Source organism: Ranitomeya imitator, chromosome 9 (assembly GCF_032444005.1).
Source record: "Ranitomeya imitator isolate aRanImi1 chromosome 9, aRanImi1.pri, whole genome shotgun sequence".
Taxonomy (NCBI): Eukaryota; Metazoa; Chordata; class Amphibia; order Anura; family Dendrobatidae; genus Ranitomeya; species Ranitomeya imitator.
In genome coordinates this window covers 64009301-64081389 of record NC_091290.1, presented here as the reverse complement: position 1 = coordinate 64081389, position 72089 = coordinate 64009301, and positions in this window count along the sequence as shown.

Sequence of the window (72089 nt, the reverse complement as noted above, 5' to 3'; positions counted from 1 at the left end):
AGGCGGAAGGAGATGAGTTAAGACAGGTGAACATATGCACTGCACATGCCCATCAATCACACCCTCACAGCCAAAATATATGAGACAACGAGGGGGGTTGTGTCGGGCAGGGCGGACGCACAGGCACAGTCAGCCAACCAATGATGTCAGAAGACGGGCAGCGCTACCAAGGGTGGTGCTGCGTACCATTAGAAAGGAAAGTCACACCTCAGGGACAGTGGAATGGTCTCAATGAGACACATTTTGTACGTGTTGAGTTCCACGTTGGCAATGAGAAAAAGTCAGCCACCTTGTACAAATACACCATTACTGCTGTACAAGGTAGCTGTTATACATAGAAACACCTTGGGGTGGGTGGCAGGGTCCCTTTAATTTCAGTTCATGTGCCTGCGTGGCGTTTGCAGGTCACGTTGCCGTCTACACAGCAGGGGAATAGCTGGCGGTGCTGAACCCCACTAACACATTGGCTGGTGTTTTTCTCTGTGCAGCTAGCACTTCCGGGCAAAAACTAGCGGTGTTTGAGCCCAGGGTCAGCAGGAGGAGGAGAGGAGCAGAGTGTAGGCCGAAGCCTGCACTCGTGGCAGCTTTTGTTCTGTTGTGCCAGCGTGGCTTGTGCTGGACACGTTGCCGACTACACAGCAGGGGAACAGCTGGCGGTGCTGAACCCCACTGACACATCAGCTAGTGTTTTTTCTGTGTAGACAACACTTCCAGGTGGCAACTGACAGTGTTGAAACCCAGGGAATCAAAGAGGAGCAGAGTGTAGGCCGAAGCCTGCAGTGGAGCAAGTTGAAAGGGAACCTTTAACCCCCCCCCCAGGCATTTGTTGCTGAAAGAGCCATCTTGTACAGCAGTAATACTGCACATGGAAAATGGTGGCTCTGAAAATTATGCTCCTTGCAAACGCTGAAGTACACACTCATATAATGTGTCCCCTCACACCGTCAAACCGTCCCGGAAGTGGGACTTTCCTTTGTAATGTGACACAGCACAGCCGTCATTACAACCCCCTTGGTGCCGTGCGCCACCTCCTCAACGTTGTTTGGTTCTGTCACGGAGCCCGCGCTGTAATGTTATCCCTTGGCCATGCACAGTTAGCGGTGCCCGTCTTCTGACATCATTTAGGTGTCAGGCTGGCAGTGCCTGTGCGTCCAAGCTGCCCGAGATCCAACCTCGCAGTGTCATCTAATGTAATCCCACTGCGGGCCAGGGATCCATGGGCATGCGCAGTGCATATCATCGCCTCTCACTCACCTCCTTCCTGCTTCTTCAGACTGTGCGGCGTCACGGCCGTGGCATGCTATTAGGGATCAGCTGACGCCGCCTAGTCTGAAGAAGCGTGAAGAAGGGGAGTGAGAGGCTAGTATATGCACTGCGCATGGCCATGGATACCAGGCCCACTGTGGGATCACATTAGACGACACTGCGAGGTGGGATTTTGGGCAGCGTGGGCGCACAGGCGCAGCCAGGACGACAACAAATGATGTCAGAGGACGGGCAGCGCAAACTGTGCATGGCCAAGGGATAACATAACAGCGCAGGGTCCATGACGTAATCAAACAACGCTAAGGAGGCAGCGCACGGTGCCAAGGGGGTAGCAATGACGGTTGTGCTGCGTCACATTACAAAGGAAAGTCCCACCTCCGGGACGGTTGGACGGTGTGAGGGGGGACACATTACATGAGTGTGTAGTTCAGCGTTTGCAAGGAGCATAATTTCAAGAGCAACCTTTTCCTTGTGCAGTATTAGTGCTGCACAAGGTGGCTCTTTCAGTAACAAACGCCTGGGGGGGGGACAGGTCCCCTTACATTTTAGTTGTGCCAGCGTGGCGGTCGCATGACACATTGCCGGATACACAGCTGGGGATCAGCTGACGTTACTGAACCCCAATAACAGAGGAGCGACTGTTGACTGTGCAGACAGCACTTCCAGGCACCAACTGGCGGTGTTAGAGCCCAGGGACAGCAGGAGGAGCAGATTGGAGGTATTGCCGCACACACAGCTGGGGATCAGCTGACGTTACTGAACCCCAATAACAGAGGAGTGACTGTTGACTGTGCAGACAGCACTTCCAGGCACCAACTGGTGGTGTTAGAGCCCAGGGACAGCAGGAGGAGCAGATTGGAGGTATTGCCGAACACACAGCTGGGGATCAGCTGACGTTACTGAACCCCAATAACAGAGGAGCGACTGTTGACTGTGCAGACAGCACTTCCAGGCACCAACTGGCGGTGTTAGAGCCCAGGGACAGCAGGAGGAGCAGAGGAACAGAGTGTAGGCCGAAGCCTGATTGGAGCCAGTTGAAAGGGAACCTTTAACCCCCCCCAAGACGTTTGTAGCTGAGAGAGCCATCTTGTGCAGCACTAAGGATGCAGAAGGAAAAGGTTGCTCTTTTAATTATGCTCCTTGCAAACACAGAAGTAAACACTAAAAATGTGTCCCCTTATACCGTTAAACCGTCCCGGAGGTGCGAATTTTCTTCGTAATGGGACACAGCACAGCTGTCATTCCTATCCCCTTGGTGCCGTGCGCTGCCTCCTCAGCGTTGTTTTAAGCTGTCACGGAGCCTGCGCTGTTCTGTTATCCCTTGGCCATGCCCAATTAGCGCTGCCTGTCTTCTGACATAATTTGGTGTCAGGCTGTCAGTGCCTGTGCGTCCACGCTGCTCCACATCCCACCTCGCAGTGTCGTCTAACGTAATCCTCGACCAGTGCATATCCTCGACTCTCACTCCCCTCCTTCCCTCTTCTTCAGACTGTGCGGTGTCATGGCCGTGGCATGCTATTAGGGATCAGCTGACGGCGTACAGTCTAAAGAAGGCGGAGGGAGATGAGCGAGAGCCCGAGGTGAAGATATGCACTGCGCATGCCCATGGATCCCAGGCCCGCAGTGTGATTCAATCAGAAGACACTGCGAGGCGGGATCTCGGGCAGCGCGGCCGCACAGGCGCAGCCAGCCTGGCACCAAATTATGTCAGAAGACAGGCAGCGCAAATAGGGCATGCCCAAGGGATAACAGAACAGCGCAGGCTCCGTGACAGCTTAAAACAACGCTGAGGAGGCAGCGCATGGCACCAAGGGGGTAGGAATGACGGCTGTGCTGCGTCACATTACAAAGGAAAGTCCCAGCTCCGGGACGGTATAACGGTATCAGTGAACACATTTTATAAGTGTTAAGTTCTGCGTGTGCAAGGAGTTAAACTAAAAGAGCTACCTTTTCCTTGTGCAGCATTACTGCTGCACAAGATGGCTCTTTCAGTAACAAACGCCGGGGGGGGGGGGACAGGTTCCCTTACATTTAGGTTTTTGTGCCAGCGTGGCGGTCGCAGGACACATTGCCGGCTACACAGCTGGGGATCAGCTGACGTTACTGAAACCCAATAACACTGGGTCGTATGTTTTTACTGTGCAGCCTGCACTTCTGAGCCGCAACTGGCGGTGTTGGAGCTCAGGAATAGCAGTTCAGGTGGTAGAAAGATGAACACAGCAGGAGACCTGGATGACACCCAATTACTTAATCAGGCAGAGGAGTGGCAAATTCCTGCGAGATCCAGGCCTGGTTCATTTTCAGGAAAGTAAGCCGGTCAACGTTATCGGAGGATAGTCGCATGCGACGGTCTGTTAGTACACCACCTGCGGCACTAAAGACACGTTCCGATAAGACACTAGCCGCAGGGCAAGCCAGCACCTCCAATGCATACTGGCTTAGCTCTGGCCATGTATCCAGCTTAGAGACCCAAAACTTGAACGGGGAAGAGCCGTCTGGGAGTACAGTAAGAGGGCAAGCCATGTAGTCTGTCACCATCTGACGGAACCGTTGCCTCCTGCTGACTGGAGCCGCCGGTGATGGTGTAGACATTTGGGGCGGGCACACAAAAGTGTGCCAGAGTTGTGCCATACTGGGCTTGCCTTGGGCAGAGGCACTGCTTCTGCTCCCTCTTTGGGCAGAGCCTCCCCCACTGCCTCGACGCACTGAGCTGCTTTGTAAAGCACTAGCAGCTCTCCTCTCAGTTGGACAGGAGAAGATGATGGAATTCACCAGTGTGTCGTGGTACTCCCGCAATTTACGCTCCCGGGTCAACGCTGGGATGAGGTTTTGGACGTTTTCCCGGTAGCGAGGATCGAGGAGGGTGAACACCCAATAATCAGGCATGTTGAGAATGTGGTCGATGCGGCGGTCGTTTCTCAGGCACTGCAGCATGAAATCCACTATGTGCTGCAGACTGCCAACTGGCCCAGAAACGCTGTCCCCTGCTTGAGACATGATCTCTGCCCGCTCGTCATCACCCCACCCTCGCTGTACACACTGACCACTGGACAATTGTGTCGCTCCCTCCTCTGGACGGAGCTCTTCCTCCTCCATTGACTCCTCCTCATCCTCCTCACAAAGTGGCCCCTGCGTACCCCATTGTGAGGAACCACGTGGCGCTGACTCTCCAGAAGCTGATGGAAAAGGTGACTCCTCATCCTCCACCTCTTCCACAACATCATCCCTTAACCCTTGCAAAGTTTGCTGAAGCAGGCAGATAAGGGGGACAGTCATGCTGACTAGTGCATCATCTGCACTTGCCATACGCGTGGAAAAATCAAAAGGACGCAAAACCTGGCAGACGTCCTTCATAGTGGCCCACTCTGTGGTTGTGAAGTCTGATCGGCGCTGACTGCGACTTCTTTGCGCCTGATGCAGCTGGTACTCCATAACTGCTTGCTGCTGCTCACACAACCGCTCCAACATATGTAATGTGGAATTCCACCAGGTAGGTAGGTCACATATGATGCGGTGTTTCCGGAAGGCGGAATCGGCGCTGCAGAGCAGCAATGCGGGATTTTGCCAAGCTGGAACGCCGCAAGTGAGCACACTCTAGGCGGGTCTTGTGCAGCAGGGCATCAAGATCCGGATAGTCCCTCAGAAAACTCTGCACAACCAAATTGAGCACATGTGCCAGACATGGGATGTGAGTGAGGTTGCCAAGGGCCAAAGCTGCCACCAGATTTCGGCCATTGTCACACACTACCATGCCTGGCTGGAGATTCGCTGGCAGTAACCACACATCGCTCTCCTGCTTGATGGCATTCCAGAGCTCCTGCGCTGTGTGGCTTCGATTCCCCAATGAAACTAGTTTCAAGATGGCCTGCTGACGTTTGGCCACGGCTGTGCTCATGTCGGTCATAGGTAAACGTTCACGGGTCCATGTGGAGGTGGACTGTGACGGCTCCTGCAGAGATGATTCTGAGGAACTTGTGTAAGAGGAGGAGTCAATGCGTACAGACTGGATTCCTGCAATCCTTGGAGTGGGCAGGACACGTCCTGCGCCACTCGCACGATCTGTACCTGGCTCAACAACATTAACCCAATGGGCAGTGAGGGAAACGTATCGCCCCTGTCCATGCTGACTGGTCCACGCATCGGTGGTGAGGTGGACCTTGCTACTGACGGCGTTCAGTAGCGCATGTTTTATGTTTCCCTCAACATGCCTGTGCAGGGCAGGGACAGCTTGCCTGCTGAAGTAAAAGCGGCTGGGCACCTTGTACTGTGGGACTGCCAATGCCATCAAGTCACGGAAGCTGTCAGTCTCCACCAGCCTGAATGAGAGCATTTCCAGGGACAACAGTTTGGCAATGCCTGCATTCAGAGCCTGTGCTCGGGGGTGGTTGGCCGAGAATGCCCGCCTTTTCTCCCATGCCTGTACTACCGATGGCTGTAGAGTAGACTGGGAGTGTGAGGATGACTGGGAAGGTGGTGCTGTGGGTGGAATTACACAAGGTCTCTGGACAACAGTGCCAGAGGTTCTTCCATGGCGATCCTGGGAGGAAGCCAAACCAGCTGTGCGTGAGCTGGAGGAAGAGGCAACACGAGCTGAAGAGGTGGTAGCTGCCGCTGTTGGTTGGCCTACTTCTTCAGTGTGTTTCTGTAACTCCACCGCGTGCCTGGTCCGCACATGTTTCCACATATTTGTGGTATTGAGGTTGCTGACATTTTTCCCTCTTTTTACTTTCTGATGACACAGCTTGCATTTGACAAAACAAATGTCATCTGCAACTGTGTCAAAAAAGGACCAGGCACTGAAAGTCTTGGGAGCGCCCTTTTTGGCTTTGGAAAGAGACAGGCTCCTAACGGGTGCCAAAGTGGAGGCTACAGGCTCCGCAGTCTTCCCCCTCCCTCTCCCTCTTTGGCCCGTAAGGGGAATCTCTTCCTCAGAGCTGCTCCCACCACCTTCCTGTTCCTCACGCCACGATGGGTCAACGACCTCATCATCTCCACTACCCTCTGCTACCAACTGCTCCTCCTGGGTAGTCTCGGCAGCACAGTACGCACCAGAAAGCGTCACCTGAGTTTCATCATCAGATGCGTACTGCGCTGTGGTCACCGGAGGCACTGGCCCACCCGCCTCTTCAGAGTCAGAGAGACAAAGCTGTTGGGCATCACTGCACACTGCCTCTTCTTCCATTTCTCCAATGCTGCTTGGCTGGCCCCCTGTTTCCAAGCCAAGAGATTCAGAGAACAGAAGTAGAGACGGCTCCTGTCCTGGGCTCTCTGACTGCCTGGCCAATTTGGCAGGTGGTGAAGAGACAGATGGCTGCTCTCCAGTGCTCTGTGCCTGAGAGGATGTGGCACTAACTGAAGTCGATGCCGAGGCGTTAGCTGCCATCCACCCGACAACGGCTTCAATTTGGTCTTCACGCAGCAGCGGTGCACGGTGCTCTCCGACAAAGCTGCGCATGAAGGACTGTTCCCTGCTAAAACTGAGTGACGACGAGTCACCGGTGCCCACAGCAGGCACAGAATCACCACGTCCTCTCCCTGCTCCTCTCCCTGCTCCGCGCCCACGCCCACGTGCCTTACTCCCTGCCCTCTTCATCTTGGTTGACAGATAAAGATAAGCAGAAAAGTACTAAGGCCTTAGTGTGCTTATTCCTGAAATGCTCCTCCTAACAGGTGTAAGAAACACTAATGTTGTAAAGTGTGGACTAAACTTTATTATTTTTCAAATGTGGCCTACACAAGTGTTAAGTTGTGTTTGGTGAACTTTACTCTTTTTTTTTTCTGCAGATCGGACTACAGAGCAAGTTTAACTCACACGGGGACCGTGCAGACAGCCGTAAACGGCGCTGCAAGGCCCAAAAACCCTCCTCTAGGTTATCCTACGTAGTGTTTTTCCACTATTTAGCTGGAGACGGGTGGAAAAACACTAATAGGAAAATTTTTTTTAAAATTTTAAACAGGCTGCACTATTTGAAAAAAAGGAAATGTTTTTTCAAGGTATGAGGCAGTAACGCACCCTGAGCTGAATCCAACCGGCTATGGCTGCACACAGACTACAGGGCGAGCTGCGCTCACACAGAGACCGTGCAGACAGCCGTAAACGGCGCTGCAAGGCCCAAAAACCCCCCTCTAGGTTATCCTATGTAGTGTTTTCCCACAATTTAGCTGGAGACGGCTGGACAAACACTAATAGGAAATTTGAGAAAAAATGTGCAGCAGGCTGCACTATGAGCAAAAAAGGACAACTGTGTGAGGCAGTGTGAACCCCCCCTGAGCTGAATACAACCTGGTATATGGCTGCACACAGACTACAGAGTGAGCTGCACATACACACACACAGAGACCTTGCAGAACGCTGTTAAAACAGCGCTGCAAGGCAAGAGCAAGATGAACAGTGAAGAACACACAGCGTTTTGCTAAATTAGCCTTGGGAAAGGAAAATAAAGCAATTAGCTATCTCAAGTGGCCCTCAGTTAGAACACAGCGTCCTGTCCCTAACTGAAATCACAGCAGAGTGAGCGCAAAATGGCGGCAGCGTTTTTTATAGTGCAGAGTGACATCATTTCAGCAGCCAATCACAGCCTTGCCAGTACTTACATGCCCACCATGCTAAACAGGATGTGCCCACACTTCCAATCATTCCTCATTGGCTGCTGCGTTCAGTTTGAATTCTGGGAACTTCCGATTCCGGTATCCGATACGCGGGAAGTATCGGAATTCGGTATCGGAATTCCGATACCGCAAATATCGTCCGATACGCGATACTTGCGGTATCGGAATGCTCAACACTAGTAGTGAGCATTATGGAGTATGCTCGCTCATCACTAGTAAAGAGGAAAGTTCCAAAATTGAATTGAGGATTGATTATTGAATTAAAAATAAAATCATTTTGATTGTAACTGTGTATGAAAAGTCACATTTAGCAATTTTATTAGCATCTATTTATAAGTTCTTTTGCATTTATACCATATAAGCACAGCTTTTCTATTTCATAGTAAGAATTTTGAGGGCACGGTAATGGCTGACCTTTACTTTTCGCTACCTTATAAATCTAGAATATCATTTAAATGGGCTTGTTGTAGCAGCTATTACTTTGCTTTCTTTGCTTTCTCTTCTAGCAGCTGATATATGCTGTAGCACAGCAGAGAAGAAAATATTGCCAGCAGTAAATCATATTAGCGAATCATAGGGACCCATAGCAAAACAGAGAATAGCTCATCTGTAATTTTCATTTCCAGTGGTTAGAAAAAGAATAAAATCCAAATAATGTTGTTGTCTGCAAGAGCTGCTAGAGAGATCACACAGTGTATGGAATTATACAGCTTCCATTAACCCCTTCATGGCCTTGGGATTTTCCATTTTTCCGTGTTCGTTTTTCGCTCCCCTTCTTCCCAGAGGCATAACTTTTATATTTTTCTGTCAATATGGCCATATGAGGGCTTATTTTTTGCGAAACAAGTTGTACTTTTGAACAACATCATTGGTTTTAGCATGTCGTGTACTACAAAATGGGAAAAAAAATTCCAAGTGCGGTGAAATTGCAAAAAAATTGCAATCCCACACTTGTTTTTTGCTTGGCTTTTTTGCTAGGTTCACTAAATGCTAAAACTGACCTGACATTATGATTCTCCAGGTCATTACGAGTTCATAGACACCTAAAATGTCTAGGTTTTTTTTCGTCTAAGTGGTGAAAAAAAAATCCAAACTTTGCAAAAAAAAATTGCTCTATTTTCTGATACCCGTAGCGTCTCCATTTTTCACGATCTGGGGTCGGTTGAGGGCTTATTTTTTGCGTGCCGAGCTGGCGTTTTTAATGATACCATTTTGGTGCCGATACGTTCTTTTGATCGCCCGTTATTGCATTTTAATGCAATGTCGTGGTGACCAAAAAATGTAGTTCTGGCGTTTCAAATTTTTTCTCGCCACACCATTTGGCGATCAGGTTAATTCTTTTTTTTATTGATATATTGGGCGATACTAAACGCGGCGATTCCAAATATGTGTAGGTTTGATTTTTCTTTTATTGATTTATTTTGAATGGGTTACTTTTTTATAACTTTTGCCATACTTCAATAGCCTCCATAGGCGGCTAGAAGCTGGCACAACTCGATTACCTCTGCTACATAGCTATGATCATCAAATCTCTGCTATGTAGCTGAATTGCAGGTGTGCTATGAGCGCCGACCACAGGGTGGCGCTCACAGCTAGCCAGGATGGTACTTGAGACCTCTATGGTTACCATTCTGATGCATCGTTGACCCCCAATCATGTGACGGGGTCAGCGATGCGCTAATTTCCGGCCGGATGGACGGAAGCACCGGTGAAATGCCGCTGTCAGCGTTTGACAGCGGCATTTAACTAGTTAATAGCGGCAGGTGAATCCCAATTTCACCCGCCACTATTGCGGGCACATGTCAGCTGTTCAAAACAGACATTTGTTGTTCAAAACAGCTGACATGTCCCAGCTTTGATGCGGGCTCACGCCGGAGCCCACATCAAAGCAGGGGATCTGACCTCGGATGTACTATACCCTCTGAGGTCAAAAAAGGGTTAAATACATTAGGATCTGGAAAAATGTATTTGCTGTGGGCTCCCACTTCTGATAAATGCTGGGCCAGTCTCATTATGTACATCAGACGATTTGTAAGCCTCTATGGAAGTTGCACCAAAAGATAACTTTTTCTCTTGAACGCATCTTAAAAGTTGGTATAACTGCAAGTAAATACAAAAGAATAGCTACTAATGTCAAACTAACGACTGCAGTTAACCTCATTATTCCATAACTTCACTATCAAATGCAAAGGGAATTGAGTAGTTGAGATATGAGCAGATGTTTTGATGGGATCTTCATGCTAAGACTTGGTGATCATTGATAATATTCTAGTTGTGAAAAATAATATTCAAGACTGCAGAGCTGTGCTTTTGGGAATCAAGTGAATAAAATTAATGAACTTGATTTATCAACAACTCAGCAGTGTAACGACTGTGCCAAACAACTTCTCACATTTCAGCTTTCTTTTAACTCCTTTCCGACATTGGGTGTAATAATACGCCAATGTCGGACACCCTCCCTTTGATGTAGGCTTCAGCACTGAGCTCACTTCCTTCCTGGCCCATGTGCTGCTAACAGCCGCAGGAGGAATCACGATCCTCCTGTTAAATGCCGCTGTCAAACTCTGACAGCTGCATTTAACATGAGCTTCCTGCAAGCAAGCCATGCAGTACAATCTATTTTGTAAACCACATAGGTGGTATTGCAATTGATATATTGTTTGAGATTAAAACTTGCAGAATTATCAGAGTTATTGAAATTTTGGTGATATATGTATGTTTGCAGGTTTTGCAATTATTTGAACCACATTTAATGAAACCCGTGCAATCTAACCACGTCTTGTTTCTATTTTTATCTACAAAAAACATGCTTGGCGAAATTTTATTGCCAATAGTTGAAGCTCTCCTAGCTACTCCATCAACTCCTGCTTTCAAAATTTTAGCCAAATTTTCATCTTCATATAAAACTGGGAGAAATTTGTTAATAATTCTCTTAATCTCATGAAATTGAGGACTAAATTGAAAATGCACTAAAGGCTTTTTGCCTATATCAGCTCAGGAATTAGAAGGTCCTGTTTTTGTTTTAGTTACAATAAGATCTTCCCATTGTTTATGGGTAAGAATTTTATGTGCTCTGTTCAAAGTCCATTGAGGGTAATTGCGGCGCTTCAACTTGTCAGCTACCATATCAATTTCTCTGTTTAGATCCATGCTGTCACTGCAATTACGTTTAACTCTGGTAAATTCACCTAGAGGGACCGACCAAATTGTGTGTTTGGGGTGACCACAATTAGCATGCAATATAGTGTTGCCACTTAATGATTTGTGATATGTCTTGGTTGAAATCAATTGATTTACTGTCCAGCATAAATTTAAATCCAGAAAATTAATTTGATTATAATCATGTCTGTAAGTAAAACGAATATTATAACTATTGCAATTGAGATATTCAGCAAAATTCGGTAAGGCAGATATATCGGCTCCCCAAATTATTAGCGTGTCATCAATGTATCTGCCATACCATATCAGATAATGAAGAAATGGATTAGAAATGGAAAAAATGAATTCATATTCCCAAAAAGCCATGACCAAGTTTGCCAGGGAAGGTGAAAATTTGACCCCCACGGCCACACCAGACTTCTGTAAATAATAATTGCTATCAAAAGAAAAAGAATTATATGTCATCAAAACAAATGTGACTTGTAGGATGAAATTGATTAAATCTAAAGAATAATTGACGAATTTGTCAAGATGAAATTGAAGGGCTTGCGTAGCCAAATTATGTAGGATGCATGTGTACAGCGAAACCACATCACAGCAAAGCCATGAATATACAGATAACCATAATTTGTCCAAAAAACTCTCAAAACTTCCTTGGAGTCTTTGATATATCCCGGAGTTCTACACACAAGCCGCTGTAATAATGAGTTCACCCATTCACACAAATGTTCATTGGCAGAGCCGATTCCAGATGCAATTGGCTTCATAGGAGGAATCGTTTTTGTGAATTTTTGGGAGCCCATGTAAGATCGGACACACTGGGTTTTTAACGTCCAAATATTCAGCCTGTTTTTTGTTTGTCCACTTCATCTTTAAATTTAATTGAAGGATTTGTTTTTAATTTTTCATATGTAGATATGTCAGACAATAATTCCTTAATCTTAGAATGGTAATCTGCAAAATTCAAAACCACCATTACTCCTCCTTTATCCAACATTTATATTATTATATCTTTCATATTCTTTAATTCTTGTAATGTCATCCATTGTTTGTATAAAATTATTACCAATCCTCTTTTTATTAGATGTAGTTTCATTATTTAGAATCCTCAATTCTCTTTCAACCAATTCCTATAACTTATCCATACATTCTGATCTGGTTTGAATGGGATAAAAATATTGGTTCTTAGTGTAAAAAGTATAAGATTGATCAATGATTATATTATTTGTTTTTTCTTCTCCACTTAGGGACTGCAAAGCAACCAATGAAACTTGTTCCATGAAATCCATACCTAGATATTCGTTACTGTGAGATACAGTTGTTCATTCGTGGTTATTGTCTTCATCAGTATCTTTTTCATCAAAAAAATTCTTCTTAATAGTTAAATTGCGAATACATTTGAGACCCAAGGATAGAACTTGAAGTTGTTCCTGTGTCAAAATTCTTGAAGACAGATTGAATACATTGTCATATACATCTACTTGAACAAGTGTTTCTTGCGACGTGTTATGATTTCTAGATCGTCTGTGGTGTTTCCGGCTACCACGTCTTTTGCATTTTTTGAATGGCAATAAAACTTTTTCTTTCCAATATTGACAGTTTCATTGAGGGAAATATCAGAGGTACTTGGAATGATGTCTGATGAATCTGGATCAGATGACGTAAAATTAACATGCAGTCTGGTTGGTTTTTGTATATGGTGAGCTTGGCTGCATTTTAAAATAGATCTCAGAGTTCTATTACCGTTTTCCCATTGACCCCACTCATAAATCTTTTTTGTGGAATAATCATTTAAATCTCTGGCGGATTTCCTCCTCTTTCACGCCATGATCTCTTCCTCTAATGCCGACACATTATCATGCATTTTGGTAACGAGAGAATCAAATTGTGCCAACGCTTTGAATTGGACTAGAGAGGAATTAACAGTTTCCATTTGTTTTTGTATGTCACTCAATTTTGAGTCCTCATGTTTCAAAATGAGTCTCATTAAATTTAAGGAACAATTACTCAAAATGTTGTTCCATTCATCCACAAATTCGGTTGAATAAACAGTGGTGGGTATCTTTTTGATCCACAGTCCTCTGGGAATAATTTCTTTAGCTAAATAATTGTTGAGAGTGGTTTGATCCCACCAGTCTTTAGTCTCTTGCAACACAAGTTTTTCCAAGTTGTTTAAGCCCTTGTACAAATCAGGCATAGTAGTATACAGTAATCATCTGTCTCATTAGAAAAACATCTGCAGCCTTGTGAGATCTATCTCTGGATAGATTAGTGGCCATAATGAGAAAATGTTTAAAAATATCCCGTGTGCTTAAATTAGAACGAATGTTTGTAGCATTTAAATTGGGAGCAGATACGGGAGCAAGCGGCAATCACACATAGAAACATAGATAAATGAATAAAGCCAGCTCACCGAACAACCACCACAGGTGTACAGAACTCCACGCTGATTCACCTAGTCACATGTGAAGAAAGAAAAAAACTTGTTCCAGCTCCATATTCGTAAAATTCAAACTTGGTACTTTATTCATCCAATTAAAAACACTGGATATGTAGCTCTCCAAATAGCACAACGGGAAATAAGAGTGACGCGCTTCGATCACTGAAGATCTTTGTCAAAGCTATATATACAATGCCTAATCCACATTATATAGACACCATTCACCAATAGAAACGTATCAAAAGGTCACATGACAAATCAAAAGGTCCAAAATATACAAAGACAGAAAAATGATAAATTTATCTGCCATAGACAAATACACAAACAAAATCAGAATAAGGAAAAACAATAAAGTTAAAAACAATATATATATATATGTTTTGACATTAATAGTGATACATTGATTCATTACGTTTGTTAAGACCGGCCGGAAATCTGGTGTTGAGATAATATATCCAGAATGCCTCACGTGTAAGAAGACGCCGTCTGGCTCCCCCCCCCCCCACCCCCCACTGAAAGGCTTGTTCACATGTTCTATGCCATATATACAAACATACTTAGTACTACTTGCATGTTGGGTAATGAAGTGTCTTGAAACTGCCAGGACAGTGCGACTTGAATCACCGGTGTTACCTACATAATATAGGTGTTCAGTGATGCGTACCCTGAGTCTGCGTGATGTACATCCAATATAAGATAACTCGCGTGCAGTGCAATCTATTTTGTAAAACACATAGGTGGTATTACAATTGATATATTGTTTGATATTAAAACTTGCCGAATTATCAGAATTATTGAACTTTTTAGTGATAATAATTCTGATAATTCTGCAAGTTTTAATTGTTTGTATGAAAAATTATTACCAACCTCTTTTTATTAGATGTAGTTTCATTATTTAGAATCCTCAATTCTCTTTCAACTAATTCCTGGAACTTACAGTATCCATACATTCTTATCTGGTTTGAATGGGATACAAATATGGGTTCATAGTGGAAAAATTATAAGATTGATCAATGATTATATTATTTGTTTTTTCTTCTCTACTTAGGGACTGTAAAGCAACCAATGAAACTTGTTCCATGAAATCCATACCTAGATATTCGGTGTCTTCTTACACGTGAGGCATTCTGGATATATAATCTCAACACCTGATTTCTAGCCGGTCTTAACAAGCTTAATGAATTAATGTATCACTAATAGTGCTGAGCGATACCTTCCGATATCGGGAAATATCAGATCGGATTGGATCGGACCGATATCGCAAAAATATCATATATCGCCGATTCCGATACCGGAAACCAATGCAAGTCAATGGGACACAAATATCGGAATTAAAATAAACCCTTTCTTTCCTTGTAGGTTAATTCTACATGAAGGAAAACAACTAAGATAATGTAGAATGTAATGGCAAAAAAAGAGAAGGAAAGCACTACCGCACAGCTGTTATACGTCAAATCCAAATACCTCTAACCCTTTCCAATCCACACTAAGCCGTATTACTATAGCCCCATAAATCCTTCGGGTGCAGCTCAAAAAATACAAGTCCATAAAACAGTCTGATAGAAGAAAGTAGAGCGCACTCACCGGAGTAAAAAGCATCAATCTTTTATTCGGATATACACAAAAAAAACCAGCAGGGAGAACAGTGGAGACAGACGGACGACAGCTGTTTCGTGCGTAACTAGCACTTCAACGGGTCCTCGTCAAGTCAATGGGACACAAATATCGGAATTAAAATAAACCCTTTCTTTCCTTGTAGGTTAATTCTACATGAAGGAAAACAACTAAGAATAATGTAGAATGTATTGGGGGAGGTGGAGGAGACATTAAAGGCATAGAGGTTTAGCCCAATCAAATGGAATAGCCAAAATTATTTTTTTTAAGACGTTCAGAGTTACAAAGATATTGACTATGTTAAGCTTTTTTATATTTTGTCAGAAATTTATGTTTCACTACTTCCATGCTGTTCACCTTTTTTTTAACTTCTCCCACACTTTCTCCTTCATCATCCTCAGCAGCAGCATCTTTGTCATCAACTTCTTCTTCACCTTATTCATCTTCTTCACCTTCTTCCTATTACTCTTATTTTTACATTCTTCATATTCTTCTTATTCAACTATTCTTTTTCTTCATATTCTACTTCTTCAATATTCTTATTTGTGACAGGCATTCCTGTAGTTGTTATCTATAAAAATTTGAAGATTACACCTTCTGTTCTGTCTGTCACAAAAGATTTACAACAGGATTTGTCCGTGTTCAGTTTTGCCTGCAGCAGCAGTTTTTTTTCCAGGGGCACCATGAGGAGGAACGGACTCACCTCCATAGACTGCTTAGTCTTCTTCTGCTTATAATTTAGATAATATTTTTTGCTCTGATTTTTAGTCTTATGCTTAATGTTCTTCTGCTTTTTGTTCTGCAGCTTCTTGTTCTTCTGCTTCTTGGTCTTCTGTCTCTTGTTCTTCTGTATCTTGGTGGTTGTCTTCTTGTTCTTTGTCCTTTTGGTCATCTTCTTCAAGGTCATCTTCTTGGGCTTCTTCGGGGTGGTCTCCAGGGTCGTCATCTCCGGGGTCGTCATCTTCTTTGGGGTTGTCTTCAGGGTCGTCATCTCCAGGGTCATCGTCTCCGGGGTCATTGTCTCCGGGGTCATCGTCTTCTTTGAGGTGGTCTTCAGGGTCGTCGTCGGGGAGATCCAGAGTGATTACCAAAAACCATTTCAAAAAGCTTGAACTTGGAAATGTAGCAGAATGTTCAAGAAGGCTGAGGAACTGCCAAGAACCAGCTGACGGTACTGGAACCCGGATGGATAGCAGAAGGTACAAGAGTCAATGGAACTACCGAGGACCAGCTGATGCTACTGGAACCCGGTTACTAAGCAGGAGGTACCCATGCCAGAAAGCACTACCTAGGACCTCCAGATGTTTGGTGGAACTCTAATACCGAGAAGGAGGCACCTTAGCCAAAGGCTCTGCCTGGAACCAGCTGTTGGTACTGGAACCCAGGGGGACCTATTCAAGATTGACTTCCAAAGAAACAGCTAATGGTGCTGGAACTCAGATAGGCAGCAGAAGGTCCACATGAAAAAAAACAAGGCCGCAAGCCGGCCGGAGTTCCCGAAAACCCACAGTCCTACAGGGGGAGCTTGTCCTATTGGCAATACGGAACAAGCCTTCATTGCCAGATCCCGCAGCCCACGTAGGAAGCACAAAAGCTGCAGGCACCATAGAGTCAGCTAACCCGACCACAACCCAACAGAACAACGTATTGGAGACAAAATGACCTTGACACTACCCGGAAACAGCTGGCATGCTGGAACCAGGCTGGGCAGGAGGGAGTACCTGTGCCAAAGACACTGCCTAGAACGAGCTGATGGTACTGGAACCAGGATGGGTAGCAGAAGGTACAAGAGCTAATGGAACTACCGAGGACCAGCTGATGGTACTGGAACCCAGTTACTAAGCAGGAGGTACCCATGCCATAAAGCACTACCAAGGATGTTGGTGGAACTCAAATACCGAGAAGGAGGCACCTAAGCCAAAGGCTCTGCCTGGAACCAGCTGATGGTACTGGAACCCAGGGGAACCTATTCAAGATTGACTTCCAAAGAACCAGCTAATGGTGCTGGAACTCAGATAGGCAGCAGAAGGTCCACATGAAAAAAAATTGCAAGGCCGTGAGCCACCTGGAGTTACCGAAAACCCACAGTCCTACAGGGGGAGCTTGTCCTATTGGCACTAAGGAACCAGCCTTCTTTGCCAGATCCCGCAGCCCACATAGGAAGCACCTAAACTGCAGGCACCATAGAGTCAGTTAACCCGACCGCAACCCAAAATGACAGCGTATTGGAGGCAAAGTGACCTTGTCACTAACCGGAAACAGCTGATGTGCTGGAAACAGGCTGGGCAGGAGGGAATACCCATGCCAAAGACACTGCCGAGAACCAGCTGACAGTACTGGAACCCGGATGGGTAGCAGAAGGTACAAGCGCCAATGGAACTACTGAGGACCAGCTGATGATACTGGAACCCGGTTACTAAGCAGGAGGTACCCATGCCAGAAAGCACTACCAATGACCACTAGATGTTGGTGGAACTCTGATACCGAGAAGGAGGCACCTAAGCCAAAGGCTCTGCCTGGAACCAGCTGATGGTACTGGAACCCAGGTGGACCTATTCATGATTGACTTCCAAAGAACCAGCTAATGGTGCTGGAACTCAGATAGGCAGCAGAAGGACCACATGAAAAAAAATAGCAAGGCTGCGAGCCGGCCAGAGTTACCGAAAACCCACAGTCCTACAGGGGGAGCTTGTCCTATTGGCACTACGGAAACAGCCTTCATTGCCAGATCCCACAGCCCACATAGGAAGCACCTAAACTGCAGGCACCATAGAGTCAGCTAACCTGACCGCAACCCAACAGGACAACATATTGGAGGCAAAGTGACCTTGACACAACCCGGAAACAGCTGGCGTACTGGAACCAGGCTAGGCAGGCGGGAGTACCCAAGCCAAAGACACTTCTGAGCAGCAACTGGCGGTGTTGGAGCCCAGGGTATATACTAGAAACGGAGTGGAGGCATAGGCGTAATTGGAGCAAGTTTAAAATCTGTAGTAGTGTGAATGTGGACAGAGCAGGCGAAATTGACGGACACACAGCAGGGGAGCAGCTGGCGTTACTTAACCTCAATAACACAGGAGCAAGTGTTGACTGTGCAGACGGCACTTCTGAGTAGCAAGTGGTGGTGTTGGAGCCCAGGGATTACAGGAGAAACAGAGTGTAGCCAGAGGCCTAATTGGAGCAAGTTTAATATCTGTAGTAGTGTGAATGTGGACGGAGCAGGAGAAATTGCCAGACACACAGCAGGGGATCATCTGACGTTACGGAACCCCAATAACACTGGAGCATGTGTTGACTGTGCAGACGACACTTGTGAGCAGCAACTGGCGGTGGTGGAGCCCAGGGATTACAGTTCAGATGATAGAAACATGAACACAACAGGAGACCTGGATACTGTTGCCAACCAATTATTTAATCTGGAAGAGGACTGGCAAATTCCTGCAAGATCCAGGTCTTGTTCATTTTCAGAAAAGTAAGCTGGTCAATGTTATCGGAGGATAGACGCATGCGACAGTCTGTTAGTATACCACCTGCGGCACTAAAGACGTGCTCCGATAATACACTAGCAGCAGGGCAAGCCAGCACCTCCAATGCATACTGGCTAAGCTCTGGCCATGTATCCAGCTTAGAGAACCAAAACTTGAAGGGGGAACAGCCGTGTGGGAGAACACTGAGAGGGCAAGACATGTAGTCTGTCACCATCTGACAGAAATGTTGCCTCCTGCTGACTGGAGCCGTCTGTGATAGTGTAGACATTTGTGGCGGGGACACAAAACTTTGCCTTATTTGGGCCATACTGGTCTTGCCTTGTGCTGAGGCCCTGCTTCTGCTCCCTCTTTGTGCAGAGCTTCCTCCACTGCCTCGACGCACTGAGCTGCTTTGTAAAGCACTAGCAGCACTGCTCTCGGTTGGAATGGAGAACATGATGGAATGCACCAGTGTGTCTTGGTACTCCCACGTTTTACACTCCCAGTTCAACGGTGTTATGAGGCTTTGTAAGTTGTCCCGGTAGCGAGAATCTAGGATGGTGTACACCCAATAATCAGCCATATTGAGAATGTGGGCAATGCGGTGGTCGTTTCTCAGACACTGCAGCATGAAAACAACCATGTGCTGCAGACTGCCAACTGGCCAAGAAACGCGGTCCTCTGCTTGAGGCGTGATCTCTGCCTGCTCTGCATCACCAAACCCTCGCACTACATACTGACTACTAGAGCATTGTGTAACTCCCTCCTCTGGACAGATGTCTTCCTCCTCCATTGACTCGTCTTCATCCTCCTCACAAAGTCTCCTTTGCCTAGGCCTTTGTGAAGAACCATGTTGCGCAGACTGTCCAGAAGCAGATGGAATTTGTGACTCCTCATCCTTCACCTCTTCCACAACCTCCTCCATAGTGCTTGTAGTGTTTTCTCAAGCAGGCAGATAAGAGGGAGAGTCATGCTGACTAGTGCATCATCTGCACTCGCCATCCATGTGGAATCATCAAAGGCATGCAAAGCGTGGCAGATGTCCTTCATAGAGGCCCACTCAGTGGTGGTGAAGTGTGAACAGTGTGCAGTGCGACTTGTTTGCGCCAGATGCAGCCGGTACTCCACTACTGCTGCCTGCTGCTCACACAACCGCTCCAACATATGCAACGTTGAATCCCACCTGGTGGGTAGGTCACATATGATGCGATTTTCCAGAAGGCGGAATTGGCGCTGCAGAGCTGCAATGCACGATCTTGCCATGCTGGAACACCGCAAGTGAGCGCACTCTATGTGGACCTTGTGCAGCAGTGCATCAAAATCAGGAGAGTCCCTCAAAAAACTCTGCACGACCAAGTTGAGCACATGTGCCAGACATGGGATGCGAGTGAGGTTGCCTAGGACCAGAGCTGGCACCAGATTTCGGCCATTGTCACACACTACCATGCCTGGCTGGAGATTCGCTGGCACAAACCACATGTCGCTCTCCTGCTTGATGGCATTCCAGAGCTCCTACTCTGTGTGGCTTCGATTCCACCCAAAATAAAATTCAATACAGCCTGTTGACGTTTGGCCACAGCTGTGCTCATATCGGTTGTAACAGGTAAGTGTTCACGGATCCATGTGGACGTAGACTGTGACGGCTCCTGCAGCGCTGATTCAGAGTAACTGGAGTATGAGGAGGAGTCAATGTGTACAGACTGGATTCCTGCAATCCTTGGAGTTTGCAGAACACGTACAGCACCACTCTCAAGATCTGTACCCGGCTCCACAACATTTACCCAATGGGCAGTGAGGGAAAGGTATTGTCCCTGTCCATGGTTACTAGTCCACGCATCGGTGGTCAGGTGGACCTTGCTACTGACGGTGTTTAGTAGCACATATTTAGTTTTTCCCTCCACATGCTTTTGCAGGGCAGGGATGGCTTGCCTGCTGAAATAAAAGCGGCTGGGCACATTGTATTTTGGGAATGCCAATGCCATGAAGTTACAGAACGTGTCAGTCTCCACCAGCCTGAATGAGAGCATTTCAAGGGACAGTAGTTTTGCAATGCCAGCATTCAGAGCTTGTGCTCGGGGGTAGTTTGCCGAGTATGGGCGCCTTTTCTCCCATGCCTGTGCTACCGATGGCTGTAGACTGGCCTGGGAGTGTGAGGATGACAGTGAACGTGGTGCTATGGGTGGAATTACACTGTGTCTCTGTACAACAGTGCATGAGGTTCTTCCATGGCGATTCTGTGAGGAAGCCGAACCAGCTGTGTGTGAGCTGGAGGAAGAGACTACAACACAAGCTGAAAATGTGGTAGGTAGCGCTGTAGGTTGGCCTAGGTCTTCAGTGTGTCTTTGTAACTCCACCACGTGCTTGGTCCGCACATGTTTCCACATGTTTCCACATATTTGTGGTATTGAGGTTGCTGACACTTTTCCCTCTTTTCAATTTCTGATTACACAGCTTGCATTTGACAAAGCAAATGTCATCTGCAACTGTGTCAAAAAAAGGACCAGGCACTGCAAGTCTTGAGAGCCCCGGTTTTGGCTTTCAGAAGAGGCATGCTCCTACTGGGTGCCGAAGTGGAGGCTACAGGCAATGCAGTCTTCCCCCTCCCTCTCCCTCTTTGGGCCTTTCTGGGAATCTCTTTCTCAGAGCTGCTCCCTCCACCTTACTGTACCTCATGCCATGATGGGTCAAGGACCTCATCATCTACACTACCCTCTTCCAACAACTGCTTCTCCTGGGTAGTCTCGGCAGCACAGTATGCACCAGAAAGTGGCACCTGAGTCTCATCATCAGATGCGTACTGAAGTGTGCTGACCATAGGCACTGGCCCACCTGCCTCTTCTGATTCAGAGAGACAAAGCAGTTGCGCATCACTGTATACTGCCTCTTCTTCAATTTCCCAAATGCTGCTTGGCTGGCCCCCTCTTTCCAAGCCAAGAGACTCAGAGAACAGAAGTAGAGATGGCTCCTGTCCAGGGCTCTGTGACTGCCTGGGCAATTTGGCAGGTGGTGAAGAGACAGATGGGTGCTCTTCAGTGCTCTGGACCTGAGAGGATGTGGCACTAATTGAAGTCGATGCGTTAGCTGCCATCCATCCGACAATAGCTTCAATTTGTTCCTTCCGCAGCAGTGGGGTATGGCGAGCTCCTACAAAGCAAAGCATAAAGGACTGTTCCCTGGTAAAACTGGGGGATGTTGGAAAGCGCACCTGGAACGTCTCACAGATCCTGAAGGGAGAAGGAGGGTGTGTATCCGCCGCTGCATATGGCGCTCATAGACGTCCTGTCCGTCGTGCTGTGTGGAGTAGTCTCCTTGAGACGTTCCAGGTGCACTTTCCATCCCGGGTTGAATAGGTTCATATACCCCATTGTCCTATGCTTCCAGTTTTGTTAAAGATGTTTCTGATGAAGGTCTTGTGATTCGACCGAAAACGTTTAAATCCTTGAACTGGATGCACAAATAAATGGGATGCTCACTTTTTCATCTGAAAGAAACCATTTGAGTGCCAAGTGATTTATTACTACTCCTGTATAGTGTTTGCACACAATCTAGCTGGATACGGATGGAAACACACTAATATGAAAAATCAGGAAAAATGTGCAGCAGCACTAATGCAAAAAAGGACAATGTAACAGTATGAGGCAGTGACGCACGCTGAGCGCACTACAACCAAATGTGGCTGCAGAACACACTACGGCGTGAGCTGCACTCATACACAGAGACCTCACAGACAGCCGTGAACAGCACTGAAAGCCAAAAAAGATTTTCTCACACAGCGGTTGCTAAAGTAGCCTGGGTAAAGCACAATGAAGCAAATCGCTATCTCAAACTGTCCCTCAGTAAGAACAGCAGCGTCCTGTCCCTAGCTGAATTCACAGCAGAGTGAACCCTAAATGGCGGCGGCAGCGGCTTTTATAGTGCATCATGACATCCTTTCAGCAGCCAATCACAGCCATGCCATTAGTTACATGCCTAACATGCATAACAGGATGTGCCCACACTTCTTAGGATTCCTCATTGGCTGAATTAAATCAAACTGGCTCATTGCATTATAGGAACTTCCGAATCCGGTATTCAATATTGTAAAAGTATTGGCCGATACCCGATATTGCAGTATCGGAATGCTCAACACTAATCACTATTAATGACAAAACATAGATATATATTATGTTTTTAACTTTATTGTTTTTCCTTATTCTGATTTTGTTTGTGTATTTGTCTAAGGCAGATAAATTTATCATTTTTCTGTCTTTGTATATTTAGGACCTCTTGATTTGTCATGTGACCTTTTAATACGTTTCTATTGGTGAATGTTGTCTATATAATGTGGATTAGGCATTGTATATATAGCTTTGAATTTTACGAATATGGAGCTGGAACAAGTTTTTTTTTTTTTTCACATGTGACTACTTGAATCAGCGTGGAGTTCCATGCACCTGTGGTGGTTGTTCGGTGAGCTGGCTTTATTCGTTTATCTATGTTTCTACATATATGGTATCGCTGTGTTCAGAATCGCCCGATCTATCAATAAAAAAAGGATTAACCTGATCGCTAAATGGCATAGCGAGAAAAAAAAGTAAAAACGCAAGACTTACTTTTTTGGCTGCCGTGACATTGCATTAAAATGCAATAACGGGCGATCAAAAGTTTGCATCTGTACCAAAATGGTATCATTAAAAATGTCAACTCTGCATGTAAAAAAATAAGCCTTCATCCAACCCAAGATCACGAAAAATGAAGATGCTATGGGCATCGGAACATGACACAATTTTTTTTTTTTAAAAGTTTGGAATTTTTTTTGCCACTTAGATAAAAAAGAGAACCATGTTTGGTGTTTATGAACTTGTAATGACCTGCAGAGTCATAATGGAAGGTCAATTTTAGCATCAAGTGAACATAGTAAAAAATTAAACCCCAAAACAACTGTGCACTTGCACTTTTTTTCCAATTTCGGAGCATTTTGAATTTTTACCCATTTTCCAGTACACAATATGTTAAAACCAATGGTGTTGTTCAAAATTATAACTCGTCCTGCAAAAAACAAGCCCTCACATGGCCATATTGACAGAAAAATAAAAAAGTTATGGCTCTGGGAAGGAGAGCAAAAAACGAAAACGCAAAAATGAAAATACCTTATGTCATGAAGGGGTTAATGCTGGCTTCAGAAAAGAAGCGTGCTACACCTTGTAAATGGCACTGTGACTTGGCATCACTTGCTTCCATAAAGATACCTAGCAACACCTGAAGCAAACCATGAACTGTGTACCCTCAAAAAAATCATGGAGAATTGGAGACATATCCATTTTTGATCTGCTTCCTGGATCAAAATTACCTGTTCTGGTATGTGGGTCCATTGAGATAATTAACACACAAATGTCATCAGTGTGCAGTCTGTGTACTGTCCGTGGTTAACACTGCAGTGGGGAGCAAAAGACTTGTAGTTTATTTATTTTTCACACACGATCATCGCTTATAAAACTGATGGTAAAAAATGAAACATTGACCAAACAGGGATGACTCGCTGACTGTTTTTTGTGTACATGAAAAATCAAATATGTGAGTGAGGTCTAAGAACGTTTCCTCTTTTATTCCTTTTTAATCAAGCTTAGTGATCATCTGTTGCAGGTCTGTTTTCTTTTTGTCACTCATTTATATGTTGCTTTTATTTCAATTTGCAGCTTTTAATCTTCTAATCTTCTTTGAAGGTTTTTGTGCATGATTTTAACCCCTTCCCGACCTTTGACGCATACGCTGCGTCATGAAAGTCGGTGCCATTCCGACCCATGACGCAGCATATGCGTCATGGAAAGATCGCGTCCCTGCAGGCCGGGTGAAAGGGTTAACTCCCATTTCACCCGATCTGCAGGGACAGGGGGAGTGGTAGTTTAGCCCAGGGGGGGTGGCTTCACCCCCTCGTGGCTACGATCGCTCTGATTGGCTGTTGAAAGTGAAACTGCCAATCAGAGCGATTTGTAATATTTCACCTAAAAAAATGGTGAAATATTACAATCCAGCCATGGCCGATGCTGCAATATCATCGGCCATGGCTGGACACACTAATGTGCACCCACCCCACCCCTCCGATCGCCGCCCCAGCCCCCCGATCTGTGGTCCGCTCCCCTCGGTCCTGTGCTCCGCTCCCCCGTCCTCCTGCCCGCTCCCCCCGTGCTCCAATTACACCCCCCATGCTCCAAACAAACCCCCCCGCACTCCGATCCCACCCCCCGCACAGCGATCCCCCCCCCGCACAGCGATCCCCCCCCGTGCTCCGATCCACCCGCCCGCACAGCGATCTCCCACTCCGTGCTCCAATCCACCCCCCCGTGTTCCGATCCACCCCCCCATGCTCCGACGCCCCCCCGTGCCCTGATCTCCCCCCCTTATACTTACCTGGCCTCCCGGGGTCCGTCCGTCTTCTCCCCGGGCGCCGCCATCCTCCAAAATGGCGGGCGCATGTGCAGTGCGCCCGCCAAATCTGCCGGCCGGCAGATTCGTTCCAGAGTGAATTTTGATCACTGAGATAGGTTATATCTCAGTGATCAAAATTAAAAAAAAAGTAAATGACCCCCCCCCCTTTGTCACCCCCATAGGTAGGGACAATAAAAAAAATATTTTTTTTTTTTCCACTAAGGTTGGGGTAAGAACTAGGGTTAGGGTTAGGGTTAGGGGTAGGGTTAGGGTTAGGGTTAGGGGTAGGGTTAGGGGTAGGGTTAGGGTTAGGGGTAGGGTTAGGGGTAGGGTTAGGGGTAGGGTTAGGGGTAGGGTTAGGAATGTGCACACATATTCTGGTCCTCTGCGGATTTTTCCGCTGCGGATTTGATAAATCCGCAGTGCTAAACCGCTGCGGATTTATGGCGGATTTACCATGCTTTTTCTGCGCATTTCAATGCGGTTTTACAACAGCGATTTTCTATTTGAGCAGTTGTAAAACCGCTGCGGAATCCGCAGAAAGAAGTGACATGCTGCGGAATGTAAACCGCTGCGTTTCCGTGCAGTTTTTCTGCATCATGTGTACAGCGATTTTTGTTTTCCATAGGTTTGCATTGAACTGTAAACACATGGGAAACGGCTGCGGATCCGCAGCGTTTTCCGCAGCGTGTGCACATACCTTTAGAATTAGGCTATGTGCACACGGTGCGGATTTGGCTGCGGATCCGCAGCAGTGTTCCATCAGGTTTACAGTACCATGTAAACATATGGAAAGCCAAATCCGCTGTGCCCATGGTGCGGAAAATACCGCGCGGGAACGCTGCGTTGTATTTTCCGCAGCATGTCAATTCTTTGTGCGGATTCCGCAGCGTTTTACACCTGTTCCTTAATAGGAATCCGCAGGTGAAATCCGCACAAAAAACACTGGAAATCCACGGTAAATCCGCAGGTAAAACGCAGTGCCTTTTACCCGCGGATTTTTCAAAAATGGTGCTGAAAAATCTCATACGAATCCGCAACGTTGGCACATAGCCTTAGGGCTAGGGTTGGGTTGGAATTAGGGTTGTGGTTAGGGTTAGGGGTGTGTTGGGGTTACGGGTGTGTTGGGGTTAGGGTTGTGATTAGGGTTACGGCTACAGTTGGGATAAGGGATAGGGGTGTGTTGGAGTTAGAATTGAGGGGTTTCCACTGTTTAGGCACATCAGGGGGTCTCCAAACGCAACATGGCGCCACCATTGATTCCAGCCAATCTTGTATTCAAAAAGTCAAATGGTGCTCCCTCACTTCCGAGCCCCGACGTGTGCCCAAACAGTGTTTCACCCCCAGCATACTCAGGACAAACTGCGCAACAATTACTGGGGTCCAATTTCTCCTGTTACCATTGTGAAAATAAAGAAATGCTTGCTAAAACATCATTTTTGAGGAAAGAAAAATGATTTTTTATTTTCACGGCTCTGCGTTGTAAACGTCTGTGAAGCACTTGGGGGTTCAAAGTGCTCACCACATATCTAGATAAGTTCCTTGGGGGGTCTAGTTTCTAAAATGGGGTCACTTGTGGGGGGTTTCTACTGTTTAGGCACACCAGGGGCTCTGCAAACGCAATGTGACGCCCGCAGACCATTCCATCAAAGTCTGCATTTCAAAAGTCACTACTTCCCTTCTGAGCCCCGACGTGTGCCCAAACAGTGGTTTACCCCCACACATGGGGTATCAGCGTACTCAGGAGAAACTGGACAACAACTTTTGGGGTCCAATTTCTCCTGTAACCTTTGGGAAAATAAAAAATTCTGGGCTAAATAATTATTTTTGAGGAAAGAAAACGTATTTATTATTTTCACGGCTCTGCATTATAAACTTCTATGAAGCGCTTGGGGGTTCAAAGTGCTCACCACACATCTAGATAAGTTCCTTTCGGGGTCTAGTTTCCAAAATGGGGTCACTTGTGGGGGGTTTCTACTGTTTAGGCACATCAGGGGCTCTGCAAACGCAACGTGACGCCCGCAGAGCATTCCATCAAAGTCTGCATTTCAAAACGTCACTACTTCAATTCCGAGCCCCGGCATGTGCCCAAACAGTAGTTTACCCCCACATATGGGGTATCACCGTACTCAGGAGAAACTGGACAACAAATATTGGGGTCAAATTTCTCCTGTTACCCTTGGGAAAATTAAAAAATTCTGGGCTAAATAATTATTTTTGAGGAAAGAAAACGTATTTATTATTTTCACGGCTCTGCATTATAAACTTCTATGAAGCACTTGGGGGTTCAAAGTGCTCACCACACATCTAGATAAGTTCCTTTCAGGGTCTAGTTTCCAAAATGGGGTCACTTGTGGGGGGTTTCTACTGTTAAGCCATATCAGGGGCTCTGCAAACGCAACGTGACGCCCACAGAGCATTCCATCAAAGTCTGCATTTCAAAATGCAACATGGGGTATCAGCGTACTCAGGAGAAACTGGACAACAACCTTTGGGGTCAAATTTCTCCTGTTACCCTTTGTAAAATAAAAAATTGCAGGCTAAAAGATCATTTTTGAGAAAATAATTTTTTTTTTTTATTTTCATGGCTCTGCGTTATAAACTTCTGTGAAGCACTTGGGGGTTCAAAGTCCTCACCACACATCTAGATTAGTTCCTTTGGGGGTCTAGTTTCCAAAATGGGGTCATTTCTGGGGGATCTCCAATGTTTAGGCACACAGGGGCTCTCCAAACGTGACATGGTGTCCGCTAATGATTGGAGCTAATTTTCCATTTAAAAAGCCAAATGGCGTGCCATCCCTTCCGAGCCCTGCCGTGCGCCCAAACAGTGGTTTACCCCCACATATGGGGTATCAGCGTACTCAGGACAAACTGGACAGCAATATTTGGGGTCCAATTTCTCCTATTATCCTTGGCAAAATAGGAAATTCCAGGCTAAAAAATCATTTTTGAGGAAAGAAAAATTATTTTTTATTTTCATGGCTCTGCGTTATAAACTTCTGTGAAGCACCTGGGGGTTTAAAGTGCTCAATATGCATCTAGATAAGTTCCTTGGGGGGTCTAGTTTCCAAAATGGGGTCACTTGTGGGGGAGCGCCAATGTTTAGGCACACAGGAGCTCTCCAAACGTGACATGGTGTCCGCTAACGATGGAAATAATTTTTCATTCAAAAAGTCAAATGGCGCTCCTTCCCTTCCGAGCCTTACCATGTGCCCAAACAGTGGTTTACCCCCACATATGAGGTATCGGCGTACTCAGGAAAAATTGCCCAACACATTTTAGGATCCATTTTATCCTGTTGCCCATGTGAAAATGAAAAAATTGAGGCTAAAAGAATTTTTTTGTGAAAAAAAGTACTTTTTCATTTTTACGGATCAATTTGTGAAGCACCTGGGGGTTCAAAGTGCTCACTATGCATCTAGATAAGTTCCTTGGGGCGTCTAGTTTCCAAAATGGGGTCACTTGTTGGGGAGCTCCAATTTTTAGGCACACGGGGGCTCTCCAAACGTGACATGGTGTCCGCTAAAGAGTGCAGCCAATTTTTGATTCAAAAAGTCAAATGGCGCTCCTTCCCTTCCAAGCCCTGCCGTGCGCCCAAACAGTGGTTTACCCCCACATATGAGGTATCAGCGTACTCAGGACAAATTGGACAACAACTTTCGTGGTTCAGTTTCTCCTTTTACCATTGGGAAAATAAAAAAATTGTTGCTAAAAGATAATTTTTGTGACTAAAAAGTTAAATGTTCATTTTTTCCTTCCATGTTGCTTCTGCTGCTGTGAAGCACCTGAAGGGTTAATAAACTTCTTGAATGCGGTTTTGAGTACCTTGAGGGGTGCAGTTTTTAGAATGGTGTCACTTTTGGGTATTTTCAGCCATATAGACCCCTCAAACTGACTTCAAATGTGAGGTGGTCCCTAAAAAAAATGGTTTTGTAAATTTCGTTGTAAAAATGAGAAATCGCTGGTCAAATTTTAACCCTTATAACTTCCTAACAAAAAAAAATTTTGTTTCCAAAATTGTGCTGATGTAAAGTAAACATGTGGGAAATGTTATTTATTAACTATTTTGTGTCACATATCTCTCTGGTTTAACAGAATAAAAATTCAAAATGTGAAAATTGCAAAATTTTCGCCAAATTTCCGTTTTTATCACAAATAAACGCAGAATTTATTGACCTAAATTTACCACTAACATGAAGCCCAATATGTCACGAAAAAACAATCTCAGAACCGCTAGGATCCGTTGAAGCGTTCCTGAGTTATTACCTCATAAAGGGACACTGGTCAGAATTGCAAAAAACGGCAAGGTCTTTAAGGTCAAAATAGGCTGGGTCATGAAGGGGTTAATCGCTCAACAACCTTGGACGCAACCAGTATGTCATGGTAGGTAAGTAATTAACAACTTTTTACATACTGGGTATTCATGACTCATATACGACACCGTAACCACAGTCATGGTGATGGCATTAAGATTCCTGCTGTTGCTAACAGTGAGGCAACTATGCTTGTTGTCACGGGAGAGATCGATGCCTTCCCGCAACTATGATCTCTGTGATTAGTTGTTAGATGCTGAACAGCCTTTCACAGCGTTTTCAGTTTTTTTTGCAATGAGATTGCCTGAAATTGCTGATTTACAGCCTATGTTCATTGCTGTAGAAATATCGAGCATAAGTTGGAGCCTATCATTGCTAGCATCACCAAGGTCAGTTCTGGTTGGTGTCATTGGACGATGATGCCAATCAAACAAATCAGAGGTGATCTAACCTCAGTATGACTGCCCTGCAACTGCTCACTCTAGCTTTGGACATGTGCAAAGCAGTCATACTGCTGTTCTGTTGCTCTGTGCTGAGCCTTGTGGTGCCACAGACTTTTTGAAACCTGTGCCCTTATTGTTGCTGGTGTTCCAGCAATTCCTGAAAGAAGAAGACATTCCTGATACCTACCCTAGTTTTTTCCTAATGCACCTCACTCTCCATCTACACTCTTTCTCCCATTTTCCCCCTTTTTTGCTCTCTCTGTAACCCCATTCCCACCCCCCCTCTACCAGTAAGTGCTGATCAGTACTTAATCGCTCGATTTTTGGCAGTTTTTTTAATTTGTGCAACCTACAGCCTCCAAGCCCTGATCAGTGATGCAAATCATAGACCAGTGTATGTGCTCTATGTTTTCCAGGACTTTGTTTGTCCCTGACTATTTCCCCCCTTTTCACCACCTCCATGCATGCGTCCTGCAGTTGCCAAGTGCTAATCAATGACAGAAATCACTGGTCGGCACTTGTGATTGTTGCTTTCCAGGACTTTTTTTCCCCAACTCATTTTTCTCTGCCACCTTTGTACCACTCCGTGGGTGTGTCCTACAGCCACTGAGCCGATGATCAGACACACATCACTCATTAACACCCACTCTCTTTTAGCCTAAAATGGTTTTTTTTTGTCCTTTTTGCACCACATTTATGCGTGTGTCCTACAGCCGTTGAGTGTTGGTCGGTGACACAAATCACTGATAGGCCTCTGGTTATTGTTTTATTTGTTTGTGTGTGAGAAAAGAATTGGATAAAAAATAATTTAGATTAGTTGATAGGACTAGATTAGGGACAATAACAATATACAGTATTAATCAGCATCTACTACAGAATTTTTTACTGAATTTAGTCAGGGTTAGTGTCAGATAGTAAAACGTAAAAAAAATCAAAAATATAATTTGATAGGACTAAATTAGGGACAGCACAAATATATGGTAGTAATCAACATCTACTACAGTTATTTTTACTGAATATAGACAGGGTTAGGCCCATTTCACACATCAGTTTTTTGCTATCAGTCACAATCCATTGAATTATGAAAAAAACGAATCCAGCGACTAATACCGCCTGATCCGTTTTTTTCACATAGATTTGCATTAGCGACAGATTACAATGGATGGCCTCACGTTTCATCCGTTGTTCACTGGATCTGTCAAAAATTGTTTGTCTGGTGGTCGGAGACAATGGACAAAGTAACTTTTTTTGTGTACGTCGAAAAAACGGACAGCGACAGATCCGTCGCTGTCCGTCGTTTGCTCTAATGGAAGCCTATTGGCGCCGGATCCATCAAATGATGGAATCCGGAAACAGATTCCTTATTTTTAACTGAGCATGCTCCGATTTATTTACAGATCCACTAGTCAGATCCGTCGAAAAATCAAATCCGTCGCATCAGTTTTTCACAATCTGTGATGGATCCGTCGAGCCAAAGGATTGTGACTGATAGCAAAAAACTGTTGTGTGAAAAGGGCCTTAGTGTCAGATAGCAAGAGAAAAAAAGAATCGCATCCTTGCGTGCTTTCTATAGCCGTTGGGTGCTGATCAGCAACACTTCACTTATTGGCATCTGGTTGTTGTTTTTTTGTGTCAAAAATTAATAAAAAATTATTTAGATTAGTTGATACAGTAGGACTAGATTAGGGACAGTAAAAATATACTTTAGTAATTGGCGTATTTCAGTATTTTTTACTGAATATAGTCATTGTTAGTGTCAGATAGCTGTAGGCGCTGAGTAATTTTTTTTCTTACTGACTTCTGTTTAGTAAGCTTATTTTTTATTTGACCAAATATTTATATTTTATTTTTAACTTGTTCTTTCTAGATTCTTTTCTTTTTTTGTTTCTAAATAAAAAAAGTTTACAACAAACATTCACACACACACACACACACACACACACATGCCTGAATAAAATTTGGTACGCACACAAACTTCACATACTGTACATGAAAATATGTCCCACTCATCCCAATCACAGAATTCTTGGGAGGCGACACACTGTATACTTTCCTTGACTTTGACATTGATAGTGAGAGAGAAGATGCCACATTCCTTTATTTTTAATCCTCCTCCTCTTTTTCAACTGATGCTGAACCGCCACACAAATGCCACAGAACATAAAATTAAGTAGTGCCCATCGTTACTGACCCCGTATAGACCTCATTCCCCCAACATTCTGAGCCACAGATTCCTAATTTTGTGGAGCAATTAGGAATCCAATATGACATAACCAGCCTCAAAGAAATAGACTTTTCCAAAGTCTTTTTCTCAGAGGATTTTGTAAACCTCAAGGTGGCCTTGTTATTCACATGGGGTTAGATAAGAATTTTGGCACTACTGGAGTGTTGATATTTTATACAATAATCTACTGTTCCACATGACTATGAACTGTAAACATTTTGAGGCAATCCACAAATTTTTGCATTATAATGATCTGCACTGTGTTCTCCCCGAGATGACCCCAACTTTAAACAGCTTTCAAAGTTCTACTGGTCAGTGAGAACTTCAGAAACAAGTTTTCTGAGATGTACATTCCCCAAAGAGACATCTGCATGGATGAGTCCCTGATACATTTCAAGGGGAGGTTCAAAATCTGACAACACCTGCCCAGTAAGAGAGACAGGTACGGAATTAAACTCTTCAAGTTGTGTGAGAGTACATCAAGGTCTTGCCCACGATAGATGGTGATGGCAGCACCCCCACCACTGCATGGGGTACCTCTACACAGGTCCACAAACTAAACTGTGCACTTGGGTACAACAAGAACATGGGTGAGATGATCGCTCTGATCAAGTCCTCCAGCCATACAGTGTCATGAGAAATACAAAGGTGTAGTACAAGAATCTGGCCATGCACAAAGTACAAATGGCAATGTACAATGCTTTTGTGCTATCACGATGAGCAGGACAGACTGGTATGTCGTACCTTCCATTCCAGGAGGTAGTGATTACGGCAATAATATTTGGCAGTCAGGAAGGAGCGGGCCCCAGAAGGTGCGCAAATCGTAACAGGCCAACATTTCCCTGGTGAGGTCCCTCAAACCTCAAAGAAAGGAAGATCGCAAAAGAGGTGACGAGCGTGTTACAGAAGGGGGATACGCAAGGATACCATTTGGCAATGTGACGCATACCCTGACAAACCTGACTTATGGATAAAATGATGCTTCAAACTGTACCACATATCCATGGACTACTAAATTAGTTTCTGACTTACACAACTCATGAATGCCAACATGACATACACTGCACATCTTACTTATGTCAACCTAATGAACTCTAAAAAATGTATGTATGCCACCTTATTATAAAATACACAAACCAGGAAAACACTACATTAATTCCAATAGAGGGTCACTTGTGTTTTTTTTCTCGCTATTTAGGCATATAAGGGGCTTTTCAAATGCGACATGGTGCCCGCAGTCTGTGTTCTAAAATGTCACCAACCCCTGCCCTGCACCTAAACAGTAGTTTTCTCCTACATAAGAGGTATCTGAGTACTTAGGAAAAATTGCTCAACACATTTTGTGATCCACTTTCTTCGCTAACCCTTGTGAAAATAAAAAGTTGGGGCTAAAAGAACATTTTTGTGGAAAAACTTTGATTTTTTTATTTTCACGGCTCAACGTTATAAATTTCTATGAAGCACCTGAGGGTTCAAAGTGCTCACCACAAATCAAATAAACTCCTTGGGGGGTCTAGTTTCCAAAATGTCAAATGTCTCGGGGTAAGAAGTGGGGTCTTCCTGGGTCTCCTACCATACAGTCCCTTTTCATTCAGACGCCGACAGATAGTACGGGTTGACACTGTTGTACCCTCGGACTGCAGGGCAGCTTGAACTTGTTTGGATGTTAGTCGAGGTTCTTTATCCAACATCCGCACAATCTTGCGTTGAAATCTCTTGTCAATTTTTCTTTTCCGTCCACATCTAGGGAGGATAGCCACAGTGCTATGGGCTTTAAACTTCTTGATGACACTGCTCACGGTAGACCCAGGAACATTCAGGTCTTTGGAGATGGACTTGTAGCCTTGAGATTGCTCATGCTTCCTCACAATTTGGTTTCTCAAGTCCTCAGACAGTTCTTTGGTCTTCTTTCTTTTCTCCATGCTCAATGTGGTACACACAAGGCCACAGGACAGAGGTTGAGTCAACTTTAATCCTTGTCAACTGGCTGCAAGTGTGATTTAGTTATTGCCAACACCTGTTAGGTGCCACAGGTAAGTTACAGGTGCTGTTAATTACACAAATTAGAGAAGCATCACATGATTTTTTGAACAGTGCCAATACTTTTGTCCACCCCCTTTTTTATGTTGGGTGTGTAATTTTATCCAATTTGGCTTTAGGACAATTCTTTTTGTGTTTTTTCATTTAAGACAAATTAAATGACGATAATAATACCAAATAATTTGTGTTTGCGATCATTTTCAGGAAGAAAATAAGTATTATCTGACAGAATTGCAGGGGTGTCAATACTTTTGGCCATGACTGTATACAACAGTTGTGAGGACCTTATGAGAGGCTCAGCAGTAAGGCACTACAACACCCAGGAGCTATAGGAAGGCTACTGAATTCCACCTGGTTATGGGGACTCTGGATTTGCCTCCAAACCGGCCGGACTCTGCCTGCCCTGTGATCTGGTGCTCTGGACTGTAGACGCTGAAGCCTTCAGTAAAAAGGTAAAGAAACTGCACCCTTGTGTCCTCGTTCTTCACTGCGCCTCACACCATCCACCATCTACACACTGGGAAACCCTGGGGATACACTTCACCTGTGAGAAGGTATACCATCTAGCTGCCATAATATCACCCCAGCGGACCCCTAAGCAGCGTCAATCACCCTGACTGAATTCCACAGGTGGCGTCACAAACATTTCCCCTTTAAATACCTTTCCCCAATTTTCAACAGACCTCCCGAGGGCTACGGACCGAGTCAGCCACCGTGACATCCCCCTTGAGAACCGAAGGACCCAGTACCGAGTACCACTAGCCCTTGGGGGCGCTCCAATCTTTTGGAGTCATGAACAGGATCTACTTAAACCTGAAAATCGGGTCATGTGCGCGTAGAGACTGTGCCAGAATTGTGCTTGAACTGTGATTTACTAAAGGACTGTGTATTGCAAAAGACCGCCAAAAATTCCCGACAAAACCGCCGCCATTACAGCGCCACGAGGAGCGCAGGAGAATGAGAAGGGCATGCCATCGTGGGCGTGAACGAACTGAGAAGTGCGAAAAATAATGGCTGCCCAGTCTAAATATCTCTGCACCTTGAGGACGTGTCCATCAGCAGCCGAGATCCACCTCCTGATCCTCAATGGTGGGCAGAAACAAAGAAACAGAAACCGCCCCCGGGGAAGAGAGCGGGAAGAGGACGAGGAAGAAGCAGACATGGCAACCCCCGGGCACCTGAGAGGAAATGATCTGGCCCAGCGCAGACCTCTGTCACTGGAGGAGTACCCAGGCCTGCTGCATCTGGAGAGTGTGGACCTCTCAGAGCTGTCAATGGAGGAGTCGTAGTCCATGCCGCCGCTGATCCTAGCGCCATCCTCGGAGGAGTGGAACGGCATCGGTGGAGTCGCATTACACGCATGTACCGAAAATGGCCACATCCCGGTGATCTGCTTGCCCTGTGACTGCTCCTTCCCCCGCTATGGCAGCTGGAACCCCGACAGATCCTCTTCCAGGCTCCGAACTACAGGGGCACGACATTAGATTCCTCCCCTGGGGAGAGTACCAACAACATTTAATATCACAGTAGAAGGAGGAAGTGGAACAAGAGGCCCGGTGTGACCTGCAGAACAACCTTTCACTAAATGGGGTGTCGTGGTGTTCTTCCATCTCCAGAAGGGGAAGGGTTTCATCCAGGAGATTGGATTGCAAGTGAGGGTCCATGTCACCAGGGATGAAGTGGAACCTTGTCTTAGTGGGTACACCCAGACTCAGACCTTTACCCCTGTGCTGTGACCTACACCCGGCACCGAAAAGGAAACAGTTAGTGGGCTCGGGATGTCCAGAGATGCGCAGCCCTTATAGCATCACCTAGGGCCCAGGAAAACGAACTCATCACTGAGACAGCAGCTGCAGCCCCTCTTGTAGCAAATGCCCACACCCAAGCTACGCAGACCTCCATCGCTGCCCATGATTTAACAATCCATGAAAGACAAACCAATGGTGTTTATTTGGCACCAGGTGTAACCTTGGATCCAACCCTTCCCAGGCCAGGAAGGATTCAGTGCCAAGTGAAGCCCTGGAAGCCGTCTGACTAGAAGAATTCTAACTGACTGTACATAGTTATCAAACTTTCTCTTTGCTGCTTTAAAACCCATCCAGGGTTATTCCTTAAAGGGGTCCCATGTTTAAACGGATCCTCAGTTTGCACAAGATAATCGTTGCCTTAAAGACATTTTGAATCATGGACGGTGAATGATTCACAAACTGTCCTTATAAACAGTTGGCACATTCTTAAGGGTGCTTTCTACTGGTTTTACAAAGGAGGCTTTTACAGAGACTGCCTCCATTGGAGACTACTGCTAATCTTGCTGTAAGAATTGCTTTGCTTTTCAGACCTGAAGAAAAACCCGTTGGTGTGGCAGAGTTCCGGGTCAGGATACACGCCTTGTAGCCCACCCACACTAACGTTGGGGGTTCGTCACGGGTCCCTCGCTTCACATCACCTTTGTTGCTAAACTGACTTAAATATTGATGATGTGATTGATATATTGCTACTACCCTTAAAGGGAATGTTAATGTGTTGCACTTTGCCTAAAAGTGATAATGTTTGAAAGTATTGAACAGTTAGATAGAATTATGTGTTACATAGTCGATAGAATGTAGTTAACATTATAGAGTTTAAAGTTAGATAGTCTGAAATGATGTACTTGTGAATAAATTGAAAGAAAATGCAGTGAGCCCGTGGGTGTTGATAGACTGATCTGCAATTGAATAAAGTGGACCCATGGGGGTAAGTTAAGAAGTTTGCACTTAGAAAGGAATAATTGTTTTGCACTTGAATAAAAATAAAATGTTTGCCTTTGCACTTCATAGATAGTATATCCATATGGGTAATTGCATTTTATAGTTAGTAAATATATCTGTTGTTAGGATGTTCTGATTTTAAGAGTAGGCAGGCAATGTAAATATGTTTCTGTTTGTAACGTTCAAGTGTCCTCACCTCCCATAAAGGGAATATAAGTATATATTAACTTGTTTTATAGCACTTTAAAAATTTGCATGTCTTTTTGCAAATGTATTGCTGTTTCCTTTCCCTGTCCCGGAGTACTGGATTTAACAGGGGGGGAGTGCAGCACCCCAGGGTCCTGGTCGCTGCAGTAATATCATTCTCCTTTAGGGGGGAGTGATGTTACGTTTGGAGACAATAAAGGATATCTCACTACCAGGTAACACCAACACACAACACACTTCATACACCAGTCCACCAGGGGGAGCTATTCTCATATTTATTAGGGCACTTTTCACAATTAGGTAAAACTGGTGGTCTGGATAGGAAGTCAGGCAGATACTGGCTGGGTTTCAGCTCAGGCAGATGCTGACTGGGCTTTGCCTCAGGCGGAAGCTGGCTGAGCTTTGCTCAGGCAGTCGGTCCCTGAGAGGGGTGGGATCCTGTCAGAGGCCTAGTCAGAAGGCCATGGAGCTGCGCCTGCCCCACGTGCGGCAGCTTCCAGAAAGAGACACAAACAGAGAACTGTATTGTAAAGTGTGAGGAAAAGTCATAGCAAAAGGAGAGGAAACCAGGAGGAGTTCTGCCCTGCATAGGCTGCCTCCTTTTGAGGTGCAGAAATCCAGTAGCTGGAACACCGATGGAGCAACAGTCCTTTATGCCTTGCTCCAGAGACCGGCAGGACAGCTAATTGCAAGTTACTGATCCGCCCTATACCCAGGAGGCACGGTGGCCCTGTAAAAAGCGTCAGGCCACCAGTCATACGGGTTTGTCCTATCCATCTGGGGGTCAGAGAGAGAGAGACACAACATCTAGAACATATACAACAGTTGTGAGGACCTTATGATAGACTCAGCAGTAAGGTACTACAACACCCAGGCACTAGAGGAAGGCTACTGATTTCCACCTGGCTAAGGGGACTCTGGATTTGCCTCCAAATCGGCCGGTCTCTGCCTGCCCAGTGATCTGGTGCTCTGGACTGTGGATGCTGAAGCCTTCAGTAAAAAGGTAAAGAGACTGCACCCATTGTGTCCTCGTTCTTCACTGCGCCTCACACCATTCACCATCTACACACTGGGAAGCCCTGGGGATGCACTTCACCTGTGGGAAGGTATACCATCTAGCTGCCATAACATCACCCCAGCAGACCCATAAGCAACGTCGGTCACCCTGACCGAATACCACAGGTGGCATCACGAACATTTCCCCTTTAAAGACCTTTCCCCCATTTTCAACGGACCTCCCGAAGGCCACGGACCGAGTCAGCAACCATGACATCCCCCTTGAGAACCAAAGGTCCTGGTACCGAGTACATCTAGACCTGGGGGGCACTCCATATCTGCAAATTGAGATTCTTGGTTTGACTTTAATCCTAAGCCATGAGATAAGGCTCGGTAAAGGGTCAATATTAACTTTTTGGATTGCTGTATCCAATGTCACTAGAGTTCAAGTTCTCCTCCTCCCTAAAGAGGCAATTTGCATACATCATTTACTTTAATTTGGCATCATTAAATGAAAAAAGGCTAAATTGCAAAACGAAACACAACCTGTATAGTGGTGTGGAACTGTCACGCATTTAGAATCCTACACAAATGTAAATACATTAATCAAACCAGCAACCCAAGCCTAGTTACTAGTGTTGAGCATTCCGATACCGCAAGTATCGGGTATCGGCCGATACTTGCGGTATCGGAATTCCGATACCGAGATCCGATATTTTTGTGATATCGGGTATCGGTATCGGGTCAATAGAAATGTGTAAAATAAAGAATTAAAATAAAAAATATTGATAAGCTCACCTCTCCGGCGGCCCCTGGACATCACGCTGCTAACCGGGAGGCTTCTTTGTTTAAAATGCGCGCCTTTAGGACCTGCGAATGACGTCCCGGCTTCTGATTGGTCGCGTGCCGCCCATGTGACCGCCACGCGACCAATCAGAAGCCGTGACATCATTCGCAGGTCCTCAATTCCTAGAATTAGGAGTTTAGTGAATGAGAATGATGTCGCAGCTTCTGATTGGTCGCGTGCCGCTCATGTGACCGGCACGCGACCAATCAGAAGCGCGACGTCATTCTCATTCACAAAAACTCCTAATTCTAGGAATTGAGTACCTGCGAATGACGTTGCGGCTTCTGATTGGTCGCGTGGCGGTCACATGGGCGGCACGCGACCAATCAGAAGCCAGGACGTCATTCGCAGGTCCTAAAGGCGCGCATTTTAAACAAAGAAGCCTCCCGGTTAGCAGCGTGATGTCCAGGGGCCGCCGGAGAGGTGATCATATCAATATTTTTTATTTTAATTCTTTATTTTACACATTTCTATGGATCCCAGGGCCTGAAGGAGAGTTTCCTCTCCTTCAGACCCTGTGAACCATCAGGATACCTTCCGATACTTGATGTCCCATTGACTTGTATTGGTATTTTTCGGGTATCGGCCGATACTATCCGATACCGATACTTTCAAGTATCGGACGGTATCGCTCAACACTACTAGTTACTAATGGATACAAGCTCAGCAGCATACTAGGTATGGTTCCAGCATGTTGGAATCTTCAAATAATTACAGTAAATAAGCGTATAAGTTTTCTTAGGGAGAGGATTGCACTCAATTATTGAAAAGGAATGAGTATTGCATAAGCACAATAAATACATCCATAGGAATTATTGCTATATTATGAAAATAAACATAATGTTTCCTTTTTTTCCTGGACATAATTCTGGTGGATACAGCATTTAACGATAATCTCTAAATTAATTTCAAGTAGTGTTAAATACATTTAAGTGTACTGCCACGTACGAGGTAATTAGTGTTTATGTCCTTGTTTATCCACATCACGCTGGCTCTGCCAGACAGAATATGTCAAACCTTAAATGTAAACTACTGCACCATCTCAGTATATAAGCTTGGCTGATTTCAAAACTAAGTCCACTGAACTCCAGGACAGAAGTTTGCTGTCCAATGATTCAGAACAAACACTTCTAACAAAGCACATCATACTGTGAATAATGGCAGAGAACACAAAAACAATTCTAATGTAGGAAGATTTGGAGCAAAATATTCTCACTACCTACTCAATACAAAGAATTAAAGAGAAACAGTCAGCAGATTTTTGTCAATGTGATAGCAGCATGATGTAGAGACAGACATGTGTCACTTACTGATCCACTTGCTGTCTTTTTGCCAAATCATTGTTTTATTTAGCAGTACTCTGCTGAGCTATGAATAACCCCGCCAACACCACTGATTGGCAGCTTTCTTGTGTACACTGTGCATAAGCCGAAAGCTGACAATCAGTGGCGGGAGCGGGGTTACACAGAACAAGAGGTCTACATGGCCTGAGACAACTAGTCCTGTAATGCTAATATCCTGCTGAAAAAGCATAGATTTTATTGAAACCACAACAAGCAGCCCAGTAAGTGTCACATTGCCGGAATATGGATCTCTGCCCCTATATCATCTTGCTCTTAACAAAATCCTATTGACAGATTTATTTTAACCCCTTAATCCCGAAGCCTGTTTTCAACTTCCTGACAAGGTTATTTTTTTTTCAATTCTGACCACTGTCACTTTATGAAGTCATAACTCTGAAATGCTTCAATGGATCCTGGTGATTCTGAGTCTGTTTTCTCGTGACTAGTGTTGAGCATTCCGATACTGGAAATATCGGGTATCCGCCGATATTTGCTGTATCAGAATTACGATACCGAGTTCCGATACTTTTGCGATATCGGATACCGGAATCGGAAGTTCCTATAGTGCAATTATGCACTATAATGGAGTGCGGGCGGTGCGTGAGTGGAGACTGCGTGGGTGTGTGTGCAGGCAGGGTCTGTGCATGACGTGGGGGGGTCTGTGCATGCCTGCCGGGGGTCTGTACGGGCCTGCCGGGGCTGTATGCTGACCTGCCAGGGCTGTATGAGGGCTGCTGGGGCTGTATACGGGCCTGCCGGGGCTGTATGCGGGCTGCCGAGGCTGTATGCAGACCTGCTGGGGATGTATGCGGGCTGCCGGGGCTGTATGCGGGCCTGCCGGGGCTGTATGCGGGCTGCTGGGGCTGTATGCGGGCCTGCTGGGGCTGTATGCAGGCTCCCGGGGCTCTATGCGGGCCTGCCGGGGCTCTGTGCATGTGTGCAAGCATCATCCGATGGGACTACAAGTCCCATCAGACCATGCCTGCTACACTGACAGTGATTGACACATTAGCCAATAATGGGACAGTAACAGTCCCATCATCCAGCTAATATATTGAATGAAAAACAAACAAACACATAAATACTCCATAAATACTCCATACATACTCCATACAGTACATACATATAGACATACAGTACATTAAACACAGAGTTCATGCTCACCATTACTTGTCACTTTGATCCCCAAAGCCAGTGTCAACCTGTAAAGAAGATTAAAATAACAAACAACCAATATACTCCCTGTCCGTAGAAATCCACGAGTGTCCCACGACGATCTCCCGTGGAGAATGGCAGCAACAGCTGTTGCGACCGCTCTCTAGGGGCTCTAGAAACACAATGACGGGAGGAAGGTATCTTTCCGCACTGTATTCCTCCACCGCTGTAAAAAATTAGTCCCTAGTCTCACTTATGGCATTGCTGGGTGAGAAATTTTCCCACGCAGCAATTGCCATAAAGTGACACTTTGAACTTTAGTAACCTCAGTGATGCACTGCGGGAGGCATTGTCTCCTGTCAGTGTGTCACTGAGGGTCCTATAGAGAAGTGACATCACCCGATGTCACTGTTCTATAGGGGAGATTGTTGTGGGACCCTTGTTATTAATTGGACTACAGCGAACAGGTAGTATACGGTTTATTATTTTACGTTTTTTGCAGGCACTGAAGTATGGTAAGTATAGTTAAATGAAGAATATTAAAATACTTTTTTCCTAATGTGTGCGTGTTTTATTAACCCTTTCTTACTAGGGTTGAGCGAAATGGATCGGACAAATTCAAAAATCGACGACTTTCGGCAAAGTTGGGTTTCATGAAACCCGACCCGATCCTAGTGTGGGATCGGCCATGAGGTCGGCAATCTTCGCGCCAAAGTCGCGTTTCGTATGACGCGTTCAGCGCCATTTTTCAGCCAATGAAGGAGGACGCAGAGTGTGGGCAGCATGATGACATAGGTCTCGGTCCCCATCATCTTAGAGAAGGGCATGACAGTGATTGGCTTGCTTTCTGCGGCGTCACAGGGGCTATAAAGGGGCGTGCACGCCGACCGCCATCTTACTTCTGCCGATCGTAGTATAGGGAGAGGTTGCCGCAGCTGCATCAGAAGAAGGGATATAGTTAGGGAGGGAAGATTAACCCCCGAAACTGCTTGTGCTGTAGCAATTTCCACTGTCCAACACCACCATTTGTTTGCAGGGACAGTGGAGGCTATATTTTGTGCATCAGCTCTGTAGCTTATTTGGCTGCCTTATAAAGCTCCCTGATAGTGCAAACCAACTGCTTTTTTAAAAGCAAAAATCCTGTTGCTCCTTTCTGCACAGTTATCTTGTTTATTTGTCCACACTTTTGTGTGCAGCAGTCCTTTGTATTGCTGCCATACTTTTCCTGAGATCATTTTAGGAGATTAAAATTGTACTACAGTCCTTGTATTTTTTCATATATCTTCCAGCCACTTTCTGCCACTTAGATTGCATTGTTTTATACACTGGGCCTGAGTTTTGAGTCAGTCTCCCCCCAAAAAAGGGGAGATTCAAATTCTCACAAAGTGGATCTAGTGCAGTCCTGTTAGTTTGGTGTATGTCAGCCAGCCACTTTCTGCCACTTAGATTGCATTGTTTTATACACTGGGCCTGAGTTTTGGGTCAGTCTCCCCCCAAAAAAGGGAGTTTCAAATTCTCACAAAGTAGATCTACTGCAGTCCTGTTAGTTTGGTGTATGTCAGCCAGCCACTTTCTGGCACCTACATTGCGTTGTTTTATACACTGGGCCTGAGTTTCGGGTGAGTCTCCCCCCCAAAAAAAGGGAGATTCAAATTCTCAACAAGTTTATATACACCTTCTACCTTATTTTACAGTACCATATAATGGTTGTTATTTTGGTTAGATTTTCTAAAAAATGAGGAAGTCTCGTGGAAGAGGCCGTGGGCGGTGGTTGCCAGCTGGTACTGATGGTGGTGGTGGTGCATCTGGTGGTAGTGGCGAAAGCACAATAGCACCTAAGGCTAGAGGTGTTGAGCCAGCGTCATCGTCTGGCTACACAGGGCCTCGAAGACTCATTTTTTCTGGGAGTAGGAAAACGGCTTTTAAAGCCAGAGCAGCAGGAAAAAGTTTTGGCTTTCATTGGTGACCCCGCCTCTAGCTCTTTCGCCTCCTCTTCAGAAAGTTCCAAATATAAAAGCAGCGAGTCATCAGTGGATGCTCCCAGTCAGGAACAAGACGTTTCCTTGTGTCCATCACCCAAACCAAAAGTGAAGGATGCGTTAGGTGACACTACAGGTTACTCCATGGAGCTCTTTACACATACCATGCCTGGGGTAGAATGGGAAATTGTTAACTGCCCATTACAAGATGAATCGGAGATGGAGTGCACTGATGCACAGCCACAGCTAGATTATAATGCTGTTCCATTGCCTCAGATCACTACATTGCCCTCGCAATGTACTGAGCCAGAATCTGACCCTGATGAGACTATGGTGCCCCATCCCGAACGCTATAGCACCTTACATGGTGACACAGAGGAAGGTGCACATGACATTGAAGAGGAGGTGATAGATTACCCAGTTGTTGACCCAGATTGGCAGCCAATGGGGAAGAGGGTGCCGCTGCCAGGAGCTCTGAAGTTGAGAAGGATGATCCGCAGCAGCCATCTACACCGCAACAGCTGTCATCTTGCAGGCCCGTATCAGGCAAAAACAGTTTGTCAAAAACAAAAACTGTTTTAGGACAGCGTGATCTGAATGATCAGTCAAAAGTTATCTGTAAGAAATGCTCAAAGACCTTTAGAAGAGGGAAGAATTTTCAAAATTTAAATTCAACGTGCATGCTTAGACATTTAACCAGCATGCACTTGCAAGCCAGAATACCATCACTAACTCTCTCAATCCGCCATGTCCACCATCACCACCACCGCTTGTTCCACCATATGCACCTCTCCAGTCCAGCTCACCCTACAAGAGACTCTCGTTAGGAAAAGAAAGTGCTCATCCTCTCATCCGTGTACACAGGTTTTGAACTCCCACATTGCTAGACTAATCTCGTTAGAGATGATGCCCTATCGGTTGGTTGAAAGCAAAGCTTCCAAAACCCTGATGGCCTACGCAGTACCATGCTATGACCTACCCAGTGGACACTTCTTTGCGAGAAAAGCCATCCCAGCCCTCCACCAGCATGTCAAAGACCGCATTGTCCATGCACTCAGGCAATCAGTCAGTAGAAAGGTGCACCTCACAACAGATGCATGGAGCAGTAGGCATGGCCAGGGACATTACATGTCCATCATGGCACACTGGGTTAATGTGGTGGATGCTGGGTCCACAGGGGACAGCCATAGTGGGACAGTTCTGCCTAGCCCACGGTCTAGGAAACAGTTGGCTGTAGGTGTTCGCCACCCCTCCTCCTCCTCCAGAAGCAAAAGCTCATCCACAGAGTGCAGTCGCACGACCACTCCATCTGCAGCTGCCAGTGTTGCACATGAGGTGTCCCATTATGGAACAGCTAGTGGTAAGCGTCAGCAGGCTGTGTTAGAAATGAAGTGATTGGGCGACAACAGACACACCGCAGAAGTACTGGCCGAGTTCTTGCAGCAACAAACTCAGTCATGGCTGGGCAGTGTACATCTTGAGGCAGGCAAGATAGTCAGTGATAACGGAAGGAATTTTATGGCTGCCATAGCCCTTTCAGAACTTAAACACATACCTTGCCTGGCTCACACCTTGAACCTGGTGATGCAGTGCTTCCTCAAAAATTATCCAGAGTTACCAGCCCTGCTCCTGAAGGTGCGCAGACTTTGCTCGCACATCCGCCGGTCGCCCGTACACTCCAGCCGTATGCTGAACCATCAGCGATCGCTGAATCTTCCCCAGCACCGCCTAATAATCGATGTTGCAACAAGGTGGAACTCCACACTGCACATGCTTCAGAGGCTGTGCGAACAGAGGCGTGCTGTCATTTATTTGTGGGAGGATACACATACATGGGCAGGCACTTGGATGGCAGACATGGAGTTGTCTGGTGTGCAGTGGTCGAAGCTACAAGACCTCTGTCAAGTCCTTCAGTGTTTTGAGGAATGCACACAGCTGGTAAGTGCAGACGACGCCATCATAAGCATGAGCATCCCACTAATGCGTCTGCTGATGCAAAGTTTGACGCACATTAAGGAGCTGTCGCCTGCAGCCAGGGAGGAGGGAAGCCTTGATGACAGTCAGCCATTGTCTGCTAAGGGAACTCTCCTGAAGGAGGTGGCGGACGAAGAGGAGGAGGAGGATGAGGATGATGGGGATGAATATTTATGGGAAGAGGATGCTTCTCAGGGGGCAATAGAAACTGATGGCGTTGCAAGGTCAGGTATAGGGTTTTTGCGGGACACAAGTGATGTTGATTTGCAAGAAAGTGCTACTCAACCCAGCACGAGTAGTGAATTGACACCTGGAACATTGGTCCACATGGCTGAGTATGCCTTGTGTATCCTAAAAAGGGACCCCCGCATTATCAAAATGATGACCGGCGACGACGATTACTGGTTGGCCTGCCTCCTCGATCCACGATATAAAGGAAAATTACAAAATATCACGCCACATGAGAATCTTGAGCAAATATTGGCCACCAAACAAGCAACTCTTGTAGACCATTTGGTTAAGGCATTCCCAGCACACAGCGGCGGTGATGGTTCTCACCTACTTTATTATTTGGGCCTACTAACTGTGTCTGCCACTCATTACAGGTGTCCTCCACTGAACAAAGCAATGCCGCCTGTTTAGTCCTGTTACAAATTTTGAACTGCATTTAGCCTACTTTATTTTTGGGGCCTATATCTGTGTTTCCTCCTCATCCTGCCCATTGCCCAGCCACTGCTAGATGAGTCTGCTGGTACATTGACCCAGACCACTACATTCCCCTTGCACTCTACACAGCCAGAGTCTGACCCTGCCAGAGTCTGTTCCCCTTCCCGCATACTATACCACCTTACAAGAGGACAAAGAGGAAGGTGCTGATGAAAGTGCAGGTTCCTTCATCAGGTAGGGGGGCATACTCGTTGTCAACGTCAGTGGCACAGGGCCCCTCATAGTATGCAAAAGTGTCTCTGCCAGTGGGAGGCGCCACCCGCCATCAAACACACCACCGTTCTATGAGGGGCCCTGTGCCAGTGCCAACAAATGGACCCCCCCGCTTGCTCAGGATCACAGCACTTGCAAAGTTGAAATACTTACCTCTCCCTGCTTCACCACCATGACGTATTCCGCGTTTCCTGGGCCCGCGAAAATCTTGAGCCAGCTCTACCCCCCACAACTTTAGCCAAATGACCCCCAGTTTTCAATGCCTAACTATTAATATAAAGTAAATTAAGATTGACAAGTTTAAGTAATAAGAATTGATGTTTTGGCATTAAAATGGGCACTGTAGGTGTTTTCCTGTCCTCCACTCACTGCCGACTTTGATTCCCCATTGACTTGCATTGGGTTTCATGTTTCAGTCGGCTCCTGACTTTTCGCAATAATCGGCTGATTTCACCCGACCCGACTTTTGACAAAGTCGGTGTTAGGACTGGCGGAACGCACCAAGTACAAGATGAAATGGAACTAGGTGCGTTCGCAGTCCGAGGTCCACCGTGCAGGTAAAAACCCTGCTGCTAGTAAGACGGACTATATGGCGGTACTACAAGTATACACGCACGGGTTAACTGCACCCTGCGTGAAGGAAGCGATCCTGTTGCGTCACAGGACCACGGTACCGCACATAGAGCACGAGCAATAAGTCAGCGAACTCAACCCCAACTAGGATTGAAGTCCGATTAGACACTTGCTGGCACAACACCGCAACTGGGTGTGTAAGGAAACTAAATAATAATATAAAGGCACAAGAGTGCGTGCGGTGCCGCACAGACGGACGCCACTAACCACCCAGGCTTGGGTCAGGAAAGCGCAGAGCAAGCGCACGGCGCCGTACAGGCGGACACAGCAACTGGTAGCTGTAATGTGTGTTACGTGCTGTTGGATAAGTCGGGCGCTAGATAGCAAACATACACCTTCCGCGAACAGACATTCAATAGGGAGGGTTATTTAAAGAGCGACTTTCACTCACAACACACACACATATTTACAAGACAATACTAGCGCATGGCCATGCGGTCATGCGCAGTTTATATAGCTGCAGCACAGGAAACAGCTACAGAAGTTTTGCCCTTTCAGGACCTGCCAAAAGGACCAATGGGATGTGCTGCAGTACCTGAGCATGTGACCCTCGATCTCCAACAGGAGATCTTGCCCTGGGCATGCTCAGTGTGTGCAAATAAGGACTTAGATCCAGAAACGTCCACTCGCCGCTGCCCAGCACTGGCTTCAATGGCAGAAGCAGGAAAAGCAGCCGTAACTCTTCGCACAGAGTCAGACTGAGCGAGACGCTGGGATCGACGTCCCTGCTGAGCAGACTCCACTGCGGCTGGAGGAGAATGGGAGACCGCAGCGGAGAAGGATCGAGATTCCCCCTGTGCAGCAGAGGAAACTCGACTTCTAACAGTCAGGTTTCGCGAAACCCGACTCGATCCGAAAAAAGTAAAAGTCACTCAACTCTACTGTAGAACATTTACCGGATGTCAGGGTATGCCTAGAGTGACCTGCTCAACTCTGTAGCAACTGTGTCACTGTGGATCACTGATAAACTTTACCCTACCACAGCCTACCCCACCACAGATGAACAAAGTTATGTATAGTATAATACTCCCTGAACAGACTAGCTGAATCCTTTGGAAATCTGTTCAATCAAAACAAGTAGCACACAAGTCATAATTTGAGCTTAAATTAATGAAAATATATTTTCAATCTAGGGCAGTAGATATTATAAATGAATATATATATATACATATATATATATATATATATATATATATATATATATATATATATATATATATATATATATATATATATATATATATATATATATATATTTTGTAGTGCAGTGACCAATGTTACAGCCAGGGGGCGCTGCGTGTGCACTTCAAGATGCACTTGGAGGCATAGTTGTGATGAGACAAAGTCCGGCAGAATTGTAGATGGCCGGTATGTGTGTCGCAGAGGAGGACACTCTGCGCTGTCAGTCTAAAGTTATGTTGTGGTCTGGGACCTGTAGTCCCACATGTAAATGTGTAAGTTCTAATGGGAGATTGGCAGGGCTAGTCATGAGAGATGGGAGGGTCAGACTAGCCACACACACCCACACTCCCACCCAGGGGAGTGGTTACAGGTATGTAATGTGACCAGGGTGTGGGTCACATGGTTCCTGTGTTTGGATCTGAATGGTGCAAGTGCAAGGCCCTGGAAGCCTGTGTTGGATAATCCTGGGATTTCCTGAATAGCACATGGTGGGACTTTGCTACTGGTGGCCTGGGTATTGGACGGTCCCAGCTGGGGATGGACGTCCTGAATAGTACCCGGACTGGCCACCTGTGTGATCCTGTGTAACCTGGGTGTTGGGAGGTCCTGGGAGTAGGACCGGATCCCTGAATAGAACGAGGTGAGGACCGGGATCTGCAGAGCCAGTGACAGCTACTGTTTGGGGAAGCTACAGTCCTTCGGTGGCTCTGGACTGACTGATGTGTGCCGGCCAGGCAAGTTGGTGAACCCCGTAAGGCAGCTTTCCCAGAGGACTGACAAGGAGTCAGCAGGTGGAGCAGGAGCTCCCGTCAGGTACCTTCATAAACTGTAGGTGCTTGTGGTATCATGGAATGTATTGCAATGGACTGTACGTCATGTGGTTTATGAAGTTTAATAAACCAGATTCATGTGAGGTACCGTGCCTGAGTGCTTGAATCTTGTGCCAAGCGAGTGTCCCCCAACACACTCAGGTAGCATATTCTTACAATATATATATATATATATATATATATATATATATATATATATATATAGTAGAAACATAAAAAGAAAAGAATTAATGGCACTATCTAAAAAACCTTATTGGTTAAAAAGCCGGTGTGTTTAGTAAGTCTTAATATAAGACAGCCATATCCAGAAAGATCACGGGTGCAACTCCATAATGACAATTGTAATCCATATGATGAAAGAGAAGAAAGCGGAATGCACTCACCAATCTTCAAAAAATAGCAGCTTTATTGAGTCTTCATAAGAAAAACTTCATGGCCCGGGGAAAAGGAGTGGAGCTCGAGCGAGCAGGAGAAGACGACGGCCGTTTCGCGAAGTGCTAGCGCTTCAACGGGTCTGCATGTTTTGACCAAAGCTAATTGCCTGTTAAGCGCTTAGGCCTGATGCCTATCAGAGATTGGATTTGGATTGCATTGTGGCTATATAGAATATACTTATAAAAATGATGAAGATACTTAGAAGATAAGTTGGCCAAATCAAGAGAGCTCAACAGCCAAGACAAGGTGATCTAATACTACAAGGTTGATCAATAGTGACTTAAAACTGTTCTCCATAGAAAACAAATTATCACCTATCCACAAGATAGGTGATAACTTATGGACTGGTTGCCGTCTCATTTCTGGGACACTCACGATCAACAGATTTGGGAACTTTTATTCACGATGGCACACTTTGATCCCCAGTTAGAATTAGGAAGTAGTTAGCTGCCACCGTAACATACATTCTATATGGGGCAGTGACAAAAAAATCAATCACAGTGCTCGGCAGCTCCATAGGGAATGAAGGGCTTTCAGATACTTTGTTAAGAAGTTAGTCAATGGTAGTTTTATCCACCTTAACGCTCTATCCCCAGTTTACTCCCAAGTTTCAAACCACTGTCATACTTGTGTAATTTTCATTACTTTTTTTTATCACATGCAATATGGTTTGCATCTTTATGACACTACACACTCCGTTGTTTTAACAAAGAAAGAAGGCACTGCCATTGCATTGAATGCCATTTGGGTGTTAATGTTTCCATTTACTTTATCCTTTACATTTACTGAAGGAACTAGACTACAAATATCTTGGCTGTATGATCACATAAAACGAATGTAATTATTCTTAGAAGAAAATTTAATACAAATTGTGAAGTTAGAGAAGGTTAGTCAGGAGGTAAAATATCCATAATATCATTATTTTTTTTTTAAAATTGCTATTTGATTTACCAGTGAAATGGAAATGATAGGTCTGTGTCTGTAATGAACAGATAATTTAGATACAACTATGTGAAAAATGTTGTGTAATAAAAATCCCGCTGAAGCATTTAATATCACTAATTGAAATGATTATGAGTCGACATTAACGTCATGCCTGAAAGGCTAGTGTATTCACCTTGAGCTTCATTTCTTCCTAAATTGTAGAATATTTTAGAATAATGTTTAAAGATGGTTACATACCTTAGAATGAAAATTTTCATAGCGATTGAATGGACAATCAGATCCGCTGTATATGCAGTCCTAGTCTAACAAATGGAATGACTCTTATTAAAAGGGACAAGAATTGGTCATAATTGGGTCATTAATGATTTGTTGGTGCTGATTTAGGCTCCAAACTGTATGATAAATTATATTGTCTAAGTACTGTTTACTATTTTCTAACTCTTGAATTGTAATATGTTGGCGCTATACAGGGCCGTATTTGCCACTAGGCACTTGAGGGCACGTGCCTAGGGCGGCGGGATGCGGGGGGGCGCCCTTGAGCTAGGTTTTTTCTTTTTTTTTATTTTTTATTTTTTATAAAACTCCGGGGTCAAGTTTCCGCCCCCCCTCCTCCCTCCCTCCTTCCCGCCCCCCCTCCTCCCTCCTTCCCGCCCCCCTCCCTCCCTCCCTGAAGACGTAATACTCACCTTCCTCCAGCGGTGGCTGCAACTGCGTCTCAGCGCCTGCAGCGCGTCCTGTCTTCAGCGGTCACATGGTACCGATCATTAAGGGTGATGAATATGCGCATATTCATCACCCTTAATTAGCGCTACCATGTGACCGCTGAAGACAGGAAGGAAGACGCTGAGATGCCAGGAAGTTCTGTGCTGCGCGCCGGTGAGAGGTAAGTATGACAGGGAAAAAAAGTGGGGTGCCGTGCACACAGGGGGGAAGGATGGGGAGCCGTGCATACAGGGGAGAAGGATGGGGAGCCGTGCATACAGGGGAGAAGGATGGGGAGCCGTGCATACAGGGGAGAAGGATGGGGAGCCGTGCATACAGGGGAGAAGGAAGGGGAGCCGTGCATACAGGGGAGAAGGATGGGGAGCCGTGCATACAGGGGAGAAGGATGGGGAGCCGTGCACACAGGGGAGAAGGATGGGGAGCCGTGCACACAGGGGAGAAGGATGGGGAGCCGTGCACACAGGGGAGAAGGATGGGGAGCCGTGCATACAGGGGAGAAGGATGGGGAGCCGTGCATACAGGGGAGAAGGATGGGGAGCCGTGCACACAGGGGAGAAGGATGGGGAGCCGTGCATACAGGGGAGAAGGATGGGAACCGTGCACACAGGGGAGAAGGATGGGGAGCCGTGCACACAGGGGAGAAGGATGGGGAGCCGTGCACACAGGGGAGAAGGATGGGGAGCCGTGCATACAGGGGAGAAGGATGGGGAGCCGTGCATACAGGGGAGAAGGATGGGGAGCCGTGCATACAGGGGAGAAGGATGGGGAGCCGTGCATACAGGGGAGAAGGATGGGGAGCCGTGCACACAGGGGAGAAGGATGGGGAGCCGTGCACACAGGGGAGAAGGATGGGGAGCCGTGCACACAGGGGAGAAGGATGGGGAGCCGTGCACGCAGGGGAGAAGGATGGGGAGCCGTGCACGCAGGGGAGAAGGATGGGGAGCCGTGCACGCAGGGGAGAAGGATGGGGAGCAGTGAACGCAGGGGAGAAGGATGGGGAGCCGTGCATACAGGGGAGAAGGATGGGGAGCCGTGCACGCAGGGGAGAAGGATGGGGAGCCGTGAACGCAGGGGAGAAGGATGGGGGAGCCGTGAACGCAGGGGAGAAGGATGGGGGAGCCATGAACGCAGGGTGGGAGGATGGGGGAGCCATGAACGCAGGGGAGAAGGATGGGGGAGCCATGAACGCAGGGGAGGATGGGGAGCCATGAACGCAGAGTGGGAGGATGGGGGAGCCATGAACGCAGAGTGGGAGGATGGGGGAGCCATGAACGCAGGGGAGAAGGATGGGGGAGCCATGAACGCAGGGGAGAAGGATGGGGAGCCATGAACGCAGGGTGGGAGGATGGGGGAGCCATGAACGCAGGGTGGGAGGATGGGGGAGCCATGAACGCAGGGGAGAAGGATGGGGGAGCCATGAACGCAGGGGAGAAGGATGGGGAGCCATGAACGCAGAGTGGGAGGATGGGGGAGCCATGAACGCATGGGAGAAGGATGGGGGAGCCATGAACGCAGGGGAGAAGGATGGGGAGCCATGAACGCAGAGTGGGAGGATGGGGGAGCCATGCTTGCAGGGGAGAAGGATGGGGGAGCCATGAACGCAGGGTGGGAGGATGGGGGAGGCATGAACGCAGTGTGGGAGGATGGAGTATAAATATGGAGTATAAATACTGGGCCCTATAAGGGGGACACAGTGTGAGAGGACAGTGTGAAGAGGGGACCGGTATAGAAAGGAGAGGTCAGTGTGAAGAGCATGTACCATAAGAGGGACAGTGTGGGGGTCATACTTTGTGCAGACAATATAGTGAGGGGCAATTTTTTATTTGGGAGCATTATAATGACACTTGTATCTTTAAGGGCGTCATGTGGAGACTTTCTGCAAAAGAGCGGCGAAGATGGAAGTCTGCAGAGACGGCTGTGGATGAGAAAAAACTCATCATGGGATCTGGACAAGATGAAGAAAAGGAGAACGGCTCCAGAGGCGACGTCATCTATCAGGTACCTGGATGTAAATGTTATTTGTGATGCTAACTCTCATGTTTTTATATATGCTAGGAGATTTAAAGGGACACTGTCACCTGAATTTGGAGGGAAAAATTTTCAGCCATAGGGGTGGGGTTTTCGGGTGTTTGATTCACCCTTTCCATACCCGCTGGCTGCATGCTGGCTGCAATATTGGATTGAAGCTCATTCTCTGTCCTCCGTAGTACATACTGTACCTGCACAATCTGCAATCTTGCCTTGTGCAGGCGTGTACTATGGAGGACAGAGAATGAGCTTCAATCCAATATTGCAGCCAGCATGCAGCCAGCGGGTAAGGAAAGGGTGAATCAAACACCCGAAAACCCCGCCCCTATGGCTGAAAATTGTTCCCTCCAAATTCAGGTGACAGAGTCCCTTTTAAAGGGGATGTCCAGGCTTGTGATGAGTCTGCAGTCATTCTTTGTGACTGCAGACTTCTGAATTCTCACAGTGCACACTGCACGCTGTCAGGATTCTCTCATGCTGGGGATTTACATTAATGCGATCATGTGCTGACTAGACATGCGTGACCTCCGTCAATGAAAATGAACTGAGCGAGGCCGGGCACATCTAGTCGGAATGTGGTCAGAAGTATACAAATCACATACTTGTGCTGACATGACTGTCCACCGGCAAGGGAGAATCCTAAAAGTGTGCAGTGCATGCGTTGTGAGAATTCAGAAGCTGCGATGTCAGGATTCAGCTCTGCAAGTTCCAGTAGTCGTCACATGGACACGTCACTCATATGCGATTTTCAGACTTAGAGTATGTGTCCACGTTCAGGATTGCATCAGGATTTGGTCAGTATTTTACATCAGTATTTGTAGCCAAAACCAGGAGTGGGTGATAAATACAGAAGTGGTGCATATGTTTCTATTATAGTTTTCCTCTAAGGCTATGTGTCCACTTTCAGGATGGCCGGCGGTATCGCCGGAGCGGCTTAGCCGCTCTGCGGTAAGCCCCGCCCCCTTTCTGGGACGCGATGATGCCGGATGTGTTCACAGCACACATCCGGCATCATCGCACCCCACCATAGCGCCCTGTGCGCCGCAAGATATACGGACATGCTGCGATCTGAAAAGACGCGCAGCATGTCCGGAGTCGCAGGGCCACCGCGTGCGTGTTACCACGCATAGTGGAGACGGGATTTCATTAAATCCCCTCCACTATGCTGTAACATCTGGACGCTGCGTGTTTGACGTTGCGGCTCTATGCAGCGTCAGACACGCAGCGTTTCCTGCACGTGGAAACAGACCCTAATTGTTCCACTCCTGGTTTTGGCTTACAAATACTGATGAAAAATCCTGACCAAATCCTGATGCAATCCTGAACGTGGACACATACTCTTATGGTCCTGTGACAACGAGCTTCTCTTCTGCTTCTCTTAGTTTTTCACTGAACATTGAGAGCATTAGGGAGAGGAGCTCGTGGGCACATGACTGAGTGTGCAAATCACATATGTCCTTGGCGGAGGGGGGGCACCAAAATGAATTCTTTCCCCGGGTGCCAGAAACCCTAGATACACCTCTGCCGGTATCCTACTGCGAGCGGCGATTACCGGGTCCGGTGGAGGGAGGTCTGTGCACAGGCAGTGAGGCAGGGACTGAGGGTGTGCACAGAGAGGATGGAGACCCGGACACTGCCCGTCCCAGTCTACGCCGTAGCCTAGAGCCCTCATTATCATAGGAATATGTCAGTTAATAAATTGCTTTTCTGAAGCTTTATAGTGTAGTTTTAGGTCAGGGAGGGTTGGATAGGGATGAGCTAGCAAGGTGCAGGGACAGGTAGTGATGGCTACTTGCGAACATGTGCGGCAATTGCGGTTTTGCACTTACGATGATACATAAAACACTGCTAGTAGTGTTTTTTCTCATTGCTGCAAGTACCGCATTTGCCGGATGGCGGCAAAACCGCAAGTGCCGCACATGTCTGTAAGTCCCATAGGGAATGAATGAGGCCGAATGCAGTGTTGCCCTAAGTGATCCATTACGCGGCAGATGCGGAAAAACTGTCGGATCTGCTGCAAAAGGCGACTTTCACATCAGCGATTTTTGCCAAAGTCACTGCCGATAGTGTCATACTCACCAAAGGGGGAGGCAGCACTAAAAGTGCCTAGGGCAGCAGAAACTCTAAATACGGCCCTGGCGCTATATAAATAAAGATTATTATTATTATTATTATTATTACTAATTCCCAATCTGAAACACTGCAGCAAAGAAAAATTGTAGTTTTGTAGTTTGGAAATAAAAATACAAGATATAATTTTGAAAAAAGTGTGACACTTTACTGTTGATATTACTGAAGAATTGGGACATCTACTGTACAAAACTTTAAAACCAAGTTGATGGATTGGGCACCAATAGTGATTCCGTAAGGTTATCCATATTTTATGTACTAAAGTATGTGAAAGAATGACACACTTCATACAGATAATTGCTGATATCTTTTTATATTAAAAGCAGATCACAGAATTTAGAGCAATGTGCAATGTATGTAACGTGAGTATTGATCAATGGCAGAGTCCAGTCACCTATATTCATTTTAACTTGTCAGAAACCGGATTTCCACATTCTAACTTATACATCTCATAAATATAGAACACACTGCTATTCATTCAGTGTTTGTGCTTATACATATAAAAAAGTATAGCATATTATACATTTACAGCATATACAGTATGTGCAGTAAATCAATGCCATAATATAGTGTAGATAAAACAGGTTGAATTAATAGGATTATCTACTAATAGGACAACCCCTTCTCAATTTCAATGTTTGCCCCCATGAAAATAAAAATACTTATGCTCACCACCAGTGTTGGCACCATTTCCATGGTGCTAGCATTTACATTCCCAGGGCTCACATGTGGTTATTATGACACATGAGCCCTGCGCCCAATCAGCACTGGCGTTACTGTCACCACTTTTGGACATATACATAATTAAGAGGAAGTGATAGCTGGGGCTGGCTGTTCACTTTCTTTTGATTACTAATATGTACGAAGGTGGGAACAGTGACACCATTGATGATTGGGAGAAGGACTCGTGTCATAACAACCACATGTGAGCCCTGGAAATGCAAGTGCTGACTCTGCTGGGTCAGTGCTGGCATGAGAGGTGAGTATACATTTTTTTGTTTTCATCGAGCAAACATTCAGATTGAGAACGTGTTGTCCTAATAGTAGACGATAGGCTTTAGTTTCAACTGCTATTCCCTATTTAATGAAAAGGTCTCCTCAAGACTATCAGAGTTCTGGGATTTCGTGCAATCATTTATTTTAGAAAATCATGGTAAAAACTTATTGCACATGAAAACAACATGTGTTAAATCCCTAGCAATCGTCCTAGGAGTATTACTAAAAAGAAGTGTAATGGCCTACATACATATTAGATAATGGTAGGCCATGCAATCGCTCATCTGACAGCTATCTCTGCTAACAAACTTCATAAGCAAGATTCCTCTGATTGACCGAGCTCTCCTCTAATCCTCTTCTCCATTCTCACATTCTCTCCTCTTTTTCTCCATTACTCCCACCACTAGGAAATTCCCTTTTGGTCAATGACATAGTATTAAAATCCTGGAGCTCAGAATCCTTCTCTACCAAACCAGCCTCAGGTTACCTGGAGAGTGTATCAACTGCAGCACTTCTTTTCTTCATTGTTTAGATCCTCATTTCTACAGGATAGCTCCCATTTGAAGCATTCTATTTGGGATCCAGCAGAAAACTGGCTAACACTGTTTGAGAACGCCTCATGTACAACCTAAGCAAGTCACATTTCCGTGATTCAAAAGTGAGTGTTGATCATGGCCATTTTTCTACCATATTCACATGAATGCCACCTCAGATATTTGCAACACAGTAAGAGGATGAGTACTAGCTTCATATTTTGTTCAGGATGTGCTATATTCAGTTACACCCTGTCTACAACATATCTCTTTTTCCAGTATTCTCTATATCAATCTACCTCTTACAATACAAATCCGACTTATATCTGGGTTTTACTCAAACTCAAAGACAGTAAAACTGTACTAGCAAGCAAACCCTTCATCAGTTCCAATATTAATCAGGGAGTTACAAGACTCACATGACTATTTAGTCCATTTGCAATCCCTCATGCCACTGAATGAGCCAACATGATGGAATTGTGGGAAAGAGGAGGTTATCTTTCTGCTTTTCCGTGATCATGTATAGTCCTTTATTCTTTTGGAAGTTGTCACAACTTGTCAAACTTCCTATTATTGGTATAACAATGGACCTTGGTCTGTTAGGGTACCGTTACACTATACGATTTACCAACGATCACGACCAGCGATATGACCTGGCCGTGATCGTTGGTAAGTCGCTGTGTGGTCGCTGGAGAGCTGTCACACAGACAGCTCTCCAGCGACCAACGATGCCGAAGTCCCCGGGTAACCAGGGTAAACATCGGGTTACTAAGCGCAGGGCTTCGCTTAGTAACCCGATGTTTACCCTGGTTACCAGCGTAAAAAAAACAAACACTACATACTTACATTCCGGTGTCTGTCCCTTGCCGTCTGCTTCCCGCACTGACTGACTGCCGGCCGTAAAGTGACGTCACCGCTGTGCTCTGCATTCACTTTACGGCCGGAAGTCAGTCAGTGTGGGAAAGCAGACGGCAAGGGACCTGACAGACACCGGAATGTAAGTATGTAGTGTTAGTTTTTTTTTACATTTACGATGGTAACCAGGATAAACATCGGGTTACTAAGCGCGGCCCTGCGCTTAGTAACCCGATGTTTACCCTGGTTACAAGCGAACGCATCGCTAGATCGGTGTCACACACACCGATCCAGCGATGACAGTGGGAGATCCAGCGACGAAAGAAAGTTCCAAACGATCTGCTATGACGTACGATTCTCAGCAGGGTCCCTGATCGCTGCTGCGTGTCAGACACAGCGATATCGTCACGGATCGTACCGTCGTAGCGACAAAAGTGCCACTGTGAGACGGTACCCTTAGTTTTTATTTTCCATCACTATGAGATTCCTTATCAGTCTATGAACATGTACTACTCCATTCTTTGGCCTTTCCAAGCATTACCCTTAATCTTTAAAATTAATCCTTTTATATACCACAAATTGAAAACATAATATTATCCTTATATATTATATATGACAACTTTTTAAAAACTATGTTGGAAAATATGGGAAATAAACAATTGCCTTTGAGTCCCCTGTATATTACAACTAATCCCAGTGAATGACTTGGCATAGACAACCAACAAAACAACCGAAGCTTACTTCTAGAAGACCATGCCAACAAAAAATAATGTAAAAAAAACGCAAACCCTTTAACACCTGCCCACCAGAAAATGTTCATCTTTGCATGTTCATTCATTCCTCCCCTTCTTCCCTGAGCCATCATTTTCTTTATTTCTCCAACAACATAGCCCTATCAGAGCTCGTTTTTTGCAGGACAAGCTGTACTTTAGGATTATACCATGCACTTTAATATACAGTGCCTACAAGTAATATTCAACCCCCTGCAGATTTAGCAGGTTTAATAAGATGCAAATAAGTTAGAGCCTTCAAACTTCAAACAAGAGCAGGATTTATTAACAGATGCATAAATCTTACAAACCAAAAAGTTTTGTTGCTCAGTTACATTTTTATAAATTTTAAACATAAAAGTGTGGGTCAATTATTATTCAACCCCTAGGTTTAATATTTTGTGGAATAACCTTTGTTTGCAATTACAGCTAATAATCGTCTTTTATAAGACCTGATCAGGCCGGCACAGGACTCTGGAGTTATCTTGGCCCACTCCTCCATGCAGATCTTCTCCAAGTAATCTAGGTTCTTTGGGTGTCTCATGTGGACTTTAATCTTGAGCTCCTTCCACAAGTTTTCAATTGGGTTATGGTCAGGAGACTGACTAGGCCACTGCAACACCTTGATTTTTTGCCTCTTGAACCAGGCCTTGGTTTTCTTGGCTGTGTGCTTTGGGTCGTTGTCTTGTTGGAAGATGAAATGACGACTAGTGTTGAGCATTCCGATACCGCAAGTATCGGGTATCGGCCGATACTTGCGGTATGGGAATTCCGATACCGAGATCCGATACTTTTGTGGCATCGGGTATCGGTATCGGATCCATAGTGAGGTGTAAAATAAAGAATTAAAATAAAAAATATTGATATATTCACCTCTCCGGCGGCCCCTGGACATCACGCGGGTAACCGGCAGGCTTCTTTGTTCAAAATGAGCGCGTTTAGGACCTGAGGAATGACGTCGCGGCTTCTGATTGGTCGCGTGCCGCCGATGTGACCGCAACGCGACCAATCAGAAGCCGCGACGTCATTCCTCAGGCCCTAAATTCCTAGAATGAGCGTGTTTAGTACCTGAGGAATGACGTCGCGGCTTCTGATTGGTCGCGTGCCGCCCATGTGACGGCGACGCGACCAATCAGAAGCCGCGACGTCATTCTCAGGCACTAAACTCCTTATTCTAGGAATTTAGGGCCTGAGGAATGACGTCGCGGCTTCTGATTGGTCGCGTTGCGGTCACATGGGCGGCACGCGACCAATCAGAAGCCGCGACGTCATTCCTCAAGTCCTAAACGCGCTCATTTTGAGCAAAGAAGCCTGCTGGTTACCCGCGTGATGTCCAGGGGCCGCCGGAGAGGTGAATATATCAATATTTTTTATTTTATTTCTTTATTTTACACATTAATATGGATCCCAGGGCCTGAAGGAGAGTTTCCTCTCCTTCAGGCCCTGGGAATCATCAGGATACCTTCCGATACTTGGTGTCCCATTGACTTGTATTGGTATCGGATATCGGTATCGGCGATATCCGATACTTTTCGGGTATCGGCCGATACTATCCGATACCGATACTTTCAAGTATCGGACGGTATCGCTCAACACTAATGACGACCCATCTTAAGATCCTTGATGGAGGAGCGGAGGTTCTTGGCCAAAATCTCCAGGTAGGCCGTGCTATCCATCTTCCCCTGGATGCGGACCAGATGGCCAGGCCCCTTGGCTGAGAAACAGCCCCACAGCATGATGCTGCCACCACCATGCTTGACTGTAGGGATGGTATTCTTGGGGTCGTATGCAGTGCCATCCAGTCTCCAAACGTCACGTGTGTGGTTGGCACCAAAGATCTCGATCTTGGACTCATCAGACCAGAGAACCTTGAACCAGTCAGTCTCAAAGTCCTCCAAGTGATCATGAGCAAACTGTAGACGAGCCTTGACATGACGCTTTGAAAGTAAAGGTACCTTACGGGCTCGCCTGGAACGGAGACCATTGCGGTGGAGTACGTTACTTATGGTATTGACTGAAACCAATGTCCCTACTGCCATGAGATCATCCCGGAGCTCCTTCCTTGTTGTCCTTGGGTTAGCCTTGACTCTTCGGACAAGCCTGGCCTCGGCACGGGAGGAAACTTTCAAAGGCTGTCCAGGCCGTGGAAGGCTAACAGTAGTTCCATAAGCCTTCCACTTCCGGATGATGCTCCCAACAGTGGAGACAGGTAGGCCCAACTCCTTGGAAAGGGTTTTGTACCCCTTGCCAGCCTTGTGACCCTCCACGGTCTTGTCTCTGATGGCCGTGGAATGCTCCTTTGTCTTTCCCATGTTGACCATGTATGAGTGCTGTTCACAAGTTTGGGGAGCGTCTTAAATAGTCAGAAAAGGCTGGAAAAAGAGATAATTAATCCAAACATGTGAAGCTCATTGTTCTTTGTGCCTGAACTACTTCTTAATACTTTAGGGGAACCAAACAGAATTCTGGTGGGTTGAGGGGTTGAATAATAAATGACCCTCTGAAAAGACTTTTCACAATTTAAAAAAAAAATAAACAAAGAAATAACATTCTTTTTTGCTGCAGTGCATTTCACACTTCCAGGCTGATCTACAGTCCAAATGTCACAATGCCAAGTTAATTCCAAATGTGTAAACCTGCTAAATCTGCAGGGGGTTGAATACTACTTGTAGGCACTGTATAGTGGGAAAAAAATCTAATTAAATTAAGGAAAACATGTAATTTCATTATTTGTGTTCATTGTGTAGTGAAAAATTACCTTACAACGTCATTGGCCAGGTCTGTATGATTGTGGTGATATCTAAATTCTCTATATTTTTAAGTGATAAAATGTTGGAAAGACGTTAAAAAAAGTTTTGTTTTTTTTAAATCTTTCTGTGTTTTGTGACTGTGGCAATGCTTTGTTATTTATTTTTTTATTTTTAAGAGGAGAAAAGTTAGATGACTCCAATTTGTAAATGTTCATATAGTTTTGTTTTACTTTATTTTTTAAGTAATAAACCTGTGATCATTTGATTGATTTTTTTGGAGATGGGCAGAAACCTGGATTTGTGGGTCCCTCTGGTTTGACTGAACAGTTACAAAAAGTTCAGGTCCGGATTCTGTTCTGGTACCCGAACCCAAACTTTTTGGTTCATGGTGCAGAGGTGAGTTCACCTTGGTTCACCAGGAGAATTTCTCTGTGCTAACTTTGAACTGCAGTGAACTCATCTCTACACCGTGGAGACTTTTTCTCACTGTGCTAGCAGTGATCTCATCGATGTCACTGCACTTCATTTGCCCGGTTAGGAATGCAGCCTCAGTGACCAGCTGTAACCTCGATGACATCACCGTTGGTCATTGATGCTGTGGTTGCAGCCACTGATTCACCAGTGGTTAACCAGTGGTTTTCAGCCATGACGGTCACATATTGGCGCAGTTCAGGTGAGGGATATTGCTGTTTTTTATTTTCATTTTATTACAGGAAACAAAGGATTCAATGGATTGGGCGTTAGGTAAGTATAACTGTGTTTGCTATTTTTAAATAAAAAAGTAAAAGTGTGTTTTGTTTTATTTCAAATAAAATACTTTATTCTGGCTGTGTCTTTATTTACCATATGACTATAGGATTAGTAATGGATAGATGTCTTATAGACACCTCTCCATTAGTAATCTGCCGACTTGATGTCACCAACAATACAAAGGTGACATCAACCCAAGAAATTTGAACACCACTTGCCACCGCTACAAGGCAAGTGGAAATAGTCAGGCAAAGTACCATAATTGGCGCATCTAATAGATGCACTTTTTCTGGGTGGCTGCGGGCTGCAATTTTTAGTTTGGGTGCAGCAATATCCATGGCCCCTTAACAGCCGGAGAATACCAGTTCTCATCTGTCTGCTTTAGCTTGGCTGGTTATCAAAAATGAAGGGGACCCCACGCTGTGTTTTTAATTATTTATTTAAATAATTTAAAAAATCGGAGTGGGGACCCCTCTACTTTTTATAACCAGCCTTGCTGAAGCTGACAGTTGAGGGTTGAGACCTTCAGCTGTGAGTTTTGCTTGGCTGGTTATTGAAATTGCAGGGGGACCATTGCCATTTCCATTTTTTTTAAATTACTTAATTTACAGCACCGCCTCTGGCTGATGAATACTCCTATCAGTCGCTCCTGCTCTCACTCTTATTAGTGACATCAGGCATCAGCTGATGGGAGCAGTTGTCCCATCACCTAACAACAATGACCAGAGGTAAACTTTATACCTCAAATCATAGCTGTGGGCTCATGTACTCTTTTGATAGCATGGGAACTACGGCTAACTGACTGGTGGTAATTATTTTACTGCCGATCAGAAGCCGTGTTTGCCACGCTGTCATACACATGACAGCGCAACAAACAACCAGCGTTCGGGAGGCTAAACACGAAAACTAACACAGACTTCCTGATGAAGTCAGTGTACAGGGTCCGTGCCCGAACAGTAGGTGTTTGGTACGCATGCTAAACATTACTGTTCGTGTTCTCCCATCTCTACCTATTTTATATACTTCAATAATGAAGTATTGCAGTGCATATTGAAAACTATGCTTTCCTAGAAAATGATGATGATGGTCTCATTTGAAGCCCAGCCACAAGCAAACTCAGCAACTGTGAAGCCCAGCCATTAGTGTGGGCTCAGCTTCTGAACCTGGTCTATGTATGAGGACTTCATATATGACATACAGTTACATCTTACGCTGAGAAATGATTAAGTCACTATCACGAGTTTATAAATATTCTTGATCAGCTGTTAAACATTTTACTTTTTAAACTGTCTTTTATAAAATCATAAGCTTATTTCACCATAATATTCAATAAACTCCTGTTGCTTTAGTTTCCTATCATTTATAAGCTTATGCCCCATAATACTTCTTAAATGTAATCACACCCTAGCAAGTGGCTTATTCTTGACTTTCATACCCAGTCATCATCCATTATAAAAATCAATATAATGCTTATTTGTCATTGTGATCTTTCTTAGGACTTAGCCTGAAATCTTTATTTCAAGATTCCAAACATCTGTTCACCCCATGTTTTGTAATTACTAGCCATGAATCCGAATAAATCTGCGCACAAAATCAATTTTAATCCACTTACTTCAGACTTAGCACTGCTATTTTCTGTAGAAAATAATTGTACCCATAAGGTTTCTCAGTTTAATAATGATGTGACAGTAAACCTACACTAAAGAAAAGGCAATCATATACCTTGGATATTAGACGGACTGCAAGTATTAATAAATTACAAGATTGATTGAATTTTTGAAGTGGTAGCTAGGAACTTGGTTTGAATTTAAAAGAACTGAGTGTTTTTATTGCTAAAGGCAAGGTCCGTTCTAAAGAATTTATCAGTTTTAGTTTTTTTTTACTTTTTAGCTTGCTGTGGTGCTTCACGGCAGATAAAGACAAAAAATACTTGATAATTCAGTTTGTGCACAACTAAATATTGATAAGTTGCTTTCATGTAAGCCCGCTGATGTTTACTGGTTAAGTTGAGAAAAGGGTTAACTCGCAAGGTCTGGTTTACTTTTCAATTCAAAACACTTAAAAAAAAAGATACATATCATATTTGAAAAGAGCAAACACCATCGTATTTTTTCTCTGTTTGGCCTTAGAACCTCGAAAACTTCAGCTACCTTTTGTTAGATGCACATGGAGAATATTTCTCCTAGATCTGAGTGCTCCAATCATTTTTGTAAGGGCTCACTTACCTGGGTCTCTAGTTACATGGAAGTCAGAGCTGAACACCAACAGTATGTTGCTTTGTTAAAGGGGTTGACCACTACTTTGTCACTTATGGTCTACCCTAAAGATAGGCCATCAGTAATTGACTGGTGGAGGTGCGATACTCATCACCCACGTCAATCAGCTCTTACTGGCCCCGGCGGCGGAATGCAGCAGCAGATATGTCATTTCTATAGTAGCTGCACCCGGTTACTGCAGATCCACACTGTATACACAAACTAAAGTTTTAAAGGGAATCTGTCAGCAGGCTTTTGCTTTATAATTTGAAGACTGTAGGAGATATAGGCTGAAACACAGAAATCAGGGATGTGTCACTTGTTAAAGTGATTACTGCTGTTTACTAACTGTAAAGGATTTATCACTCAGAGATTACCATTGCTGGACTAGTCTATAAACCCCTTTCTGTGATATGCACCTCACTGTCTATGGACTTTGTACACAGAGAGCCTAGTGTGGGCAGCTTTTTCATCTCTTAGTCCTAAATCTAAAAGCTCTGATTGCAGCACCCAGTAATCTAAGTGATTCAGCTTCTCTTTCCCTACATCATGGTGCACTCAGATGAGGTAGCAAAAACCTGCTAACAGATTCCCTTTAATGGAGATTCGGTCTTCCAGTAGTATCCGAGAACTTCGAGACCGGTCACGTTGAGAAGCGGAGAGGCTGGAAAGATGAGCGGTGAGGCGAGCATAGTGGCCAGTGGCAGCCATGTTTTGCTGAATCTGCACAGTGGCAAAATACAAATAAAAATCCACATTTTGGCAAATAATGATTTTTGTAAAGTTCAAGAGGAATTTAATTCCATTTGAATGTATTCACTCATCTAATTATTATTTATTTATTTTTTCCAAAAACTAAACCAGATCCCAAAATTAATTAAGATGGCAGTCCCCTAAATTCATTCAGATCCCTGTTGTGAGTTCTGTTTTTGGGCTCCCTCTGGTGGTTACTGATGGTACTGGGTGACTTGTCTTTCCTGGGTCTCTGGGTTCCACCTGTTCCATCAGGATATGGGAGTTTCCTATTTAACCTGGCTTTGCTGGCATTTCCTCGCCGGTTATCAATGTATCCAGTGTGTCTTGTTACCTCTGCTCCCTGCTCCTAGAACCTTCTGGTCAAGCTAAGTTTGGATTTTCCTGTTTTGGTGTTTTGCTTTATTTGGTTTTTAGTCCAGCCTGCAGATATTTGATTCTTTGCTGCTGGTTGCTCTAGTGGGCTGAAATTGCTCCTCATGTACCATGAGTTGGCACATGAGTTCAAGTAATTTCAGGATGGTTTTTTGAAGGGTTTTTCGCTGACCGCGCAGATCACTTTTGTATCCTCTGCTATCTAGCTTTAGCGGGTCTCATTTTGCTGAAACTGTTTTCATACTGCGTATGTGCTTTCCTCTCATTTCACCGTCATTATATGTGGGGGGCTGCTATTTCTGTGGGGTGTTTCTCTGGAGGCAAGAGAGGTCTGTGTTTCTTCTAATAGGGGAAGTTAGATCTTCGGCTGGAGCGAGACGTCTAGGATCATCGTAGGCATGTTCCCCGGCTACTTTTATTTGTGTGTTAGGTTCAGGGTCGCGGTCAGCTCAGGTTCCATCGCCCTAGAGCTTGTTTGTATCTGTGCTTGTCCTTTAGTGATCCCCTGCCATTGGGATCATGACAGTATAACCGGCCCACAAAGTGTTAATTGTATTGGCTGAAGTAGGAGGATAAGTAGTCTGAGGAAGTTTTTTTTTTTTTTTTTCTCTTTCCCTCAGAGTTTGCTGCCTAGCCTTATTGCAGCGTGGCTACTTCCTCCTCCTCTTAATCTTTGAATGGCTCTGATCCCAGCTGTTTATCATGGACGTCCAGAGTTTGGCTTCCAGCCTGAATAATCTTGCCGCTAAGGTTCAAAATATACAGGATTTTGTTGTACATGCTCCTATGTCTGAACCTAGAATTCCTGTCCCAGAGTTTTTTTCTGGAGATAGATCTCGTTTTCTGAATTTTAGGAACAATTGCAGGTTGTTTCTTTCTTTGAAATCTCGCTCCTCTGGAGACCCTGCTCAGCAAGTCAAGATTATTATATCTTTCCTGCGGGGTGACCCTCAGGATTGGGCATTTGCATTGGCACCAGGGGACCCTGCATTGCTTAATGCGGATGCGTTTTTTCTGGCATTGGGTTTGCTCTATGAGGAACCTAACCAAGAGATTCAGGCTGAAAAAGCTTTGTTGGCCCTCTCTCAGGGGCAAGATGAAGCAGAAATTTATTGTCAAAAATTTCGGAAGTGGTCGGTGCTTACTCAGTGGAATGAGTGCGCCCTGGCTGCAAAGTTCAGAGATGGCCTTTCTGAGGCCATTAAAGATGTTATGGTGGGTTCCCTGCGCCTACTGGTCTGAATGAGTCTATGACTATGGCTATTCAGATTGATCGGCGTTTACGGGAGCGCAAACCTGTGCATCATTTGGCGGTGTCGTCTGAACCGTCACCTGAGATAATGCAATGTGATAGAATTCAGTCCAGAAGTGAACGGCAAAATTATAGGCGGAAAAAAAGGTTGTGCTTTTATTGTGGTGATTCAGCTCATGCTATATCAGCATGCTCTAAACGCACAAAAAAGGTTGATAAGTCTGTTGCCATTAGTACTTTACAGTCTAAGTTCATTCTGTCTGTGACTTTGATTTGTTCATTATCATCCATTTCCGTCGATGCCTATGTGGATTCAGGCGCTGCCCTGAGTCTTATGGATTGGTCATTTGCCAATCGCTGTGGGTTTAGTCTGGAGCCTCTGGAAGTCCCTATTCCTTTGAAGGGAATTGACTCTACACCTTTGGCTATGAATAAACCTCAGTACTGGACACAAGTGACCATGCGTATGACTCCTGTTCATCAGGAGGTGATTCGCTTCCTGGTACTGTATAATTTGCATGATGTCCTAGTGCTTGGTCTGCCATGGTTACAAACTCATAATCCAGTCCTTGACTGGAAATCAATGTCTGTGTTAAGCTGGGGTTGTCAGGGGGTTCATGATGATGCACCTCCGATTTCTATCGCTTCATCTACTCCTTCTGAGATTCCTGTGTTTTTGTCTGACTATCGGGATGTTTTTGAGGAGCCTAAGCTCAGTTCGCTTCCTCCTCATAGGGATTGCGATTGTGCTATAAATTTAATTCCAGGCAGTAAATTTCCTAAAGGTCGTTTGTTCAATCTGTCAGTGCCAGAGCATACTGCTATGCGGGATTATGTTAAGGAGTCCTTGGAAAAGGGACATATCCGTCCATCTTTGTCCCCTTTGGGAGCAGGTTTTTTTTTCGTGGCCAAAAAAGATGGTTCCTTGAGGCCTTGTATAGATTATCGTCTTTTGAATAAGATTACCGTAAAATATCAGTATCCTTTGCCATTGTTGACTGATTTGTTTGCTCGCATTAAGGGGGCTAAATGGTTCACTAAGATTGATCTTCGGGGTGCGTATAATCTTATACGAATAAAGCAAGGTGATGAGTGGAAAACCGCATTTAATACGCCTGAGGGCCATTTTGAGTATTTGGTAATGCCTTTCGGACTTTCTAATGCTCCTTCAGTCTTCCAGTCCTTTATGCACGATATTTTCCGTGAATATCTGGATAAATTTATGATTGTGTATTTGGATGATATTTTGGTTTTTTCTGATGACTGGGAGTCTCATGTTCAGCAGGTCAGGAAGGTGTTTCAGGTCCTGCGGGCCAATTCCTTGTTTGTAAAAGGCTCAAAGTGTCTCTTTGGAGTCCAGAAGATTTCTTTCTTGGGGTATATTTTTTCCCCTTCTACTATTGAGATGGATCCCGTCAAGGTTCAGGCTATTTGTGACTGGACGCAGCCTACATCTCTTAAGAGTCTACAGAAGTTCTTGGGCTTTGCTAATTTCTATTGTCGTTTTATAACTAATTTTTCTAGTGTTGTTAAGCCTTTGACGGATTTGACTAAGAAGGGTGCTGATGTTGCTAATTGGTCTCCTGCGACTGTGGAGGCCTTTCAGGAACTTAAGCGCCGGTTTTCTTCTGCTCCTGTGTTGCGTCAGCCAGATGTTTCGCTCCCTTTTCAGGTTGAGGTTGATGCTTCCGAGATTGGAGCGGGGGCGGTTTTGTCACAGAGAAGCTCCGATGGCTCAGTGATGAAGCCATGCGCGTTTTTTTCTAGAAAGTTTTCGCCGGCTGAGCGGAATTATGATGTTGGTAATCGGGAACTTTTGGCCATGAAGTGGGCATTTGAGGAGTGGCGTCATTGGCTAGAGGGTGCTAGACATCGTGTGGTGGTCTTGACTGATCACAAAAATTTGATTTACCTTGAGTCTGCCAGGCGTCTGAATCCTAGACAGGCTCGTTGGTCACTGTTTTTCTCTCGTTTCAATTTTGTGGTTTCATACCTGCCAGGTTCAAAGAATGTGAAGGCGGATGCTCTTTCTAGGAGTTTTGTGCCTGACTCCCTTGGAAATTCTGAGCCCTCTGGTATCCTTAGGGATGGGGTGATTTTGTCTGCTGTCTCCCCAGACTTGCGACGTGCTTTGCAGGAGTTTCAGGCGGGTAAACCTGATCGTTGTCCGCCTGAGAGACTGTTTGTTCCGGATAATTGGACCAGTAGAGTCATCTCCGAGGTCCATTCTTCTGCGTTGGCAGGTCATCCTGGAATATTTGGTACTAGAGACTTGGTGGCCAGGTCTTTTTGGTGGCCTTCCTTGTCGAGGGATGTGCGTTCTTTTGTGCAGTCTTGTGAGGTTTGTGCTCGGGCTAAGCCTTGCTGTTCTCGGGCCAGTGGATTGTTGTCACCTTTGCCTATCCCGAAGAGGCCTTGGACGCACATTTCCATGGACTTTATTTCGGATCTCCCTGTCTCTCAAAAAATGTCCGTCATCTGGGTTGTGTGTGATCGCTTTTCTAAAATGGTTCATCTGGTACCCTTGCCTAAGTTGCCTTCCTCCTCTGAGTTGGTCCCTCTGTTTTTTCAGAATGTGGTTCGTTTGCATGGGATTCCTGAGAACATCGTTTCTGACAGGGGATCCCAGTTTGTGTCTAGATTTTGGCGGACGTTCTGTGCTAAGATGGGCATTGATTTGTCCTTTTCGTCTGCATTCCATCCTCAGACGAATGGCCAGACTGAACGAACTAATCAGACCTTGGAAACTTATTTAAGGTGTTTTGTTTCTGCTGATCAGGATGACTGGGTTACCTTTTTGCCGCTGGCCGAGTTTGCCCTTAATAATCGGGCTAGTTCTGCTACCTTGGTTTCTCCTTTCTTTTGTAATTCGGGGTTTCATCCTCGTTTTTCCTCTGGTCAGGTGGAACCTTCTGATTGTCCTGGAGTGGACATGGTGGTGGATAGGTTGCATCGGATTTGGAGTCATGTGGTGGACAATTTGAGGTTGTCCCAGGAGAAGGCTCAGCAGTTTGCTAATCGTCGTCGCCGCGTGGGTCCTCGACTTCTTGTTGGGGACTTGGTGTGGTTGTCTTCTCGTTTTGTTCCTATGAAGGTCTCTTCTCCTAAGTTCAAGCCTCGGTTCATCGGTCCCTATAGGATCTTGGAAATTCTTAACCCTGTGTCGTTTCGTTTGGATCTCCCGGCATCGTTTGCTATTCATAATGTGTTCCATCGGTCGTTGTTGCGGAAGTATGAGGTACCTGTTGTTCCTTCGCTTGAGCCTCCTGCTCCAGTGCTGGTGGAGGGAGAATTGGAGTATGTTGTGAAGAAGATCTTGGATTCTCGTGTTTCCAGACGGAAACTCCAGTATTTGGTCAAGTGGAAGGGTTATGGTCAGGAGGATAATTCTTGGGTGGTTGCCTCGGATGTTCATGCTGATGATTTGGTTCGCGCTTTTCATAGGGCTCATCCTGGTCGCCCTGGTGGTTCTCGTGAGGGTTCGGTGACCCCTCCTCAAGGGGGGAGTACTGTTGTGAGTTCTGTTTTTGGGCTCCCTCTGGTGGTTACTGATGGTACTGGGTGACTTGTCTTTCCTGGGTCTCTGGGTTCCACCTGTTCCATCAGGATATGGGAGTTTCCTATTTAACCTGGCTTTGCTGGCATTTCCTCGCCGGTTATCAATGTATCCAGTGTGTCTTGTTACCTCTGCTCCCTGCTCCTAGAACCTTCTGGTCAAGCTAAGTTTGGATTTTCCTGTTTTGGTGTTTTGCTTTATTTGGTTTTTAGTCCAGCCTGCAGATATTTGATTCTTTGCTGCTGGTTGCTCTAGTGGGCTGAAATTGCTCCTCATGTACCATGAGTTGGCACATGAGTTCAAGTAATTTCAGGATGGTTTTTTGAAGGGTTTTTCGCTGACCGCGCAGATCACTTTTGTATCCTCTGCTATCTAGCTTTAGCGGGTCTCATTTTGCTGAAACTGTTTTCATACTGCGTATGTGCTTTCCTCTCATTTCACCGTCATTATATGTGGGGGGCTGCTATTTCTGTGGGGTGTTTCTCTGGAGGCAAGAGAGGTCTGTGTTTCTTCTAATAGGGGAAGTTAGATCTTCGGCTGGAGCGAGACGTCTAGGATCATCGTAGGCACGTTCCCCGGCTACTTTTATTTGTGTGTTAGGTTCAGGGTCGCGGTCAGCTCAGGTTCCATCGCCCTAGAGCTTGTTTGTACCTGTGCTTGTCCTTTAGTGATCCCCTGCCATTGGGATCATGACAGATCCCAGAGCACATTTATGTTTAGCATGAAAAGATACTCAAAAATTACTGGGACAGATCCAGGAAAACAGTCAGAAAGGTGAGTCCTTGGTGCCTTCTCCTCACTGGAAGTGACTGACAGGTCTCTCACTGTCTGACTTGGTATCCACTGCCGCATTTCAGAGTGAGATATATGTGTCTGAATTCACACAGCCAGTGCTTGATACCGCATGTATCCACCATCAGGTTCCCTTTAAACCAATTCGAACTCCATACCAGCCTATAAAATGAGTCGGTCCCCAAACCATTATATTCCAGAGCATATTTCTAGATTAAGGGCTCATACTCACATGACCTTAACCCTGCTGTCCTGTTCGCATTTACTATACACTTGTACTGTTTTGGGTCAATATGACCCGACCTATTAAAATATCGATTTTAGCTACTGTAAGTGTTATTTGAATACCTATTTCATTTTTAAATTGTATGTGAACAAGGTTGATCATAATCAAATGAAAACTGAAATTAAAACTTTATTTTTATTTATATTTTTCAGAAAAAGGTTACACGGGCTATTTGCAATTATGTTCACTTTATAGCATTTTGCACGCAAATAGCAAACATGCTTTAGATTTCTATTACTATAACATGAAATCTAACTAAATATAACTTTGTGTTATCATTTTTTCTTTTTTTACCAATAAAAAGCTTGAACAGGTTCATGCATTTTTACATTGAACACAATAATAAAACACATGTCATTTACATAGATATTTTGCACACCTAGCACATATCAATAGTAAAAAAAATGTAATGTGGTCCTCCTCTTTGGGCACATTTTCCTGTTGTATATCATCTTCTGAATCAGAGGCGTTGACAAGCTCTTCCAATTCAGCATCAGTCAATAGACGTTTTCAAAACATTTTTATCCAAATTTGGAAATTAAGCACAGTCACAAATTGCACGGGCTAGAGTCAACACTATGAAATAAAAAAAACTATACAAATAACAATAAAAGAGAAAAAATCTATAACCAGTTTCACAACAAAAAGAGCTTATATACTACAGTAAGGGCCCCATCACTCTCCCCGTGATGAAGAAAGTGCATTGTGACTGCTACGCTTGCGGTGCTGGAGCCTCGCATTTGTGATGTTGCAGCATAGCAATCGCATGGTGCATCTGTGTGTGTGTGATGGGGCCCTAAAACAGACCCTGTTCAAATCTGTATTTGATATGCCTGCCAGGGCCATGGGGTACCTGGAATCGGACCAGACAGTTCTCTGGGGGTGTTCACGGGGCCGTGATTGGTTTCCGATAATTTTGTGGTGTTTGGTTGTGATGACACCACCTGTGGTGTTCGGCAATGGGTGGCTGACGCTGCGGTTTAGGTCCACTGGGGCTGATGGTGACGCAGTAAAGATTGTTCAGCTCCCCACGGGTAAAGCGGGGCCCCAGGGCAAATATATTTGATTGTTCAGATGGTGGTAAACGTTGGGG